This window comes from Rhea pennata, chromosome 16, assembly GCF_028389875.1.
Source record: "Rhea pennata isolate bPtePen1 chromosome 16, bPtePen1.pri, whole genome shotgun sequence".
In the NCBI taxonomy this organism is placed as follows: domain Eukaryota; kingdom Metazoa; phylum Chordata; class Aves; order Rheiformes; family Rheidae; genus Rhea; species Rhea pennata.
Window position 1 is genome coordinate 16,408,984 of NC_084678.1, and position 71,568 is coordinate 16,480,551.

General features: G+C 48.2%; 2 protein-coding genes across 3 annotated transcripts in view; one reads left to right on the forward strand and one right to left on the reverse strand.

Moving 5' to 3' along the window:
* The first annotated feature begins 49,512 nt into the window (after positions 1–49,512).
* On the forward strand, positions 49,513–50,511 carry NPBWR2 (neuropeptides B and W receptor 2). The gene has a single exon (XM_062589403.1). The coding sequence runs from the start codon at positions 49,513–49,515 to the stop codon at positions 50,509–50,511; it is 999 nt and encodes a 332-aa protein (XP_062445387.1).
* A 12,425-nt stretch (positions 50,512–62,936) lies between these two features.
* Positions 62,937–71,568, reverse strand: part of OPRL1 (opioid related nociceptin receptor 1) — a 10,598-nt gene continuing 1,966 nt past the window's right edge. For both annotated transcript variants that reach the window (XM_062589123.1, XM_062589124.1), the window contains exons 2-3: positions 65,150–65,505; positions 62,937–63,460 (exon numbers count right to left, since the gene is read on the reverse strand). In XM_062589123.1, the coding sequence (XP_062445107.1) occupies positions 62,937–63,460; positions 65,150–65,505 (880 nt within the window). The remainder of the gene's footprint in view (positions 63,461–65,149; positions 65,506–71,568) is intronic.

The following is a 71,568-nucleotide window of genomic DNA, read 5'->3' on the forward strand; positions in this document are numbered from 1 at the left end:
GCAGGTGAAATCTGACTTCATATTTTGAAAAATTGAGGTTGATGTATAGAAACTCATCAGGTAGCCCAAAGGTATGTTTTATATTGAAAGCCATGAAATATTCCACTCATCAGCCTCTGAAATGACAGTAGAAAGGTTATTTGTACCCTGGACTCACCTCTGGAGCTCCCTTGAGCCACCCTGTACACCGCACCTTGCAACGACACCCGGCCAGCTCTTGGCATTGCCCCAACACTCAACAGCTTCAGGCTTCGTGAGTCAGATGAGAGATCTGGGCAGATGAGAGACAGACAACACAGTGGCTGAAACAAGAAGCCGTAGATTTGAATTGCATAAAAGGAAATACGGATTAGGCCCTGGAGAAAACTTCTAGTCGGAAAGACACTGAAGCAACGGAAGAGATCGCTTGGGGAACGGCAGAGTCTACAAGTTTATGAGGCTCCTGGATCCAGAATAGAAACTGATAGGCCAGATTTAGGTAGATGAAGCAGCTGATTTCCTTGACATCCCAAGACGCTCTCCCCACCCCGTTTTCTGTGAGTCTGTGACTGTATTAACACACACTGAAGAGTAACAGGCAAATCTCAGGCTGAAATCCTAACCCTGCTGAGTTCAGAGAGAGTTTTGCCATTAATCTGAATGATTTCCTTTGGGACATTTTGATTAGCTCCACTCAGATTTGTGTGAGTCAAGGAAAGCTTCCATTTGCAGGAGACCCTCTATAGTCCAGTAGCCTACCCAAAGAGCACTGGGCTCACCCAGCCAGCAAAGGGTAGTTGGCTCTCATCCCATATATTTGTGTCTTTACCCAGACAGTACTTAGAGCACCTGGAAACTGAGAGTTCTTCTCTGTTTTGTGGGCTGCTTTGGTCTGACATTTTAATCTGACATTTTAATGTACAGTCCCATTTATCTAAAATTACCCATACTGCAATAGATGAAGGAGAGAGTCATCGTTGTTGTTTGAGGTCTTCCCTCCCCTATGGTCTCAATGTAAGGAAGAGATAAAAGACCAAGTTAGAGGAGATTATGCGGCCATTATCAGCTAGCTTTGAAAATAAATCAAAGGAAGGGACCGTGTAAATGACGTCTGATGACTTGGAATTTTGGGAAGGGAATTTTTTTCAAGATTAGTTGTTTGAATTCTCCATGAAATCCACTAATACATTGCTGTGCCTCAGAAATTGAGGGTAATTTAATTCCACTTACTCTTCCCCTTTCCTTCATTGCTCTGTCCTCATGTCCTATTCCTCCTTTTCAGTCCCTTGCTCATTTTTATAGTTGATTAAGATAGAGCTAAGGCTCTAATGATGAACAAACAAAGCCAAAAATAGGACTGAGAGTAAAAAAAATAAGTTAAAAAAAGGCTAGGTCAAGGTTCTGCTGGTTTCCACTCACTGCAGATGGTTAGCTAATGAAAGCTGTGGTACCAAAAAGCTAACAGTTCTAGGTCATGCCATAGTTAAGATCTTGCTCAGCTCTGGCTTTTTCCAAGATCTTGTGACAGCAAGTTCCACAAGTTCTTCCTATGTTAAAATTACCCCTATAGCTTTGCCTGCAATAGTCTATGCTCTTACCAAAGACAAAAGAGAGCAAGTGGGGTTCAAATGAAGAGCCACGAACAGAAGCTGGCAGAATTATCCGCATAGAGAGAAATGGCTGTTCAAGAAACGGGCACCCTGGAACGTAAAACCAAAGACATTTTATGAAAGAGAATTACTAGATTCACCAGGCCAGCACTGATATTCAATTTGGATTTTCCTACCCCTCCCCATCTTAAGTTTTGAAGAGCTTTTAGGTTCAAATTCAAGCAGCACTATGCTGACAGCCGGCAGGAATCCATTGGCTTTGAAGGATGTGAAATGTTGGTCCATCTGAGATACCACCTTCTGGACTTGTTTCCTTGGGTATGTCTATTTCCTCTTGAGGGCAGAACTCAGAGCTACCTAAAGTTGTGGGTCCTATCGTTAAATGGACCTCTCTGGGCACTTGGGAGGCCTGGGCACACATCAGCTGTCTTTTCAGTAGCATTCATTCATTGATGCTTTTGCATGAACATGCTCTGGAGATGCTCTGCAGCGAAGCACAACGCTCACCCTTGTTTTGTAGTTTGTTCAGTAGGCATACACAATGATTTCTTCTCCCTTTGTCTGCTTACCCACTACAGAAAATTTCATTTCCTGAATTCACCCTCCCCATTTTGTTCATTAAATTGTCTTTTCTTATTTACAACGATGAGGCTGTTAGGATGACACTTATGGATGTGTGCAGATATTTAAAATGTACCCACTTCAAACACTGTTCATGTGAAGAGTGGGTATTACGTTCAGACACGGAATGAAAAATAATACACCAGGCCCAAATGTCAAATATAATCACAGGTGATATTAACCTCCCCAGTGAAAGGAATACATCCCTTTGCGAAATAACCTGGTTTTAATGTTCAAGACTGTTACAACAGATTAAACGGCAGCCCTTGATAAGTTGCCTACACTAAAAGCATCAAGGAAATTGAAAACATAATGTACCTCACTTAAGTGATTCACACTATTAATATGTAGAGTTTTCTAAGCTCCAGTTCTATCAAAGTTGCATAGTGGAGAATAAGTGGGGGTTTCTTTCCTCATTTTTTAAAGGAGAATTGGTACATATATTATATGCACCCAACCCCATCAGGAGGTGCTGAGAGACAGAAGAGGCCAAATGCCATTTCTTGGTGCCAAACCATGATGGGAAATGCCTGCACTCAGTGATATGATCCCTGCTTCTCACTGCTTTGGTAGTACTTGTTGGACACTGGTCGTAAAGAGCCCTGGTGGGTCTGAACCCAGCCACAGTGCTCCACTTGCACCTCTACTCCTACTTCAAACACCCTTCTCCTCCCTGGGACTATGAAAATGGGGAACTTGAAATAAGTGAAATGAGCCAATGAGTCTGAGAAAGAAATCCCAATGTTTGATAATTACCTATGCATGAGTCAGCACCAAGGGGACAGTGAGGGGTTGCTCAGGGGACTTGCTGGTTTTGTGTTTAAAGGCAAGAGGATTTCCAAAATTATCTTCTCGCTTCTCCCCACGTAGATCCTCAAGGACCGCTCCCTGCCACAGTGATGCTCACACCAGGGATAACTCCACAGCATGCAAAATAGGCCCCTTTAGCAGAGCTTTGAGGAGAGGCTGGGGCTTGCTCTGTGCCAGACTCATACTGGACAAACGGTTGGTGCGTTATAGAGTCTTTCTCATTTCTCCTGGCTGCATTAACACTTCAGCTATCAAATTTTCAAAAGAGATAGCAGCAACCTAAGCCCCACAGAGCTCTCCCCTATCTGGGAGCCAGACGCGCTCACAGCAGCAGTACCGCGATCGCAGGGTTGGGGTCACCGAGCTGGCCCAGTCTCTCTTCATAACTACGTTCACCCTAAGAAGTATATCCCTTAGCTTTTTATTTTATAAATCTAAGCTTGCTTAACCATGAAAAGCACAAGCTGGACATTGTCCAGTTCACAAAAACTCCTTTATTTGGACGGAAGGTGTTACCTCTTGGAAGTATGAGTCACTCTGCCCTGGTCAGGAAAGGAAGGGTGGTGGCTCATCATGCATGTGCCTTGCAAGGCGAGGCAGACCCACTCTTTAAAAGTTGATGCTGAGACAATATAAAGCCCTTAGACTCTCATAGGATTTCTAGAGACAACACTTCTTTGGTCCTTATTCCTCTCCCTTGCAGAAAGCTGCTGATATATCCAGTGAATAAGAGTCTCAATGCACCAAAGCAATTTTCAGCAGCAATAGCCTGTGAAAAAAATCACGAAGCATTAGCACTCATTAACATTACAAGACAGGGAATGCTGGGGTAGGGGAAAGAGCTGAAAGCTCTTTGAATCTTTTTCAGTGGTGAAGTGTATCACTAAATGAGAAGTACTCCGGGTGAATCCACAGATGAGCCAGAAAGAAAAACTTCCCTTGAGTTTAAGTGGATAAACATGAAAGTCTAAGGGGAGATATTCCAAGCTGCGGAAGGTTTCCTAGTCCCATCTCATTTGCCTGCCTGAAAATACATCCAGCATATTTGGAGCAGAATTTGGCCAATTTACTTTCTGCACACAGGGCTTTAAAATGAGCAAAAAACACAAGAGCTCTCAACATCCTCCCTGATTTCTATCAGCAGGAAAAGTCATATTTGTATTTCTCCTACAGATTGTTGTTTTCAATTTGATATCTAGGGAATGAATATTGAATCCCACTGAGTTCTGGTAAGTTTGTTTTTCCTGGTTCTGCCTGAGGTTATTGAGCAAAACTCGCACTTACTTCAGCAATGAGAACCAGACCCTACATTGGCATCATGTGAAATACATGGAAAGAGTTGGCAGTTAAGTAGCCTTGCAAAAACATCATCCCAGTTTTCACCCTGGAAAACAAAAATGCAGTTCCTGTGCTCAGCTACGTTTCATTCAGCCTTTTGGGGACCCATCTGCTTGTCTCTGTTGTTATTCATAAAGACACAGCAAGATGAAGAGCTATCTGTACCCTCTAGGTTTCACATGTGATTTTTTTGCTATGTAATAGTCCTAGTAACCAGGCATTTTAAATTCAAAAATAGCCAGTTTTGAGGTCTTCCCTTCAATTTATTTATTCTTTTTAAAAATTCCTGGCATGTAGGCCCTAGGGACCAAGAAACACATTGAAACATATTCCGTAGCTAACTGTAACTGTTATTGATAGATATTTAATTTTAATAGGAACTGTCAAGATAACATCCAAGCAGCTGGAAGTGCCTCCATTTGATGTCCTTTCTAATCCAGAATTAACTTTTCCTTTATCTCAGAGGAGAGCATGAGACTTCTCCTTTCCTGCTTTTCTGGCCATTTACCATTAAAGATTACTCCAGATTTACAAGGCAGATTTGAGGGCATAAGCAAGATTGGTTCATTATTTTTCAAAACAATACGGCTTTGAATTGCTTTCTTGGTCCGAGGATCAAATTCAGTTAAATCCTACCAGCAAAAGATATTAAATATTGCTAAGAAGGGGCAAAATTCTCAGAGGAGCTAAGGATTGGCTTCACTCAGCTTTCAGCATGTCCATGTCCTACCTCGTCTCTCTCTTGGTGTTTCCATAACATAGTGAGCTATGAAGGAAAACACAAGAATAATTTCAGGTGTGTGAAAAAGAGCATACTTATGGCTTCACGACAGTGTTTTATACTTAGTCCAAATCACTTTGAAGAGGGGGTATTAAACCTGTGACTGCTAGCCCACCAGTGCTATGGCCAGAGGGAGCTTTCTACAGCTTTGCTTTGTTTTGACAATCATGCCTGACTTCAGAGTATGAAAATCTCATCCCAACAACAGCATGGGAGGAGGAGATGTCCTATCTGCTCAGAGAGAGGTTAGTCCAAAGCGAACATCCTGCCCGCAAAGGGCAACATGAATGCTGGACAGTGTTAACTGTTTCCTCCTGTCTTCTACAAAGAGGAAGAAAACACCGGAGTTCAAGACACCTGGAAACCATCTGACAGTGCTATACCAATGAGCTTGTTGGAAGTATAATAGCAGTGATGTTCCTCCACTGTAGTTAGAGATTTTATTGGTCTTTTCACTTAAGAAATGATCGATTTTCTCATATTACTGGGATAAAATCTAGCTTGTAATATGTAGGTCATGAACCCATCCATCTTCACATTCTGCGTCTCTGGACATGGTACTACTAGAATTAATGGTAATAATAATAAACTCCTATCTCCTTTGGATCATAAGAGTTTACTCTAACGATTACTCATTACCAGGAGTACAACAGTTCTGCAGTCCCCTCTTCCTACAGATGTCTAACACTCCTGGCTACACCGCTTATATTTAAGAGAAACGATCAATAAGTACCGTGCAGTCATGGGCTTTGTGAGGTGCTAATTCCTCTCCAAACTGCCCAATAAAACACACGATGAAAAGAAAACGTATCTCCAAACTGCCCAACACGGGAAGGAGACGTCAGAGGGAGGGAGACGCATGGGGACAGCAGGCACACGCTGTTGACAAAGGGACACCAGGAACCATGCAAGGAGAATAAAGAGGCAAATGTCCCTCTCCTGCCCAAATCTTTCATCACTGAGAGAGGCAGCTAAGGAGTCCTGTGTCCCTATGTGGACACATCTTTGAATGTAGCCCTGATTCAAGCAGTTGCAGGATGTTAGAAGTCTTTTTGCAACTCTGATAGGGCCAGATCATACCCCAAATCCTTCCTGGGACCCTGGGAAGATCAGAGTGGGACATGCATGGGGCTCAGGAGCCACCACTCATCTGAGGGTCCTTCCTCCACCAACACAGGACTTACACAGGAACCAGAGCAGCAGGGGAGCCTGCTGGATGTGATAGAAATAGCTCTGGAGATCTCAGTGGGGCTATTATTTAATTGAGGAGGATTCTAGCTGCTGGTAAATGTATGACTCAAGTATCTCAGCAAGCCCTGAAGCTCACTTTCTGAGCAAAATACGACACTTGATTTTGAAGTTTCTATGGCATATTTCAGAGTGCTACACATCACGGCAATGAGAGCCATCATAGTGCTCTAGGAGGTCCCTGAACTCTCTCTTGTCTCTTTTTGGCCTCTGAATATAATTTGTCTAAACTCTTACGAGGCAATTCATATCCAGATTTTATTAGAAGTGCAAGGTCCTTTTATTTCCTCCGTGTATTCAGCACACAGAGAACTGGTGCTATGGTTAATTTTATTTCTCCACTTTCTGGGTTTTAATAACCATCTCCCCAGTTCCATCTGCCTCTGAGTGGATGGAGGAGATGGAGAGGTATGAGCCTGAACAACGTAATCATGTACTACAGACAGAGAAATACTACTAACAACATGTGTAGTGAATATGGGACTGAAGCAAAGACTTGAAAGATTACTTAAAGTTATAAAATCTATTTGTGTACCTACCCAGTATGTGGACACATCCTGAAAAATATTCAGATGTGTGTTCAGGAAAAATGTAAAGATAATGATAAAAAGTGATAAAGAAATTACTTTTATCAAAAAATATTTCAGAAACACAAATGCATTACACATACAGCTCTGTGGCTACATGTCTGAGTATTTTCCACCTTTCATAGAGCTTAAGAGAGAAATGTTGTTATGATGCATCAGAACACAAAAACTTCTCATTTTTGCCATCGTTGACTTGTTGAATGCAGTGAGGACATCTCGCACAGAGCTTCCAGATCTCAAAGACCAAGACTTGGCCTTTTACTAGGTCACAGGTCCTGCAGCTGAGCTTACTGCAGACAGCGTGATGGTTCCTCTGGCTGTGGGGTGGAGGACCCTGAACCAGATGAAGCTGAGAGCATGAACCACTTCTACCACCCACTGCATCACTACTGCTGAGCCAGAAGATTTTGCCAAGCGCATTGAACAAGCTCAGAGCATCTGACAGCTCCATTGGCGGCTTCCTGGGACTTGTGTAAAGGCAGGCAGGTTTTGTAAGCCTTGATTAAAAATCAAGAAGGGATTTAGTTACATTTTAACATTATTTCTTTAACCAACACTCACGTTTTGTACAAATTCATTAAACTAATGTGTTACAGTTTCTAGGGGATTCCCATAGTGCGGCTATTGAAAGACTTAGCAGTGTATGTTTCTTATAAGCCAAGAAATGAGCAAATTAAAATGTGCCTGCACCAGACTCCAGAGTCCCTCTAGCACAGTCAAGGAGATAAAATTGAAATAAACAGGATTAAACACCAGAAAATTTCCCTCTCGTTTTGGCTGTTTCATTTTTTCCTACATGAAGGAGGCAGTACTCCCATCTCCAGGGTCTCCCTCCTGTCCTGCCCGCATCCTGGCTGCTCCCAGGAGCGCTCTGGAGCCCACGAGGTCCATGCCTGCTCACCACACACTTGGTTTGAGTGGTGCTTATTGCTGAAGACAGCGTCGCCGCGCTGGATCCTCCTGCGGGGACGGCGGATAGGCCGTTTCAGATCTGCCACGCGTTTGCAAAGCTTGGCAAGTCCTCTTTCTGCTTGTTTTTGAACCAACCGCCAAAATTCCTTGATATCCACCTTGAGTTTTGACTCTAGCGATTGCCACCCATGTCCTCCCTATGCTCCAAGGACCCAGGAGCTGAACAGAAGCATTTAAACACATACACACAAAAAGAAAGACACCGTAGATTAAATTATTCCTCTTTACAGAAAGATCTATCCAGCTTATCTCAGTAATCTTTCAAAGCAGGAGGTGAAGGCAATTCAGCTGAGTTGCCCTTCATCACTTCGAGAGAGACAAAGACTTTGAACATCCCCCAGCAAAGCGGTTCTGACATAAACCCTCCTCCTCAATTTTCCCTGACCCCTCATCCTCACGCAGCGCTGTGTGGTCGGCGCTCTCGAGGCATCGCGCAGCTGATTAGCCCGAACCGAGTTCAGGAAGGCGAGAAGCGCCGGCTCCCTAACGACAGTGTTTGATCGTCCTTGCCTACGCGTGCTCCCAATTAGCCTGGAAATGCCGACTCCAGTTCATAAATACCTTAAAACGTGAAGTCGAACGAAAAGCCGACTGCTTTGCCTTTCTTTAGCCCTCTCTGCCGCATCAAAGCCTCGAGCAGGGTTAAGGACAAGTCTCGTTGCCGAGCAGGTCCTCGTTAGTGCCTTGACTGGCTCCGCACGGAGCCGAGAGCAGCCACCGCCAGCTCTACCAGCCCTGGTTTCCAGTAGCATTTGCTGAATATCAGTGAGTGCATTCGACTGTGAAGTTTGCCTCCAAGGGAGCCTCCGAAGGGCTTTCAAGCAGAAAGGTCGCACGTTTCCAGAGGAGCTATTAGCACTGACTTGCTTCAGGAGCTCTCACTCCCCGCAGCAGGTCCATCCCCTCGGGCTTTTCTTCTCCCTTCTTTTTAACTAACGATCTGCAGCTCATCAGAGGGAGCGCAGCAGGAAGGAAAACAACAGCACATATTTTAATAAATACCATTTGTGAGCTGTCTTTCACAGCTGAAGCTTGGCAAGTGATCTGATGAAGCATCAGGAGGAAGGATTAAGGCTAAATGAGAGCCTGGGGAAGTAGTCTGGAGCACAGCCCAGGCTGCGCGGGAGGCAACAGAAGTCCCTTGCCATGAGCGGTTGAACGCATCCATCCCCACCATCGCTGGTGGCTGCAGGAAGCTCTGTTTTGCCAGTGAAATTCAAAACAGAATCTCCTGGGCTAGTCAGCAAAAGCACCAAGGATGGTGCTAAAGCCAGTGCCCACAGAATAAGAGTGTTAGACAATAATGTTAGTTAAGTAAGTTAACATTAAAGGCAATTTCATGAGTGGCGATGCTAACGGGAGAGTCGAGCTGCAGCAGCAGGAAGCCACCACGTCCCTGGAAAGGCAGCTCTAATTCAAGGGCTCTTCCTGTGTTCGGGAGTTTTGGGGCCGGTTCTGCTCGTTGCAGGTACATTTGCAAGGTCTGGCCACACTCTCAACTCCAAGTGGGGTGATCGCGATGCGACCAGACCTGGTTCCGCTGTTGTTCAAGCCAAGGTTCGTACAGATAAAAAAAACTACACTGATGTTGTGTTTGCAAGATAGAAACTTAGGCCAAGGCATTTGCACTGAGGAAACAGTTTTAGTTATTGGCTACAGCAATTTAACATAATTGTTAAACACTTTTGATCAAAGCAGTGCCAAAAACTTCGGCAAGCATATCTCCCACCAAAATCAAAATGCTTGCTATGGTCAACCCATCTCTGATAACTTTGTTCTGCAAGTAGAAAAAAAGGAGAGAGGGATTCTGAAAATGAAACATTTCATTTTTTTCTTTCAAAATAGCAATTTGTTTTCCAATATATTTACTTGGCTTTATTATTTCTCATGTAGCTGTGAAAAATTAAATACTTAAAAGCAGAATGAAACTTATAAACTAAATGTTTTGATCATCTCAAAACAGCTGACATTTCATTTTCTGAATAATTTCAAAACTAAACAAAAACAATTTCTTATGCAAGATGCCTCTTTAAAAGGGAATGTTTGGTATTTTGCACCATTTCTGTTAGGTGGATTGGTGCCAGTTTATTATTCTTCTAATGTTAAAAACACTTTTAATCCATCCAAACACTAGCTTTAAGGAATTTAGGAAAAAACAGGTCTCTCTAGTTCTTCTTCATAGCCTCTTATATGGCTAAGCTCCTGCTTGTGCTTGGAATTTATTAGCTGGGATATATGTACTATATTTAAATTATAGTGTCTATGTTCATAACAGTTCTGATCTTCAAAGAGGAGATAAATCTACAGCAGGACAAATTAAGTTCCTCCTTACTTTTACCTCATTAATTTCAGGATTTCTGAGTAGAAATAATTTGGCTTTGAAAGAAAAATTTATATATTGTAATTTGCATGGGAAACATCCCCTTGTTCAGTAGATTTGCTGTTAGTGAAGACACCTCTGCCATACAGCTGCATTAAGAACATTAAATATAAAACAAGAGAGAGGAAAGAAGGAAATAATCAGCCTTTCCTCTTCTGAAGGATTTATGGAGTTGTTTTATTGAGTCTGTCCTTCTGTTACTGCAGGAAATTGTAAAACACGTTCACTGGGAGCAAAGAGAGGTAATATTGTCCCGCAAGCAGACGCTGGCAGCCCTGGCCATGCAGAGAGAAGCTGGGTGGAGTGACACAAAGTCCATCTGCAGCTGGAGGTCATCGCTTTCTCCGCGGTTACACTACTCACCCAAAGCTGATCTTTCTCCCTGACCTACTGCAAGGGCAGCGCTGTGGAGCATCCATGTCTCAATCCTCACGTGGTAGGAAAATGATGCCCGGTGGGAGGTGTCTAGTGACAACCTTTTTCTTGTTCAGTGGTGGTTCTCCCTCATCACTCCTGCCCTCCTCATTCTTAACCACAATCATCAGAGAGAGAAAGAAATGTACATTAGTGAAAAGGGTAGAGTGGACGTCTTCATTTGAGTTGGAGCTGACATACAGACTTTCTGCAGTATGTAAGAGGGAAGAAAAGAAAGAACTTAGAGTTTCCTAGAGTTTCAGCCCTGACTGTATCCCAGTTTTACTGTCTAGTTCCCAAGAAGTCTGTAGAATTATGTTTCAGAAGGAAAGGTAGAACAAGGCTGGCTTACCAACCCATATTTGGATCCAACAGGAACCCTCAAGCCATTTCTCCACCAAAAAGGCCTGGAGATAATCACGTGGACCTCAGAGTGAAATCTGCGTGCAGACCAGAGGAGACATGACTTGTAAAGTGCCAGTAGGTGCACAAAGTTCTAGCAAAGCTGGGCAAGCTTCCCGTGGGGTTGCTGCAAGTAGAGGTTTGGCAGCGAAAGGTTTGTGATGTGTTTAATGCACAGTTCACTTGGGCAGGTTCCTTGGGGGGAGCCTACAAAACAACAACAGTATGGACTCATCTTTTTCTGGAAGGGATGCTTAGGTACACTGATGAGTGTGGTAGGAGCACAGACACCAAATCTTCCATGCATCAGAGACATTCTGTCTTAAATTTCTGCCTGAGGGCTTTCTGCACATTTTGTATCTTCTCTGTGATCACTGTGTCACTGAGGTGATCTCCAAACTTCTGTTTCAACAGCACCCGAATGATTTTGATGCATCGTTCATCCATCATGGGCTTTGCCTCTCGGAAAGTATTGCCCCTCCGCCCCGTGATGGAATGGCTCTGGATATAGTCAGACGTGAAGAGCTTGTAGAGTAGTGTCTTACAGGCTGTGCTGATTTTCTGGTCAAAGCGGATAGCCTCTTTAAGCTGTTCCTTCGTGTAGCCATTGAAGAGCTCCACCGCCTCACATGGCTGTCGGTGAGGTTCCTCCTGCAAGGACAGTGATTCCAGCCTCTGTACCTTCTTCTTCAGAGCAAGAACATCCTGCTGGAGGTCCAAGACAATCCTTTCCAGCTGCTCAATCTTCTCTGCCCTGAAAAATTAAATCCAGAATACAACATGCATAGAGGCAAGAGGACACCAGAGACTCATAACAAGTATTACTAAAGGATGTAGCACATCCATGCAAGTAATACCTTTCTTGTGCCCTGCAAGTGGGTATGGGACAACCTTTGTCCTGTTGAGGAGCAAGGCAGGGGAGAAGATCAACATGATCTGACATTTTTAGAAACTCAGAAAAGGCCAGAGCATAACCCTCAAATCCTCCTTGTCACGCATCCATGGAGACTGGATATTTGGGTTTCTTTTTTGTTTTGTTTTGAAGAAAGGTATAAACCCTGCCCTGCCAGTACCAGGAAGCAAGTATTCATGGTACAAAACAAGGGCACTTCGCAAATGGCAATGCGAGTACTATAACATCATTTTTGCATCTGTTTCTTTGCAATAAAACTGTCCCTGGTATCCACTTCACTGCAGGTACTTATTATCAAAGAAACCAGCAATAAAAGATGCAACACAGCACCACGTTCAGACATGATGGATGTCATTTTGATGGTTATAGGCGTGAGCTTTGTGATTTCTGTATTGTTTCAGATCCTGCTTGCAGGCTCCAAGCCCTACAATTGAAAAGAAATAGCTCTCTCTGATTATGTAGAGATTCAGCAGCAATCCATTTTAAAGTTACAGCATTCTGTCACCCAGCTGTAGTCTCAGTGCTTTTTTCTGTAGCAAGGAGGATAATACCGTAAAGAACAAGTGCCTTCTTTCGCTAATTACCTTTCCATTTCACCAGGAACAAATTTTTTCTGAACTCTCTCAAAGTCATCTGCCTCTTGCAAAGATTCTAGCTTTCGTTCTTCACAGCTGGAACAAACAAACAAGCTAAAAAGTACTGCAACAAGTAGTTTCATATTCATATTCATTCCTACTGTGATTTATCTGGAATTCAAAGGCTGACAGCAAAGTCAGCTCTGGTTTCACTTACAGCAAGAAAGAACTGGACTGAGAGGAGATGTCAATGGTTCTTCATGTGGACAAACTCCTATACACCCCATTTTCAAGAGGAGGAAGCCCCAAAACAGGAGGTGCTGGAATGACTTCATGCACCCCATAGCGCTCTCATTCACCCAACCAGGGGACCAGGACTGCAGAGCACTAGGGAATCCGCTTGCTCCACAGCATGTGTGTACCCACAGTAACCCCCGTTATCTTCCACACTTTAGGTTTATGTCCACAGTAATATCTGTTCAAAGCAAGCGCCATCAGAGCATGGAACCAGAGCTGCCAGACTCAACAGCATGACAATATATGAAACATTCAGGGTCCTCACTGTGCTTGAAAGCATTACCTGTTCAGGCGGATGTGCTGCTGGCACTGAGATAAGATGCTGTCTGATTTCCTCTTTGCTGCCAGGGCCACGTAATCTAGAGGCAAGGACGGGGAGATAAGCTAAGCAAGCCAGCTGTTGAAAAGGTTATCGCCTGAATCCCGTTGTCTCCAGAATACATTTATCTCAGCACTGCTGCTAGATGGCATAGCAACACATTATTGCCTGTACATTATCGCAGAGTGATCTAGACATGCTTTCCAGGATTGAACAATAGGGATTTTGTTATTAGAAAAATGTGGTATCTCAAGAGCTTCTTTTGTTTCTATCATAAAAGACATAGCAGGCAAGGCAGGAAGAATGAACCTGTGTCTGGACACCGGAGTGTTAGTCAGCAGGAAGATTACACACTAGTAGATGAAAAAGTGGGCAAGTAAAGAGGCAAATCTGAGAAGATTTGTCTGGTTGAGGAACAAGGTTCTGGGGTGTTTTAGTGTTATTCAGGCAAATTGGACTGTTTTTTTTGCTTATAGGGAAAGAACTACTAGCATAGGAGAAAGAGTTGGTGCCTGGTGTAAACAGTTGTAGTATGCCGCCACACAGACACCTCCTTTTAAACAGCCTCTCTAGAGAAGATCTTCCATATGGGAACAACCGGAGAACTTGATCTCTAACCCTCGCAGCCCTGTGATAAGGTACACAGAGCCCTGGAGCAAAGCGGAGTCCTCCTGGCAGCCGTGTGAGTACCCATCCCAACCTCCGTGTGCCAGAACGGCACAGGAGAGAGCTAGGAGCATGTGCCCTCCTGTTCAGACTAACTTCTCCCAGCCATGAGTACCTCTGGCGGCTGTGCCAGGCCTGTCCTCTTCACTCTCGGAAGTCCCTGGCACAGCCAGGTTCACAAAGGCGGGCGGTGGGTTGAAGGCACTGGCAGGGTGGTGGGGTGCCACCAGCGTGCAGGGACTTCCCGTCGGGCTGCCCAGGGCACGTCTCTCCTTGATGATGGAGGAGCTGCCAGCGTCATGAGGTGGGCCTGCCTCAGCAGCCCGCAGCAGCGGCTTGGCAGGGTAGGTCCTGTCACCATGGTATTTCCTGGATGTGTTCCCCGAGGTCCACTTTGGGAAGGTTTTCCTTGATTTTTTTGAACTGGGTGGCATCATGCTATGGATGGCTGGTTCTTCTTCTGAAAGCAAGGTGAACAGCCAAGCTGGTGAATGGGATATCAGTAATGCGTATCCCCCACCTCCCACACGGTGCTCTTCACCCTGATTGTAGAGATACGGGCAGTGAAATCCATGACAGAATTATCATGCACCCACTGCCCTCCCATTTAGAAGCCCCAGAAGAGGTAGAAAGGTGCAACCCTCAATTACTTTCTTGCCAGAAACAACTCCCTGCCATATTAAAGGCTCCAAAGCAAAGACACTACTCACTTAACTTCTCCAGAAGCTGTCTATCTTCCAGCAGCCTTTTCTCTAAAATATCTTTATGCTCTGTAAGAAAAGAGGTCTTTTAGGTATAGAATTTGTTTTCTAGAGGCTGTTCTGAACAGCCCCAAGGTGCAAAGCCCAGGACAGGTAAGGATCACTCACCACTTATGTCCTCCACAATCCCCCAGTATAACCCACTAAAGCCAGGGCAGCGGGCCAGCACCTGCTCGCCCACCACATAGAGGTGGAACGGCTTCCGGGGCTCCTTGATGTTCTCGATGTTGATCACGCGGCTGCCGTCGGGCCAGCTGATGAGGACGTAGAGTTTGGCAGACATTGGAGCCGCCCCACCTGGAGCACGGGAGAGCAGAATGAAACATCACCACCAGCACACCATGCGCTTTGCGACGACAACCGCTCGGGCCTCGTCCTGCAGGGCCTGACTGTGCGTCTTGGGGCACGGCTTTGGACATACCCAGCTCCGAGCGCCTGGGACACAAACAGCTGGAAATAATGGTAACCAAGCATTTGTCATCTCCAGCAGCAGAAGCTGTAGACAGGCCTACAAATGGCTATAATGACAAATATGACCAGTGTAACCTCTCTGCACCTTCTGGTGCCGGGTTGTTTTAACTCTGCTCTTTCCATTTGTTTTTTTTCTTAAAAAAAAAAAAAAAAAAAAAAAAAAAAAAACTTCCAAGTACTATCTGTCACAGCTGGGAGGATTAACAAACAGTTAATTACAATTATAGGCAGTGTATCCTGTAGATATAAAGTCCCTGCAATGAATTCCCTTCCACCTTTTCTACCAATCATTCCACTTCTCCCATTCTTGCCCTTCTGAACCTGATTTGTACAAAACATCTCCCCGAGGGTTGTCCTCGCACATGTGCTTTTAGTGCTGCTCAGCTTTATTCAAGGAGGAGCTGCAGCTCCAGCCGCAACTCATGTCCCTGGGGACAGGCAGGACCAGCTCTCACGGGACGTGTTTAGCAGAGACCAGATAAGACACTGCGTGGAGCTAGGCGGGTTCCTCTGTCTGGCTGAATCAGCACAGCTCAGCTGACTTCACTGCGACTGTGGCAATTCACGGCAGAATTACATCTGCACGGCATCAAGGTGGCAGAAAAAGACACCCTAAAGGACACAGGTGTGCTCCAGGAAATAACAACTCCTTCATCTTTTCAGCTATTTTGTTCAGTAAATCTCAAAGTGCTTTGCTAAGGAAGGCAGCAAGTTACCTCCATTTCACACGTGGGGAAACTGAGGCACAGAGCAGGCACACAGCCGCGCGTCACCCCAGACCGCCCTGTGCAGCTGTGCTTAGCAGGAGGGTCTCAGGGACGGGGCTGGGGCTCAGCCCCGGTGCTGGGCACCCTGCAGGGAACCGCTGTGGTACCCAAAGCCACAGGAGCGAGTTGGAGGGGAGGGAGGTGAAGAGGGGGGGATAAGGTGACGGGAAATGCAGCTGCAGCCCAGGAAAGCGAGGAACAGCCCAGTTTAGTGCAATCCCTGGGTTTGGCCCCAGGTCCTCATTAAAGCCGAGCCCAGGTTCGATCCCTCTCGTTGGGAGCATTGGTTCTCCCTGGAGACCTTTTTCCTCCTCCCCTCTGGCCGCCCAAGCATCACCCGAAAAAAACCCGTCCGCAGAAGCCGTAACAGTCCCCAAAGCCGCCAGCTGCCCGGCCAGCTCCGATCTCCACCGAGCTCACTCCGAGACTTTTCTCTTGGCCAAGGCACGCTACCAGGTTCATTTTTAACAGGAAACACTGCATAGGAATTAACTGCGCGTTAATCGTGCGTGCTGCCCGCGTGCCCTTCTCTCTCCGCAGAGGCTGGGCGCTCCGCAGCGCAGCACTGCCCGCAGCCCCGTCCCGAGCCCCGGAGGCTGCGGAGACACCGGGCAAACCAGCATAAACGTGCAGCTGACGCTTCTCCCTCCCCGAAGCACAAAACAGGTTTCCAGCTCTGCACTCCAAACAGCGCAAGCCCCCAGCAAGCTCCTTAGAGGAGCTTTCCCCTCTTTAACGTTTAAAGAGCGATCTCTACCCGTCATAGATGCTTCTGCTCCCTCCACCCCCACTTGCTGCTTTGCTCGTTTATTTTAAGGAATGCACCCAAACTACACAACCACCACCAGAGAAAGAGAGAAAGAGAGAGAGAGAGAGACAGAGATCAAAATCCTGAGAGCGACCGAGCTCCGTCCTTGCCTGGTTAGCACCGCTCCAGGTGCTGAGTCTTGCAAAACGTCTCCTGTCTATCCCGATCCCGGCTGCCTGCTCCGGGGAGGAGGTGACCGCACAGTCCTCTTGCCTTGGGTCTCTCCCTTCACCACAGTTCCTGCTCAGGTTTCCTTTGTCTGGCTTGGAAAGCTCCCACCTGCCGTCCCCACTGCGAAAAAAAATTAGCCCCCCGGCTTTCTTTTTTCCCGATTGTTTTGTCTCAGCATTATGGTTCCTCTTATTTTTCCATATACGTATATGTATTCTTTTGTCCTTAGCTCATTTCAGGGCTGTTTCTTACAGGAAGAGAGAGCAGAAGAGAAGAGAAAAAGCCTTGGGTTTTTTGGAGCATGAATAAACCTTGCATTTCCATGAGTTATTCATGAATAATTCATGAAAATGCATGATTAATTCAGGTTCATGAATTATTCAGGAATAATTCTCGAACATTCCTGGTTAATTCATGCTCACACAGCGAGTGAGTCAGGCTCTAGGGCTCGGTGGATTCCTCTCCCCGAGACAGGGGAAGGGAGGCTGCGAGACGCCTGCTTTGCGCACTTCCCATTTGCTGCATCTCAGAAGAAAACACTCTTCAGGCCCTTTGCGACACACAGACTCGAAGGAGAGGATTGAAATGCCTGCAGCCTTCTGGCCACCGAGCAATAACGCGCAACAGAAGGAAGGAGCAAAAAGAGAGAGAAAGGAAGAGCGATCTCGCTCTCCGAAGGAAGCTGGGCTGAGTCCTGCTGCCTTTCAAAGCACCTTCGGACCTGGCTGAGCATTTCCCTCTCCCCCTGCCTCCAAACCCGGTTTAGATACATCTCAGCCACTTTATGTTTTGCTCGCTGCACCTCCCGGCGTTGCTTGTGCAGAGCTTCCTGCGTGAAAGCGGCCACCGCGAGCGGGGCGCCCGTGCCCGGCGGTGCCTCTTCTGCTCCCCCGGCTCGAGGGTGATCCCTGGGCTAGCGTGGGCACAAAAAAAAGGGGGGGGGAGAGAGAGAGTTGCAGTAAAGGCTCCTCATCGGCAATTTAAATTAATTTTGCGAGCGGCGAAAGCTCGGCAACGGACTCACGCGGCTCCCGCGGCCGGTGGAGCCGCCTGCCCGCCCGGTCCCTCCTTGCACCCAGGAGGGACAAGGGAGAGAATCCAAATGGCGATTTCTATTTTATCTTAGGAGAAAAGGAGCCTTCAGAAATTCAGTGAGGTATTAAAAGAGGAGCTCTATTAGCTTCACAAGTTAAGAAAGTGTCTGTATTCAAGATTTGCAATATTTACAGCTCAAAGGATGTATCTGTCAACCCAGGCAAGAACAGACTTTAAATGGAGATCCATCCGAGCTACGGAAAGGCACCACGGCAGCCGCGCGTGCAAGGAGCAGCGCCCGAGCTCCGCGAGGCTCCGACCGGCGCTGCCGAACAGCTGCCGCCGGAGAAGAAACGCAAAAGCAGAGACGAGAGGAAAAAAGTAATCGAGACACACGACAGTAGGTCATGTGGATTCTGGTTTTATGCAGGACCTGATCCGAATTAAATCTGCTCCAAAAGTAGTCTTGCACAAGTAAATATTGTTTGCTTTCTTTTGAAAAATTAGCAATATGCAAAGCGCACAGGGTGAATATTCCTGGGGCGGGAGGGAGGAAGATGTACGATGGCAACCCACTGGGGAGAAAAGTTTACAACTGCAGCAGAAAGACAAGGAGCAGTCTCAGCAAACAACAGCAAACTCGAGCGTCCTTTTATAAATGTACAGTATTTGCATTGAATTATTCCACAGAAGAACAGGTCCGGTGTGAATCCCAAGTGTCTGACTTCATGAAACGCCGCAAGTCCGGATTAGGCTTCCCTCATTTTTTCAGACTGTAACACACCTTGCAAGATAGCTTGTTGCCAGCTGTAGCCAGACAGCGTAACAGTGCTCAGGAACCTCAATTCCCGCGTTTCCTGCTTCTTCCAAAAAAACCATCGCATACCCTGGCCCCCGGGGTCAGTGCACGTTTCGCGGCGAGATCTGGGTTTCGGCCATGACTAAGGAAGCACCACAGCTGCTTAACCTTATCCAGAGAGGCACTAAATAAAGCGGGCTCAGCATTTTACAGAACCAAGCGGCTGCTTGACCGCCGGCCCTGTATTATCCGGACAACCGTACCTGTTGTTCGGAGGGATTTAAATAGAAAACACGGGTGTTTTTAGTCCACCCGTGTTTTCTCCCTGCAGCGTTGCCTTTGCTTCAGCGCGGGTTTAGCAGCCTGGACGTTGCCTCCACAGTAAGTGCAGCTATAGCTCAATCCTTGAGAAACCCGCGCAGTATCACTCGTTAATTTTTATTGCAACTACAAAATGAGCTTTAACACGTTCTGGTTCAGCGAGAGCAGACCAAGAGCAGCTCTGCGTCCCGGCCCGCCATGCGGGGGGCACAGGCCGGGTGGCAGCAAGCCGGGCTCCCGGGGTGTCGCGGTGGCAGCCACCAAGCGCCCCGAAGGGCCTGGGGCCGGCTCCACCGGAGCCTCGGCCGGGCTGCTGACCTGCGCGCCGCTGGGGCTCGGCGCCACCGGGCTGCGCGGCCACGCCGCGAGAAGGGCGCGGGGACCCGGGCGGCTAGCGACAGCCCGCTGCCCCGGGTCCCGCTCGGGACGGCAGATGCGGCTGACGGTCATTAGAAGGGATCCGGGTCAGCGTTTCGCGGCCGCCCGCGCGACAAACGCTGTAGCGTAAGTCACTGCTTGTACCGGGGAGCAACCACCTGGTGGCATTTTGCATTTTTAATAAAAGCAAGTACAATTCCCATCTCTGCTTACCACAGGAGGAAGAACAAAACATGATCCAGGCTAATGAGGCTGGAATTAACTACATTCTAATTTAAGGACTTCTCTCTTCTCTAACAGGCTAGAAATATGTTAAATTACTCAGAAATGGAGAGTAAAGCAACAATCCCAGGTCAGCCATCAGCCAGAGTTGTACACCTAAGTACTGCCGACTGCAGATTGTAAAATGTTTTTCTAGATCTGTTCCATATTGGGTGGCGGCACCCATACAAAAATGGGAAAATCAGAGCCCACATGCACGAGGCATCCAGCCAGCCTCGGGGTAACGGCCAAAGTTCCCAGCAAGTTCATTTAACTCACAGTCTAAGGCCCTGGGTAGCACCTGGAAGGACAAGGCTCCTGCAGGATACACCAGTTTGCCCAGTGACCCTTGGGCTCTAATCAGGAAACTATTGGGCATCCACATTTTCCAGCCCCTGTTAGATCAATCTAACATCAGCTAGCAATTTAATACTATTTCTTTAACCTCCCACTCGCACATCATAAAACAGCATGCAAAGCATTGTATCCGTAGGAAAACTACCGTGCAGTGGGGCACCGGGCTTCGCACGCTAGTTAAGGAGGTGGCATGCTCTCTTGCAGCAAAGGCACTGGCCACAGCAGGCTTTCACTGGTCACGAGTGGACATCTCCCATGGGGCAAGGAGATGCCAAACGAGCGTGTTGGTCTTTGCAACCCGTGGGCTGCCACCCTTGGGAATCCCAGCTAGGCGCTTGCCCTTCCTCATCCACTGCTAACACAAGCATTACCAAATGCATGTTATTTCTTCTCCTTTATTGCCTTGAATTCACTGGGATCTGGAGAGAACTAAATGGGGGTTTTTCTTCTTTGGGATTATAGAGGGGAAGCTCTTTTTCTGCATTCAAAAGAGCTTTCCTTTTTCACCTATTCAGCTTCCCGCTGTTTTGCAACACACGTTTCCTGAACTGTCTGTATTTGACTTCTGTGCTCGACAACGTCTGTCTCCTTATCTGCTTGGCTGGCTGGTTTCTTGGGTTTCTTTTATGAGCTTGCCAGGGAGATAGCATAAGTGCAGCTAGCCAAACATAAAAAGAAATCCACAAGAAAAAAAAATGATGGATTTTAAACATCCCCTCACACCTTTTTCTGATGTTTTCAAACATTTGATTTTAGCCCCTATTTAGTATTCATTGGGACATTAAGGGGCTAGCAGGAATTAACCAAACTAAGGACATGGCAGAGACCAAAGAATAAGTTAGTCTTGTGAAACTGAAAAGGAGGAAGTTATTTAACTTTGGGATGAAAGCTGTAGGCACCCGGGCAATGCAAGCCTGCCTACCTGCAAGCACCTGAGCAGTCCCCGAGAAGCTGACAGGACTGCCCACAGTTTTTAAGTAGAGCATATACATGCTTGGTCACAAGTTCAGGGCCTAAAAGCAGGAAAAGCACCAAAGTTTCATGCATCAAACTCCACTGAAAGCTGGAGGGATGATCCTGATTTACAGGTCAGTGTAGATAAGAGAAAAATAAGTCCAAGAATTCATGCTTCAGATTTCCACAGTGTGGTGGCGAAAGACCAGAAAGGAGAAAGTCATCACACCAAACCATCTCACAGGAGAAGAAACAACACTGCAAAAAAGCACTAACGCGGGGAAATTCCCCGCTGGAGCCTGGGCATTCGCCTCACCGCACCACCTCGGGGTGCCCCACTGCCGTGGCCCGGCACCCTTCCCCAGGCCCTCACCGGAGGGAGATGCGCTGGAGGGAGGTGGAGAAGTCCATGTGCTGAGAGCACCAAACTCAGCCACGCTCAGACTTCGGAAAACCGGCACTTTGCTGCTAACTGCTCCCTGCGCCTCTTCTGAGTCATCTCCTCCCTGTTCCCTTGACGAGGGTGTCGCTAGAAGCAGCGCAGAGCTCAGGCGCAGGGACAACATGCTGTTTTGCTCTCCTCCGCCTGGAATTCTGATTCTGGCATCACCATCAGCTGCTAATTAATCAGGTGTAATCAGGCACGGATTAGGGCCCGCGGAGGTGACTCGCCGGGCCACACGTGCTGGTGAGCGCTCGAGCCTGGAGCGGAGCCCACAGGGGTCCTGCTGCCTGCTCGCTGCCCCGGCATGTCAAACACAGCATGACTCCGTTGGGGGGTTCTCCCGTTTCCTCCTCTCTCTGGCAGGAAGCCCAAAGCAGACTCCAAAGAGCCCTTGGCGTGGGGGTTATTGGGTCTGGGTTAATGCCACCCTGATTTTGGAGGGGGACACGCACCAGGTGATGCCACTGGGACAGACCACCTCACTCAGATGGTGCAACGGCACATTGCGCGGCAGCAGCGTGGGTTCAGACGTGCAGGGTCTCCTCCGTCACTGCTGCGGCCCCGGGCTCTGCACCCTGCACATGAGCTCCTGCAAAGCCACAGCTGCTTCTGCAGGCAGCACCCACCCCTCTGCCGAAACACGTCCACCGCTTTCACCTCGCGTAACCACATCCGCTAATTATTTCTCAGCGGGTCCTTCACGACACTGAATAAATCAAATTCCCTGTAACCTTTCACAGCTTTGAGTGAAATAGCACCAAGCCTCTTCGTGCACTTGCCAGTTTTCATGGGTGCCTCATGCAAACCCCGTTGCTGTCGCTGCACAGGAGCGAGTGCGCGGCAGATGGAGCAGTTCCTCCCACCCTCCGAAGGCCCCAGCAGCAGGGAGGCAAAGGGAACGCAAGCAACCTTGTAGCAACATGCCATAAAATCAGTTACATAAAATTGTCCTTGACCAGCTGCCTCTCTGGGCCTCATTTTGTATAGCCTGCATTAGCAAATCGTCTCTTGTGTGAATAGACCTGTCAAATCGATGGCTCTGCGTGCCAGGGTGAACAATTCCCAGCCCTGCCTACTCACAGTGACATTATTTTGGTACCTGACTACTTAAAAGGTGCAAGCATATTCCCTCTAATTTGCTAAATTGACAGATCTACTCCTCTCAATGAGACAATGATGAGACAAGCTCATCTCCATCTTCACCCCCTTCAGCCTTGCACAGGCGGTTCATAACATGAAAAGGTTCTTTCTCAATTTTTCTCCAGGAAAGAGGGAATTGATCTCTTATTTTTAGCACAACAGCCACAGTGCAAATTGACGTGTTGACTGCAAAAATCCACTGCTCATCACATCAAAGGCTGATTCAACAGCGCCTGTTACTGCAGTAATGGAGGTCTTCTCAAGGATGAGCGGGTTAGTACAAGGGGAAGCATGGGTGGGAGAAATGACTGACCAGACTAGAACACATGGGATCTTTTCACTAGAGAGGTGCATATCAGTGCAAGGAAGCAGCAGAGGAAGCAAGGGCTGAGAAGACGGCGCTGATTAAGATTAGGATATCTACTTCACAGGATAAGACAAAATGACACACTTATGTCAGTGGACGCAATCCAGCTCACTCAAGTCCAGCTTTGAAAGCGCGGCACAGAGAGCCAGGTCCTTGCTTGTCTGGGAGATGACGCAGCCTGTCTGAGCTCAGCCTGGAATTTACTGCGCTAACTTCACCAGGTTGCGGCAAAACATAACTCACGCGTTTGCGGCAAGCACAGTATCACCTGTGCCAGGCGACAGAGGAAGCCTTGCCTCCTGCTCTCCAGACATCTGCCTAGTAAAATGCACTGCACTCTGCAGACCAGAGCAGTAGAGACGTAAGACCTTTTGCATCCAAACATAATGGTAACCAATTTATCCCACGACCCTAGTGCTTATGACCATCTGTACCAAGGAGGCAGTAAGCCTGCCCAGTATTTGTACATCCAAGGCCCATTGATTTTAGAGCCGCACCTGTGGATCCCTACCAAGCTTCAAGTATTTTCTGGTACTGAGCGCTTCACGTACCCCAGCCACATTTTGGATTTTGGGTGAGTCCACCACTAGGTACCAGTAGCGTCCATCAGTACTCAAGTCGACAGGACCTCATCAGCCTGGGGTGGGGACTCTTGGCCTCTCAACAGCCAAACTGTAGTTTTAAAAGATCTACTACAACGACCATGAAAAATCCCATGCTGAGCCTTCTTTAAAACTTTCTTAACTCATAATTCTGACAGCAAAAGTTTATTTAGGTAGCTTAAACTGTTCAAAAGCAGGATGTTCTCATACATTTCTTGTAAGAAGTTTTCTGAAGCCTGAGTACGAAGGAAAGATTTTCACAGAACATATTGACTTTCTTGCAATTATTTCAGCATCCTGTCATTTCAAAGTTCCCATTTTTATCTCCTGCTATCTTTTACCTGCCCATAATAATTCATTTTGCTGACGGCTGTTGTTTTCACATGCCATTTGTTGAGCCCCAAGCCGAAGGAGGACTGACGTGTTCGTTAACAGAGAGCTCACGTCTTGCTTTCCAGGACCAAGGGAGGTCTCGCTTGCCCAGTTGGGAAGTGAGACACTTTGCTTCCCAAACCCACTCCACATGGTATCGCTGATACATCCATGACTCAAAGAAATCTGCTCATTGTCTGCTCTTAAATAGAGAGAGCTGCTCCTGCGAGTGACATCACGGCACAGGAAATGCAAATACACCGTTACTAGACCACTACTTCTGAGGGAATTGTGCCCTGCTTTTCAGATAAGATTAAGAGCTCAATCACACTACAGAAAGGGTCTTTCGTTAAAAAATCTTTCATTAAATAGTACATAGAACATAAGGACAAATTATAAAGCTCTTTAGAAGCACGTCTGTGCAGACTGCTAGGTAGGGAGGCCCGTCAGAGGGAGCATCAGCTGTTTCTCCCACCCTTCCAAAGCAACCAGTCTCATACACTTCATCCAACTACAAAACCCAGGTTTTTGAGGAAAATACACAAATAGATACTTATCTGGGGCACCCAGTGCTTTGAACACATCTCTTTCAGTGATGGAGAAGAACGGGATATGCAAACACCCACCCACGCTTGTAATAACAGGGGTGAAGCCTGGTGTTAGTACCAACATGCACAATTTAGTTGTGCAATAGCATGTTCACCTAGCTCAGAGAAAGGCTCAAAGATCAGTCCCGGAGAGGTAAGATGAGATCAGCTCTATACTTTAAGGAGGTTTTAAGTGCAACATCTGAGGAGCAAATTGGCCATCTAGAAATCAACCACTGCACGTGACAGCCAAGCACAGGCGCTTACACACGTGAACCTGGAGCAGAGTGATAGGATGTTATTTTTTTCCGCAGTGTTTCAAGGTGCTGGGTGGCAGAGAGGATGCAGCAGTGAGTTGTGGGGCTGTGTTGGAGCCTGCACCTAGGAAGGGACGGGTACAAACTAAACACTCTCACCCACAGAGCTGTCACTGCTTAATTCTTTCCTTCTATTATTTGGTTCTCGTGAAATATGTTATTGCTAATTACCAAAGGCAGTTAGCTAGCTGAATTGTATGTAGGTGATGGTGAATAAATACCATTCCCTGTTGAAACATAAAATAGGGAATCATTGCAATTCCCTTGAAAAACATAGAAAAACAAAAAAAAAAAATCCTAAAAGCTAATAATCTGCCAGTGAAAACAGTCACCTGGAAGGGAAGAAACACAAACTTTTTTCCAGGAGGCTTCGTAATTCAGGCAATTGTCATCAAGCAATAAAATTGTCATTCCTGCAACAGAAAAACCTTTGAAGACCTAAAAAACCTTCCTCAGGACATTGTGCCAGCGTGCCCAAGCATAAAAAATGATCTATGAAGGCTTAATATTTTCATCAAGGACAGAATGAGATGAGTAGGAGAATGTGACTGGGGTTTTTCAAAAGCTCTCTCTTCCCCAGACCTCAGAGCTGCAAAGGGATTAAGCTCTAACTTAACCGGGATTATTCAGGAAAAAAAAAGGATCAAGCCATGAAGAAGGGCTCAGCAAGCAAGAGCATTCATAACAAAATGTAAGCACACATAGGGAATAAGAGAAAACGTGGCTGATAAATCCTAATGCTGTTTGCTCGGTGGACATGACGACTAGCACATGGTGCAGTGAGTCACAGACACCTGGCTCAAGGCGTGGGTGGTAGGACTGAAAAGTCCTTTGCTAATCAATGGAAATAATTAAAAGCATGTGGAAAAGATTGTGTCAGGTAGGTCTTGGAGAAGAATGAAGCTAAAAAGGATAAACATCATACAATAATTTGTATAACGAAGGCAAAATAGATGCTGATATTCATTATCAGAAGAATGACAGACCATTCAAGGAGACTGAAAGGCAGTATATTGACTCTAGGCAGAAAACAGTACTGAAAGCAACCAACAATTGTAACTGAAACAATAGCTTTCAGAGCATCTTTGATCTAAAGCTTACCAATACACAGATAACACCTTAGACATTCATACAGGTAACATAACATCCCCACTGACCCAGGACAGAATAGGGTGCCAGGCCACAGTTTCAGGGCTGTAGGAACCAGCAACTGAGTAAGATAGAGACGATAGAAAATCTGAGATATCTCCATGGTCTCACATGCCCAGCTCGGCTTGGACTCCTCTGCAAGGAGGATGAGATGGAGCAAGCACTCCAGTAGGAAGCAGCCTACACTGCCTGTTTGTTGCTACATGGCCATGTTCGCTCAACTTCCGATTTTGCACTGCTCAAAATAGGTGGTAAAATTGCTGGACACATCTATTTGTCTACCCGTTAGGATCAGAGACACTGGGGTGGTATCATGCCCGCAGCCATGACTTGCAGGAGCTGGACAGGAGTGAAGCTACGTGCTGGTCACACCCTCGGCCAGGACCACCAGAGGACCAGGCTCTGGGACCGAAGCACGGCACAGGTTGGATGCAGCTTAATTTAGCCTCACTTTACTTGGATTTCAGCCCATTAACTCTCTCACTATGAAAAGCCAGAATCACAGCACTGCCAGAGCTGGTAGATACTTGCAGACAAATGTCCAGGCAGGTATACACACACGTTGCTGTTCCCCCTTACTGCCAGCATCTTCCCTGGCCCTTTCACTCAGCTGCCTGCATGATGGCAAGCTACCACAACGCACTGCTTAATTACTCCTGCGCAGATGGCTAATGACTTTGTCCTGTCCTCACTGATGAGCCAGAGAAGGATTGTACAAGGTTGCTTGTTAGCAGAGTGACCCTTTAGGCTGCCTTTTACAAAAGGAAAGGAGGCTCTGGCTCTTCCAGGAGCACTGGAAAGGGAGGCTCTTTGCAAAGAGCCCTGGAAACAGCCAGGGCACAGGAGGCCATCGGGGCGTTAGGAAATCAGATCTTCCTCCCTGGAGTCAGACACTGAGGAGGTGGAGGTGAAAGGCATTTGTCTTTCTGTTTCCCTCCAGAGCTGAGAAGGGAAGGATAGTCTACCGCAGGTCAATTTAAAAAATAGAAAAGGAAAAGGTTTGCATCACTAACACATTGCCTCTGAGAAACAGAAGTTTAAGCTTACTCTCTTTTCACACAAGGACTTTCATTCCCACTCCCAAATGGTGCTCTCATTAAAGGACCTCTCTAACAGCCCATCCAACAAGCAGACTGCAATAAGGGATTTACGGAGAGGTGTCATGAGAGGGTGAGATCCAACCACAGGGGCTTCAACTTCCCTGGACAGGGTGGTCTCCCAAGGAGATGCCCTGAAAACAGGAAGTTTTCAGGTCACAACCGGTTTGGGGCAAAATGAGGTTGGATCCCAGCCCTGTTGCACTGCCAAGTGTGAAACTCGACCACAGAAAGCATGCATCATCACTCCTACAAAACAAGGCTTTTTTTTTTTTTTTTTTTTTTTTTTTTTATCTGCGCATCAGCCAGCACTGAACTTCTCGGGGGGGGGGGGGGGGGGGGGTCACATTGCAGAATAACCAGTGACAGAAACCCAATGTCTCAGTGCAGCAGGCTGTTTTAAATTCTTCTCATTAGGTCATTAACTGCTGGTTTCATTAGGCTGCCTACAGACAAAATGTAATTACTTGGTGGCTACTGCACAGTGAATAGCCATTTCAGTTTATTAGTGTTCTCGCAGCTGTGGAGCCTGCCAGTAAAAAACTTTGAAATGTGCCTTGTAAAGTTTGTTCCTTCTCCAAGAATGTGTCAACTTGATAGACTGGTATCTGAAATGAACTGCTCCGCAAAAGGCGTTTTAATGCAGGCACCCAGGGCTTTCTCAGGTTTAGCCAGTCTAGTAGTTCTTTAAGGAGTTGCACATTGAGCTTCTGCTGCCCAAATGCTCTCTGCTGGAGCCCTTAGGAAATCTGTGGAAATTATAAATTCTGCGTTCATTTTACAGGAGCCCAAGAGCCAAGACCAAGGCCATAAAAATCCTGATTGGGCCCCGAATTTTCCTCAAACTGCAGGAAAATGTAGATCTACACATCTGTCTGGAACCCAGGTCTACCAAGCCCTGCTTAGCAGGTGTCTGTTTTAAAGCTTAGCTTGCAATGAAAACAGACCATTAGCTTAATCTAGTCAAATGTCCCCCCGAGCTGGGGTCAGCTGTCGTTGTGCTGCCAAAACTCATGGCCCATCCGTTCGAGATTTACTTTTCTTACTAGAGCTAGTTATTTGGGCCCTGAGCACCATCCTTACTACCACAACAGTCTGATGGCTCCCATTTCACTCACGACTATGCAGACACATGCTGAATTAAAGCTAGCCTCAGTGAGAGCTTTATCCAGTTTCTGCTAATGGAGAAGACATTTCAGTATTTGCAATCTAGCTCTTACTTCAGAAAAGGAAGTTACTTAAATTAAAATAGAAGTTCTGGCAAGAATCGGTATTATTTTGTTTCATCCAACCATTCACTAAAAGCCCCCACTCACTTAAGACCTTTTTGTATCATTTTTTAAACATTTACTATGCAGCCAATTCTTGAAACAGCTGTGGACTTGTAGTGCTGTTAATGATAGTCTCTGACATTTTTTAATATTATTTTTCTTCACATGTTCTTCTACAGTAGCTAAACCAGGTTCCCTCCCCCTTTTATCTCCTCCTTGATCCGTTTACCATCAGCTTCCATGGAACAGTACACAGTGCTCACCAAAGATGTTCACAGCGCCTCCCATGCAAAGTCAAGGTCAGCCAGATGCAAACGAGATATTTGAAACCAAAGCATGTAGTGATTATGATTGCTTGATTAACACAAAATGAGTGAAAGGTGATTTAATAAATGAGGCACAGCCAAGATCGTCAGTTGTGCAAGGAAAATTAAGGACAGAATAATGATGCTCCTCTAGACTGCCTTCACCATGTCATCGTCACTGTCACACAGACAGACACACGGGTTACAAGTATCCTCTTAGCCCGACTCCTGCTGCGACGAAAATGTTGCATCTGCCCTCCAGAAAAAGGATCACAGATTTTCATCACTTAAGAAACTGGAAATCCAAAGCTTACAGAGGGGAAAGGTTTTTCAGGCACGGAATATGAACAGGAACCTCAGATTCTCAGAAATACCAATAAAAATGAGTTCTCCTCTGTAAGTCTTGGCAGTTCAAGCCAGGTAGTTCTGCCTGTTTCGGAGCCCTTTGCACATCGCATTTCCGTGCGGCTGCTAGGACGCGTCTCGCAGCGGGGCACCTGTGCACCCAGCGCTGCCACGGCAGCGGTGCGGCTCTATCAGAGGCTGCCGCGCTGGCAGCGACGTTTGCATCTCGGAGGAAGGCAGAGCAAGCGCATGTTGTGCTCCCACTCCCCAAGCCCTTTTTTCCTAGCAAAGGGCTGAAGACTTTCAGCAGGGATATCCATGTCACGCGTACAGTGCGCTCCCTGAACTCATCCTCCCCGAAACGAGCTGGTCACTTCGTCCCTGAAGAGCTGCACAACAGTAGCCCTGTCTTTGCAAGGGGAGTCATCATTTCACATCTATAATCTCTACACCAAGGTTTTATCCCGCTGAAGTTGTCCAAGGATGCAGGCAGCATCAAGGAATGAATTTAAGCAAGATGAGTTGGATCCGGCAGAGCCGCTGGCTTCCTTGTGAAAACTGGCTACAACAAGCAGTAGCAAGAGAATTAATGCTCACGCAGCTGGTAGCCACGTGACAGGTGAAAAGTTGAATTCAGAGAATGAAAGGAATATGAGAAAGAAAAGAAAAGGAATAAAAGGTTAAAGAAATCCATCATTCCATCAGGTAGGAAAACGCAGGTAAACAGTTTAAAGAAACATATAGGTAATTTAGGGGGAAAAAAAACAAGCAGCAAATAGCGAATATGACAGCTAAAGCAGAAACAAGCCCACAGAGATAGATAAGAGCTAAACACTCACTCCGTACACAACCAAAGCAAGCCCACATTAAAGCAGAATAAAAGAAAGAGAGATACTGCAGGAAGAGAAAAATATACCACTACTTCTCTTCCTAAAGATCTAACCCATTCCCTGCCCATTGGGTTTTTCTAACCCGTAGTTTCTTGTATCATTAGACAGAAACCTGAGAGCACGAGAGTAAAGCCTGGAGGAAGGCAGCTTTTCAGGGTATTCCTGCAGAGCATAGGGGATGCCGTGCACACGGCAGTGGGGCCACACCTGGGAGACAGGGCATCTCAGAGACACCAAGAAACAAGGGAAAGGAGCCTCAGGAAACCCAGGGCAGCCCAACAAGCCCCACGCTCCGCCTGACCTGGGAGCCAGCTCCGAAGGCAGGGAAGAGGCAAGGCAGCTGCTGCACTGCAATCTCAGCAACCCCAGGCTACAGGAACACCCCGTGCACTCGCATCAACAAAAGCTGGGACTAATTATGCAAATAATTAACACTTGCTCACGGTGGTGATTGCTTCCTTCCCTCGTCCTGGGGAAGCGGAGCCTTCCTAGCTCCAAGCCAACTTTCCTCCCCTCTTGGCAAGCGCTCCCGGGACTGCGTACTGCTCATTGCACCCGTGCTGCAAGGCAGGGAGCACGTTCGTTTGCCGCTAATTACACTGATTAACTTCCGCAGCTGTGGAGCTCAGGAGCCCCAGAGCGCCTCGGGTTACAAGCGGTTGCACAAAGAGAAAGCGCTGCTGAGTCAAGCCTGCAGACAAAACCGGCCTGTTTTGCCTATCAATCAAGTGCACGCAGGCTGCTCTTTCATCAGCTTGTGAAAATATCCCATAATACGTGGGCTACGGAATTCACTTCCCCTTCGGGGAGTGCGTATCAGGACGCTATTTATGGCACTATAACAAAATTAGCAGGGATATTTGCAGTTCCCCGTGTGAAGGTCTGCATCCAAAGAAAAAAGACCCTCTTTTCCCTGCTATTCCCAGACCTAAAATTGTACCAAACTTACCAACAGCCTCTAGGAAAGGAATGTACCAGCCCCCTTCGTGGTTTGCATCCCGCTCTTCAACATAAGCTCATCAGAAAGGGCTGCCACCACCTTGCCTTATTTATCCGCATTTGGTGAAACATTTCTTTGTGTTGCTGTCATCTGAAATGGTTTATTTCTATATCTGGCTGTGGCTGCTTAAAATAGCACAACTAGATACCAAGGTAGCACGGATAGAAATCTCCACTCTCACACAGCCAGCGTTTCTGTTGTTGGAGGCCTCGAATCCCACCTCCCTGGTGGGAAGAATTAGATGTCACTAATCCAATTTCTAGAATAGAAAACTTTCAAGCTGACACTGTTCTAAGACTGAAAAAAGCTAATGTAATCAAATCTCTGCTATTTTCTCTTTTTTTTTTTTTCTGTTCCACAGTTTAAGAAGGAAGACATGAGAGGGAGGATGTTTTGGGAACAGTGTTTTCAAACCTCTAAAAATAATATCAAACCACACTCTGTTGCATTACGAGCTGTTACGCTTGCAGGCTCCAGCCCCCAAACGCACCAGCTTTGCTGGCACGAGGAGCCCTGGCAATCGTGGTGGGACCATCACCCCAACGTACCCGCCGCGGTGGCAGCAGCAATCGCACTCCCACCTCCACCCCCGCAGTCAAGCTTCTAAAAACCTCTCTCATCTAAAGTCGAAATCAGCCTTCAAACCTCTGCTGAAATATTTGTGCGTCCGTGCCTTGGACTTCTGCTCCGTCCCCAGGGAGGACCTCGCCCTTCGGCTGTTCCCACCTCACAGGCCACTTTGCTCAGAGCGTTGCAAGAGCGCGCTTGTCCTTCCCTGCTCGTGGAGCCGCGGGGACTGGCACTAATTGGCAGGTACAAAGCTGAAAAATAATTCACAAGCAGTGATGAATTATTTAATTGCTGTTTTCGCTGCCAACAATGAGAAAATGCATTGGCGTTTCTGATGTGCTAACCAAGATCTTTTTCCTTTTTTTTTTTGGCCCTCATTTGGATTCCACCGAGGTTGAGAGCAGAATATTTACTGGCTTTGAAAGAGCTGGCTTTTGCCATGATAAGTGGATGGAGAAGAATTCAATTAATTCTAACTAGATGTGAAAGTCTCAGTCTCCAGCCCACGAGCAGAGTTCAAAGCAGCCCAGGCAGGGAAGCCTGGCAGCAGTCTATCAGCATCCAGTCCAGAGCACTGCTTCCCCCTCGCCCTAGACTGTTTATTTTTAAAGCATTTTTGCTGTATTGATGTTGGGCAATAAAAGCAATGACCGGGACAGATGGGAGAGCGGCGCTGGAGGGTGCTGAGCTATGTCGCGTGTGACGACTGCCGTTGTGCAGCTGTTTGGAGAGGCTGGATGCAGTGCGGCCAGGTACCCCAGGAAGCATCAGCCACGGCGAACGGCCTCGGGTGCGGCTGTGCGTAACGTCCTCCCGACCTCTGCAGCTCGCGGGACTGGAATTTGTCTCTGAGACGGCAGAAGGGGAGGGCAAGTAGTGGCTCCAGTGACCCCAGCAGATTTTGCAAAGCAGGAAAGGTAACACCCTCATGCTCTGACCTGGATATGTGGCCAAGAGCCTGTGCTGAGCTGTAGCACCCCAAAGGGAGCTGTCGCCTCCGGGGGCAATGAGCGTGCCTGAAAGCCAGGGTTGGAGAAGATGCCACTGTCATGAGCTACCCATCACTGGGGAATTTCTAGAGCAAACAACTGTGGCAATTCAGAACATGTTCCTGTATACACATCCAAAGAGCAAGTTGAGCTGCTCACAAAAAAAAGCTTGCTTGAAAGTAAGCTACTTCAGAAACAAGGAGTAAGATTTTTAATGCTAGTTTTAAGCAGGAGCTATATCCCTCCCGAGCATGCAGAAAGGCAGGAATATAGCCAGGCCACATCCCCACCTTGCAGAGCTCGCAGTGCAACCACTGTGATCTACATTGGCTGACACCCAGAGTGAGTTCAAGGTTGTACTTGTCCCCACCAAGGCCTGGCTGCTGGCCTGTGCGATGGCCCAGGATATTTGTGCCTGAGAGGCTTGTACAAGAAACTCCACCTGACAGTCACTTATTGCTCCTGAGCAAATAACTGCAGCACTTTTGCATAGCAAAGCAAATGCGAGCTTCTTTTAATGGACCTTGAAATTGGTTGTGTGAAATAAGATGTATGGAATTAGAAGCCAGCTGAAAACATGGCCCCAAATCTGTGATCTGTGAATGCGTCTTCAGATTCATTTCAGGAGGATGAACTCGTTTCATGTTCTACGTTTTCCAGCCTGTTCCCGTGACTTTTACCTTGGCACTCATCCTGCGTGCTTAGGAAACTCAGGCCTTATAGCTCCAGGAGTTTGAAGCTGTCTTCTCCAGGGATCATCACTATTTTATAGGGCACTGAAGAAAGCAGGCACTGGTCAGCTTCGAGGCAACGCACAGATGGGCTGTGTGAGGCTCCATACAGGAGCAAGGGCTGGATGTGGCCCAGCAGCACAACCTCTGCAGGGGTTTTGGCAGCCTTCAGACCATAGCCACTAACCAAGAAGCCTGGCCATGGCTTTTCTTCGCACCTTGTCCTCCTGGAGACTCCAGGTGTTCCCACCACCCCCAACAAGAGCATCTGTAGACAATTCTGTTGCTTACCGATGGATATGTTCATTTTCCCCTATCCAAGGTGAAAAGCAAAGATTTGGACCACGTTCTTGCTTCTGCTCTTCTAGGGGTGTATTAAGGCAAGTACAGAAAAATGGTCTGTTAAATCTTAGAGCAAACGTGGGCAAGTGCGAACGCGTCCAGCATGGTTCACTCATCCCTGGCCATGGGAGCACAGCAGTGAGGGCTGAGGTTGAGATGAGCAGCCATGAGCAAAATGAAGGCACTTTGCTGGCTGTGACATGCATTCACAGGATGCCACAAGCTATTACAGGAAAAAAATGTTAAATAATTAACATTCTAGGATGAAAGAAAAGAAAACAGTCTCCCTCTGTTCTGCTCTCTGGCTTGTTTCTGATTTGTAAACATCTGATCATTGCTCGCTAACGGGGAGCTTTGATGTCATCGGGCCAAATGTCCCACCGGCATAGGTTGGCCGCGTTCCCCAGCTTCCCAAGGTTTCCGACGGAAATCGCCGTAGCGCCAGAGAAACCGCATTGGCTAGGAACTGGGTCCAGAAGATGCGTCTTCTGCTCCTCGCTGAGCCAAGAGTTCCTACAAATATTTTTGCTTGGTTAAATGAGAATCACGTTCATTTAAGTGACAGTAAAGTAAAACAGCAGTCGAGGGGTATATTTTTTCTGTGCACAGTATCATCCATATGCACGAATAATTACATATGCTCTGTATCTCCCCTCTCCATCCCCATCTCCGACCCGCTGGTATCCCTGTTCTGCAGGGCCCGGCCATCCAGGTTCCTGCCGCAGCGCAGGGGCAGAGCAGGGCGGCCCCTGCACACGTCTCCTTTCCAAATGGCAAAACTAGAGTCAACATGACAGACAAAGAAAAGCAGGAAGAAAAATGAGAGGATATTAATCAGCTCCTCGATGAGGAGGGGCAGATCTTCATACCAGCTGCTGCTCAGTTTTTATTAATTTTAGCTGTCCTGGAAAAGACAAATCTGGGGCTAATGCTGTCATTTCTCTGTTGAATTTCCACTTTGCAGCTGAACCTATTTGTCAGCTCAATTTCTGACAATGAATTCAATGTCATCCACCAGCTCAATTTCCTGCTGATCCAACTCGCTGCCTTCCCACCCGGGAGGGATTGAACTTCTCCTCTTTGGCAGCCCCAGGGACGCTGGCTTTCTGGTTCTGTAAAATGCAACTACCCGGGTTTGCAGCAGCGCCGGCCGCACGGCTCTGCCCCGCTGGGCGCCCACCGCAGGCGCCCGCCAGGCAGGAGCATCACCAGGGCTGAGCTTGGCTTGGGCGCTGCCGCTCCCAATGTGGGCTGGAGCAAGCCGCAAGCGAGCAGACGCCAAAGATCCTCCCAGCTGACAGTGAAAAGTCAACTGGGAAGAATTTGCTCCTTGGGATTTAAAGCACAGCAAGCATCAGCCCTCCCGGAGCTCTCCAGGTGTAAACACCAGCTTGGCAGTGCCCGCTCAGGTACCAAAGCAGACTGATCCCAGGACGTGGCTTTAATTAGGGCTGAACTGCACGTACTTATAGGGGGGAACGTGCCACCAGCAACAACATAGAGGAAAAGAAAAATACTTCAGATCAATAATGTGGAGCCTGGGACACGGCTGGAAGCAAGGAGGGAGTTTTTCAAATGCAGGAGGCTGCCAAATTCCTTCCCCAGGGATGATAAACCCGAAGAAGTCTTTAGGTCTCACCTGCCACGAAGGCGCATGGCGAGGGTTTGCCCCGGGTTGTGCGTGGTTTTACTAGCGGTTTCAGGACCGTAATATCGTTCCCACGATCCGCCACGCACTTCGCAGAGCCATCTCCCGCGACGGGCCTCGCGAGCCGCTTCGTCTTTCTACCTGTCAAGCGCTCGTGGAGAGCGTTACGGGACACGCGGCGTTTACCGCTGCCTTCCCTTCGCCTCTGCCTCCCCGGCAGCCGGCACTCGAACGTCACCCTGCTGTCACCGAGGCGCACGTCACAACTTCATGTCAAGAAGAGGGGAAAAGTTATTCCCACCGACTCCCGCGTCCGCCGCTCAGCGCTGCCGGAGGACCTGGGGGCTTCCGAGGGGACGCACCAGCACCACCGCAAGTAACAGCGAAGCTCTGCTCGAGCTTGGCACGGTGCATCTCACTCAGCGGTTTCCTTGAGCATCTTTGTATAGTTTTGTTTATTTTTTACTGTTGCTGCCTCTAGGCTGCGGGTTGCAGCACGCTTAACCTGATTTCTTCACCTCGATACAGTCAAACAGTCACGTTTTCAGTTTGTTGGCAAATATTCAGTGTTGCATCCGGCAGCCCACGCTGGCAGCCAACTATGCGGAAAGCAGCAGAGCTTCGTCTAAAATAGGAGCACAATTGAAAATTTAGAAATGCTAATGCACGTTTCTCCACCGCTGCCGGTGAGTTATGGGCCAGGACCGGGCAGGTTCCCGCAGGAGGGGTCTGTGCTGGCACCAGGGGGCAAAGCAGAGGTTTCCGAAATAACCAAACCCTTACAGCGGCAAACAAAAACGTCACCTGAAAACCAGCGAGTGACAGGCTTTTTAGAGAGGCAAAGATGCCAATGGAAAAAAAAAAAACGTTTAAAATTGCCAGTCCACCTGATTTTCTCATCTGGCTTTACCACGCGGAGGAGCCTGCTGAGATGCGAACCAGCTCCCTGGCTGCAGCAGCGCGGGGTCACGGCAGCTCCTCGGGGCGCCCCGTCAGGGGCCGGGGAAGCCTGTACCGAGACAAAATACAGCTCTGGCAATCTGAAATTACCCTACGTCCCCCCTGGCAAGAGGGGAAACCATCCAGCGTGATAAAACCCGCTGCCCGCAGGGCTTTTCCAGCTGTGCCTGGGTGCGAGCAGGGAGCCCCTGGGGCGGGATCCCGGCACGTCGCAAGGTCCTCGCTGCCGGAGAGGGTGCAGGAACCTTGCCTGGCCGCCGAGTCCACCCCGCGCCGGGTCAGGCGGCTGCTCGCAGCGTTACGTTAACATGCCGCTGCCGTTTCCGCGGGTGTTTCGGGAGGCGGCGGCTGCAGAAGGACCAGCTTACGGAAGGAACCGCTAATTCACCGGTCCGAATTCCCGGCGCGGCGCCGACTGCGGCAACCTCCAGCCCGATCCTCCCTGTGCAATCCTGGATCGAGGAAAGACCCGCCGCATATAGCGGGGGAAATCGCTCCAGACACGTCCCACGTGGCACCGGCTCAGCAGCTGCAGAGCGTAACGCTGGTCCCAGCCTTGGAGACCTTAATACGCTGGGAGCGCCCGGGGAGCCGCATCCTCTAGAAAGCGATTTTATTTACACCACGGAGCAGCCAGAATAGACCCACTGGATCTGGCTCCCACCTCTTCCCATATTTAAGGTTTCCCAGAGAGACCCGTTTTTCCCCCCCTTATTTTCAAACCAACGATCACCTGCATTTTAGCGCTGTGAGTGATGTTGTGGCAGCCAGTGGCAGCTTTATCAAAAAAATCTCCTTGCGCAGCAGCTCTTTCTCGCAGGCCGGCCCCGCCTCCTTTGCTGCAAAAATTGCTTTGCTGCAAGGCAAAGCAATAATGAAATTTAGGCATAACGAGAGAAGTTGTTAAAGTTTTCACAGTAGTGGAATAAGATTATGAGCCCAGGGAGCAGGAGGAAACACTGCGTTAACCGGGCTTTTACCGAGCTTCAACTGTTTCGTGGCACAAATCGCATCAAATCTTTCTCCCCAGTTTTGGGGCATATTCAGCTGCCAATGTGATGCTGAATTTTTAAAGCAAAGTGCAGCTTGGTGGGAGAGTTGTTTTGCAAATAAAACCGAGAAGGCAGCTTTGAAAAAACAGGCAGTGCAGAAAGCAGCAGCAGCCCAGGACCGGGCATGCAGCAGAGCGATCCAACGTGCTTGTCCAAAACACCAAGAAATCAGGTACTTTGCGCTCATTTTCCCCCATCGCCTCTGCCATGAAATCATGCAGAACCACCTTGCCAACCCTAAGGTAATACAGAATAACATTTAAAAACCGCTTCATTGGTGTGCATACATGAAAACCTTCAGCACTATGGCACTTCGGTGGTTCTCTCCTAACCAATTTACAGATTATTCAAATTACACTTACTGCCATAAAATAAATTGAGTTTCTAATTCAGCTAGTTTTCAGGAGAAAGATATGCTAATCTGATTTTTTTTTTTTATTAGAAAGATTTGAAAATTGCACGGCACTGTGAAAGGCATATGGGAATTGAAATCCTGTGTCATGTCTAATGTGTTTTCATCACAGAAGCCAGAAAAATTGCCTTTTTCCCCCCTCCCTTCGCAAGCAATAATCTGCATCGCAAGACCTTCCTAATCATTTGTTTTACTACTTTGTGTTTTTGAAGCTGGTTCAAAGTTTTGAAAACTTTTCTCCTTCCAGGGATAACACGACGGAGGCATTTGCATGGCCTGGGAGATGTTTACTGCCTCAGGCGCATTTCGCTGCCAAAACAGATGCCCTCAAAATACACTCGAAAGCAACCTTCTCGATGACATCTAGCCTGTCCCCTGCTCTCCAAAGCACCTCTGAAGCAAGCGACATTTAAACCATACAGGGATCATTTCCACAATTTTTTATCTTGCTCCTCTGCTGCAAAATTATTTCTTGTAGAGAGGACTTTCATGCTCGGAGGTTTCCTTGTAGGACGTTTTCATACAGGTTTTACCTCCAGGACATGCAGAGGTCTGGCAGCTTCCTCAGCTCTCCAAAGGAGATGGTACACAATTGGCTTTGAAAACTTAAAGAGTAGCAAGAAGTCATTTAATTTCCATGCTCTCCAGCAGCTCATGCAGCAGCAGATCCAAGATGCAGATGGTCTTCCCTTAAATATTATTCCCATGTGGATTCTCTTCTTTAATATGCATGCACCTCCCTCTGCCTATTGCCTGCAAGTCTATTGGGCTGTAGAAGACATTTGGAGACAGACACTGCCAACACAGCTTGGCTTTTTGGTTCTATAATACGAGAAATGACGAGTTTGACTTCTTTATAGAAGGCTTTCTGCATGCAAATATTTTGGGGCCATACAAACATACTTCCGCCACTATGCTCAGACCAGCCGCAAAGCCCTCGGTGCACGGAGGTAATCAACAGGCAGAAGAGGCAATAACGACAGATATTTTCAAAGGCTTTGGAAATCAAAGGCTGGATTTTCTGACCATAGTGCAAAGTTAAATCGATATTCATTTTTAACCCCATTCACTCTAACTGTGGGGCAGTCAGTAGACATGCACCCGCTTTCCATCGTACACGAGCATCTGTACAGAGCGCCAAAGCAACTTGCCTCTCATTGCTATAAAATGTGTCATTTCTCCGTACTATTTTCTTTGCAGATCCTTCATTGGATTTGGTTCTGGCTCAACCCGCAGAGCCTTTATACTACTCAAAGGGAGTTTCTCTACTGATTTCTGTAGGCTTTGGATCAAGCCTATAGAGAAGAAAACACAAATAAAGCCCAAACAGAGGCCCTAGAAGAGCTAATAAAATGCTTCGTGCCTGGGTTTGCTGTGGGGAAGGATCAGCTTCCCTGTGTATTGCTGCTTATTCAGTCATCACAAACAATTAAAGCAGCAGAGATGAGAGCTGAGCTATCATCTCCGGTTCTCCAGCCTGCCCCTCCGCCTCCCGGCAGGAACTCCACAAATCTCCCAACAGGAATCCCTCTGCAATTGATTTCCTGCTTGCGAAACACAACGGGAAAATATCCCGGGTTTCCTGATGAGAAGATGAAAAGGAAAATTCGCCTCTGCTTTTTTTTTCTCCAAGCAGCATCGCTGAGATGTCACATTTGCCGCTTCAGGAATGCATCTCCGTGCACTGAGTGCACAGGAGCGCTGCATGCATGCAAGAAATGACGCTGAAGGACAGATTCCCCCTCTAGCACCATCTTCGTTAGTGCAGGCCCTGGAAGAAACTTCATAGTTAAAGGAATAGCTGCATTTCCCCATGATTTCCCTGCCCGTCCCGCTCGGCAGCTGCTCCGCCTCGCCCAAGAGCAGCGTGCCCAGGATTGCTGCCGAGCGGGAGCGTTGCCGCGGGAAGCAGCGGCTGGAGTGCAGCATCTAACAGCTGAGACGATACAGAGCCACTTATCAACCCATTACGACGTCTCCCGGACTCACGCCGACGCTCAAGAGAGTCAAGAAAGCAGACCTGTTTTCTAGGAGTTTCCGGCTGCGCGGCGGAAACGCAAGCCGCAGCCTGGCAAGCGCAGACGCAGGCAGTTGCGCCGAAGTGCCGCGCCGCGGGCAAGGGGCAGGAGCCGCGGCAGATCCCCGCCAGCGCAAACTGCTGCACGCCCGTTCCTGACAGCAACACGAGCTCCTTTGATGCTAGCTCACCATTTGGGTCGCTTTTATTGCTTTTACGTTAATTCTAGATCTCCCACGCCACAATTGCAGCCGTATGAAGATCTGCTGAACACCTTTCTCCCATCTCCTTTCTCCCAATATCACATTTCCCCCTATATAATAGGCAAAACTGAGCTTGTTTTCACTTTGGAAACAAGCCCATAAACCCTTCTATAGGTTTCAATACAGCCAGGCAACTAAATCTCCACTATCCAAATGCCCCAGGGCAGGGAAAGGAGAAGATTGAGAGCAGAGGCAGGAGCACCAGCCACTGGCAGCAGCAATGATAGAAAGCCTGGGCTTTATTTTTCCCCATCACCACTGAACACGAGAGATGAAGAATAATCACCCAGAGAAAAGCCTTGGTGACTGTGCCCAGACACTTTGCGTGGAGCAGCCCGTGTGCTACTACAACCTGAACTCAGCCGTCGAGTGCATTTTACTGCCCTCGCTTTCTTTTCCAGCCCGTCTCTTGCTGCAGCGCTGCCAGATGGGTGCCAGACTGCTGCGAAGATCAAGTGTTGGACAACTGCTCCTACTACAAAGCCAGGAGAAGAAAGCAGAAGCGTGCCTGCTTTGAGGAGTTTCTCCCAGCACGGCTTTTCTCCCAGCTGTTCGCCGGAGCCCAGAGCCAGGCAAAGGGTTCGCAGAGCTTGTGTGGCCAAGGCCAGATTGCAGGGCAAGGACTTCATCACAGCCTTCCTTTAAATTAGGGTGCATCGGAGGATAAGATGCGTCTTTGATTGCTAAGTAACCTGCAGAGATGTGGCGCTACCTCGCAGTTAGCTGGTGCTCGCTAAGCAACACAAGGCAGTTAGTGCTGCAGCTGGGGAACGTTTCGGTACAGCGTGTGCTCCTGCAACTCCCGACACCCAAGGCGGAGAAACGCATCACTTAGCATTTATGAGAAGAAAGCAATTCTTATTACAAAAAAATCAGCTTTCTGGCAAGGAGCCACTGCTAGAGTTTGCAGAACTCAGGGGAAACGGGTCATTTACAAGAAAATCATTTTTGGCTGCCTTCACGTAAAATCGAAAAGCAGGTGGAAGTGGAGCAGTCTCCCAGAGTCCAAGTGTGCTGCTCATTGATAAAATGACACTCTGATATTACTTCAGATCACTAGCATTAAAAGTGGAAGGACTTATTTGGCCATGACTAAGCTCTCCAACACAAAATACCTTCTCCTGCTTTGTCAGCTCTTGCCTGAAATTACCCACCTGCTAGGAAGCCTTTCATGGCCCAGTGAGTTTCATGCCTCAGAAATTGTCCCAGTAGAAAACGTAGAGGGTCCTTCCTGCCTCTTTTTTTTTCTTTTTTGTTTTTACCCCTTTTTTTCTGCGTTGCCTCCACAAGCACCTGCAATTCCTCCTCTGTGGTGGGGCTGCCTGCAATCGGAGTTGCATCAATAGGGTTTCCGATGGGAACCCAGTTTCTCTCTGCACTCTGAAGTCACCAGGCAGAGACCCAGCGGCTTGTAGAACTTTTCTCCCAGGAATTTGGTTTTTCAGAGTTTGCTCTGGGGCAAACCTGAGGTTTGGGGTTGAGAGTAGGTTTTTCAAGGGAGCAGAATTAGGTCCTGAAGAACCACATTCACCGCTCTTTCAGTTATTTCTGGTGCACGTACTGGATCCATTCTTCCTCCTGCTTGCTCAGAGCCAAATGTTCCTGCTGTGCCCATGAGCACAGGATGTAGGTGAGCAGATACCAGCAGTCTGAAACCTCGGTTTGCAGCAATGCTTTCCCTTTCCTTTTTTTTCTTTCTTTCTTTTTTTTTTTCTCTGTATTTCACAGCACACCATTTCCTACCAAACTTCACCTCCATTATCAAGCATTTGTTTGCTCTGTCATGCTGACACTTACAGCAAGGATCATGCTCTTCAGACTGAATTTTCATTAGCAGATCTTTGGCCACATGAATTAAGATGACCTATTTAAATAGGTCAGCCAGGCGTGAATTGCAAAAATGAGCTGTAATTAATGATTCAGTCAAAAGCCGTACAATTGAGCTTGGCTAATCTCAGATCTGGCCTCCTCCTTTTCCCTTTCTTCCTTAGGATAATGAACTCAAAGTAATCAAATCTTTGTAATCAGCTCTCTGGGTTGGCATGAAGAGCGTACGGAGAAGGCGCCGGCTCTGCGTAATTGTCCTGGAATACATTGTGCTGGAGGACAGATTTCATGGGTTTCCCCTCCACACCTTTTTTTTTTTTTTTTAGCAATGAACACTGTACAAAATAATAAAACATTTTTCTAATACATGATATTAAGGTGAAGATGAGTCATTTCACTGTCATAACACAGACAGGGAGGGGGAACTGGAGTGAACAAAGCCGCAAATTCATTCAGCAATTTGCACTCCGTAACCCTCCAACGATTAGGCTTTTAGGCCAGACGAGCTGTGCCACTTAAGCAGACGAGGTGACACATTTAGCTGTTGCTTAGATATTGGAGTACGTTGCCCAGAGCCTGCTCCCTGGCAAGCGTCCCTGAAGAGCTTTGCGCTGTTTTTCAGCGGCCGCATTAGCTCTGCTCCAACACGGACTGCGAAGCCGCGCTGTATAGCTTTCAGAGCAAAGCTAGTGGTGACGGAAGGGGCAACTTTTAAAGAAGCTACACTTAAAACATCTAAAACATCAGTCGGAAGGATGAGTCCTACTGCTCAAAAGTAGCACAAGGGCACCAAGGGTTATTAGCAATTGCATAACAACCAGCTTAATAGCAATAGCAGCCCATGTGTGGGATCCCGGTGCGCTGCAGTAAAGCACCCATACGATGACGCCCCAGAGGGTTGGGAGCATCCCCCCGGAAAGCAGCGAGCTGGGAAAGGCAACAAATCTGTATCTGCCTTTCCCTGCCACGATGAATTGCCGTTTCTGTTCCACCCCCCTCTGTTACCTTAGGACAATCATCATCCTTTGATTTCCCCTTTACTTCTATCCATTTTTATCTAGGATTGCTTCTGCTTATGTCCTGCTTGTTGCCTCTGCCATCAAACGACTGCCCCTTGGCCATATTAAAGGGGACCAGCAGGAAAACATAAGCTTGTTAATATTTCAATGGACATTGATAGGTTCAAGGGTTAACAGCACCCCAAGGGAGTTGAAAAACCAAGCCATTAGCTGCAGCCTGCAGTACTATGGCACAGGCAGCACAAAATAGTGTCACGCATGGTGCTTTTTCCTTACAGTCACAGCTCCCACAGTCGGGTTACCCAAAAGCCCCCACTCACGTGGGCTGATGGAAGAAACCCGAGGAAACCAACAGTGGCAGCTCAAAGCTCGGATGAGATGGTCAGCATCAGAGGGCGAGACTGGCCCCTTCGGGAAACCTTTGCCTCCTGGAGGGCTCTGGTCTAAATAGGTACAACCAGCTCAGGGCAGTAAAAAATAGACAGGCTCCCTCCTGGCCCATTCCTGGCCCCCAAGGGAGGGTGTCAGGGGGACAGGGACAAACTCTTTTCAGTTGTCCCGTGTGACAGGACAAGAGGCAATGGGCAGAAATTGAAGCACAGGCAGTTCCGCCTGAACGTGAGGGGGAATTTCTTCCCTGTGAGAGTGACTGAGCGCTGGAACAGGTTGCCCAGAGAGGTTGTGGAGTCTCCTTCTCCGGAGATATTCAAAGCCCACCTGGACACGGTCCTGTCTAACATGCTCTAGATGACCCTGCTCGAGCAGGGGGGTTGGACTAGATGATCTCCAGAGGTCCCTTCCGACCTTACCGATCCTCTGATTCTAGGATTCCTAGAGTCCTGGGGAAAACCTGGAAAAGGGCAAAAGAGCAAAAACATCGTGGGCTGGAAACCTATTTTAATTACTCCAGAATAAGGTTATTTGTAGCCAGACTAATGAAAAAAAATAAGGTATTTAAAGACTACCTGTATGTATGCTGCCTGCACTCTTTAGATCTTCATGCACACTTTTGCAGTGCAGATTGGCACCGTGTCATTTTTGCGAGGCGTCCGGGGAATCCAGAGCCGCCCGAACAACCCCGCTGCCAGCGCGAGCCGGAGCCTGGGCAGCAGCAGAGCTCCACGCGAGGAGCCGGGCAGCTCTGCCACGCCACGAGCAGCTTGCTCGGGGCCTGCTCCTTCCGGCTGACTGTTGCACCGGAGATGTCCCAGCTTTTGGACGCGAGAAGGAGCAGCCAGCACAGGGCGGGGGCCAGCCACGCTGGGGCCAGCCGCCCCGCGCGCCAAGCCGGTGCCACGCGAGGGGCCGCGGAGGCGCTCGCGGGGACGAACCGCGGCTCGGTTCCAAGGCAGAGGTTACCTGATAACAAATGTTACTCCACCGTAAACAGCCTGGCCAGGCGTTCTGCCTCTGCTCCCTGGAACTCACTGTTTACGGACTGCTTGACATAATCATTTCCAGATATTAACCTGTGGGTGCTATAAAACCTTTTGAAAAGCACAGAACACCTCGTACACATGTATCACCCTTATACCAGCAACTGCAAGACAGTTACCGGAGAACATTTTGTTTCAGCAAGCGGGGAGTATTGATTACATATTTGTGTCCTTGAGACGAGCTTAACTCTTTGGCAGCAGCCAGAGCCAAACACCCCGGGATTGTCTCCCCCGCTAATCTGCCAGAGGACGTTTTGGTGAAACAAAGCAGTCTCATCAGATCAGACTGGCCCCTGGTCTTCTCCGGCCTGGTTTCCAGCTCTCTGAACCCCAAAGCCTGGTTTTGATCTTGCAGCCAAAAGCACCAGGAGCAGCGAGTCTGCCCCTCCGCCTCCCTGTGCGGGTCCCTCGCTGCGGGGCTGCAACGCTGTGGAGCGCTCGCGCTGCGCTACTCGCACTGCGGACGTGGAAATAACCCTATCCCCCAAAAATGCGATTAAAACGCAGACGTTTCCCAGTGCTCTCCAAAAGAGAGCAGGGTGAAGAAAGCTTCTGTCCTGCCCTGGCCTTGCCCGCTGCCTCTCCCTCGGTGGGGTCTGCTTCCGCTGCAGCTCAGCCCCGAAGTCCCTCTGAGGACTCCCGGGAGCACGGATCTCCACGCCTGCCCACTCCGAAACGGTGGGCAGCCTTCGTCTGGAGCCAGCAACGCGTCAGCTTTACGGAGGCAATAGAGCACCATCGATTCGGCGTCGCAGGGGATTCTCCCTCCCTCAGATACTGCCTTGCCTCTCTGTTCACGCAGCTGCCCAGCAGGAGCATGGGCTTCGAGAGGCAAATCCGGCCTCTGTCACAGGGATTTGCCAGGGATAAAACTTTGTCCCCTTGTACTGTGCTGACGGTGGAGCCGCCTGCGAAACAGTACGTCCGAACAGCTCAGAAGGAAAGCGCAGCTTGCACACTTTGTGATAGCAGCTGGAGACTCTTGATCTTCAGGAGCTTCATGGCATGGTAATGTTTACGGGATGCTCAGACCCAGAAGCAGGATGCAAACGCTCCCCCACTTCGCATTATGCCAAAGTGCACAGGGGACAAGGCTGCCTCCGCTGCGCTCAGCCACCAGCCCTGGCCAGGTCCAGAGCCAGCAGAGGGGAAAGGTCTTCTCTGGGCCTGCAGCTGTTCCTACCACCCTGCCACGTCCTGGCTGAAATTAGATCTGTTTGCAATTGCTCTCCCAAAACTGAGTGACTTTTTACTGCAAATCTTAATTGAAACTGTGCAGGGAGCAGAGCTCAGAGAAAGCAGGGGCAGTGCATATTTCCTGGGGGCATAAAGGAAACAAAAGCCCCTCTACCTACACTAGATGGTAAGAGGAAAATGCTAGTCGCAGTCTCCCTCCTGACCAGGTTGTTGTAATCAAGTGCATTTGAACCAAGGCATGCAAGAGGCTCTGCCCACTAAAAGAGAAAACTAGAGCAGCACGCAGAGGCGGGGGGAGCAGACAGGTCCTGGGATGCAGCCTGGTCCTCCCGGGCAGTCACGTCGCCAGCAGGACCCACAGCAGCCCAGCTGCGCACCACGGCTCTCCCTGCCTCCAAACTCCACGGCCACTTATGAGCGTGTCCCGAAACAAGCAGCGCTGGGGTAAGATGTGCTGGGATGTACAGCTGTGTCCAAGGCGGCAGCATCAAAGCCATTTCCAAGATAACACAGCTCAGGGGAGTGAAAGGATAGCTTTCAAGGTCTCCCAGAGACCTAATAGATGTACTTTAGGTTGAAAAATGGCAGGCTAAGATGGAAGAGTTTGCAGTGCAAACACTTCTAGACCCTTTTGCCTCAGGGAATAGCTACTAGTAATGGTATCTTAGCCTTTCAATAGCAACGGGCAATACCTCTGTCTTCACACCTCTTCGTATCGCCTTAGAGCATAGTGTGCACCAAAAAAAAAAAAAAAAAAAAAAAATCCCAAACCTTTTCCATCCCTGATTCTGCACGCCAGGAACACCCTGAGCACCCACTTTAAAACAGTCATTTTCAAAGTCCGCAGACTAACACACGCACAAGCCCCACAGCATGAATTTAACTTTGAAAGGTTTGCTGGGCCTGCCAGCCTCTTTGGGGGAAGTTAGTTGGTTAGAAACACAACAGCACTCCACCCCATAGAAAAAGACTCTCCCTACCCTCTAAAACTCCCAGGCTTAAGTTTCAGGTGCCTGTTGCAAAGGGCACTGTCTCCAACTCGCGCGCTGGCTGCACGAGACACAGGTTGAGAGGGGCCGTGGGCAGCTCTGGGGCTCTCGCAGGTGCCCTCCCACGCACTGCCAGGCAAAGCCGCCTCTTGGCTTCCCTCCCACTTCCAGCACCAGCTAGCTGGGCTCCCTTCAGTCTTCAGCCAGACAGGACACTTCTCAGAGAAGCAAAAAACTTAACAAAGCACCAGGCGATGCTTCCTGCTTTGTGCCGAGAACATCACAAGGAAGATCTCCCTTCTCAGGCCTAAGCAACGGTTGGGCTCCAAGGATAGGGATTGGGCTCATGGAGCAGCCGAGAAAGCAAAACACGTCTGTACTTTCAGTAAGGGTCTCCAAATTTGTCTCTAGGACTCTCCCAAGCAGCCTGCAGCATGGGTACTTTCAGCGGGACGGAGGGACGTTTCCACCAGGATAGTTCCACCTGCCATCAGTCACACCGCAGCAGCGTGGGAGGTCTTACCTGCACCAACCTGCATACGACTCAGGCAAGTCCAAAACCCTCACGTTCTTCTACATATTTTTCCCAAGAGAACATCCCCAGGGACAGTAAACAATGTTGCATTCTCCTGAAATTTTGCATCTTCCAGTGTTTCTTTCTCGTTGTCCAAGACAACACTGATTCCTGAAAACTTCCCTCCCACTAAGGAGTTTATCGTCACAACCCTTTTGCCTGTACAACTACTCACAAACTGTGCCGGCTTTCCCAGAACAGGTGAGAAGAGTGCTCTTGGGCTCTTTTGTCTGAAAACTTCATCCACTTCATTATCATTACCACAGATCTTCTTAGACTCCTTCCAATTTCTGTTTAGTTTTGTTTAGGCTGCTCAGTTTTCTGTTGAGATACAGAAAATACCTGGAAAAGTTGTATATCGAGTGCAGAAAAAACATATATATATCCCTCTCTGCTGAAAAGTCAATTATACCAATGGCCTGAAGGAGTTACCTCCCCACGTGCAATGAAGTGCTTTGTTCCCACTCAGTCACTGGAGCATGCTAATCTTGCCAGAAAAGGGTAAACATCTTCAGAAGAGCAGCAAAGTCAAACACAGCCCGCAGCTACACGTCTCATAAGCGAGGGGACCTGCTTAGTTAAGGAATGACACCACCACTGCCACGGACACGCTGCCTCACGCCGAAGCATAGTTCAGGTGAGTATTTGCATTTTTTTTCTCTCTGGGTATTGAAACAAAGGTCAGGGAATCTATTGCTGCATGCTACATTTAAGAGACTGAAAGGGGATCAAGACCCTTGATTTGCTTTCTTTTTTCCCCTCTTTTTACGGGCACAGGAAGGTAAAGTGCTCTTATATCACCGCTGGTTTTGTTTGATCCGGGGTGCGTTTCTGCAGGCTCCGCTCCCGAGACTCCTGTCTCTGGTGATGCAGCACCTGAAGGCTTTAGCTGCATTTCCAAGCCTGGACCAGAGACCCAGCTTGGGAAAAATCCGCTCCCCCGGAGCAGCTGAAGCCAGCGCAGACCCGGCAAGGTACATCTGTTTCTTTGCTCCTTTCCAGATCTCTCACTCCCTCCCCGCACACATTTATGTGTCTTCCCCTGTTAAAAGTAGCCAATATTCCCTAGTAAAATGTATTTTACTCGGCCCTTCCCGCCGTCTCCCCCATCCCTCACTCGCACAGCCTCAGCCTGACAGCGCTGGGTGCTGCCTGTGCTCTTCGGTATCTCATTCCTGCAGAGCAGCCCCGGTGCCTCCGCTGCTCACCGGCATCTGGGTTATTCAATGTTTAAGCAGCCCAGCGCGGAGAACTCTTTTTTTCCCTCCCTGATGTGAAAAAACATTAATTGCTCCGACGCGCCAAGCACACTCAGAGAGCCACCATGGTGATACGACTGCGAGAACTGGTAACGTCAGCGTCTCCGAGACCCTCCTCCAGCTGGGATCGGAGCGGAGCCTTGGCAGCGCGCAGCAGCAGGTGCCGGCGGACGCAGACGAGCCGTCGCTCAGCCAGGTAAGAGCAGCTTCAGCCCCCGGCTCCTGACTCCTTGCCTTCGCTATTGCTGTTTGACAGTAAAATGCAAGAAGGGAGATTCTTTTTCTTGCAGAGCCTGGGGACCAGTTGCTGACTTTGATCTTCACAGGGGGTTGGTTGCTTGCTCGCTTCCCAGCACAGGAATTCTTACAAGCGTGGGACAGGCAGTAGCAATGGATGTGGCAACTGCTAGAAACATGTAAACAGATGGGATAATTCTTACAGAGATTATAAAGTGGACTTGCTTTCAGGGCACTTGTTTCCTTGGCTGGATAATCCTGAACTCTTGAGACTGTAGGTTTCTACATGCAAGTTTTGTGCAGTGCCACAGTCTGCTAGGGGGGCTGATCTTCATATTGACTAAGATCATACCCTACCTTTGCTTAAAAGGTTACCTCATTTGCAGTTTAAGCCTCTCTAATTTTTACTTATGTACTTAAATACTCCTTGAACTCTATTGCTTTCCCCCCCCCTCCTTTTTCTCTCCTTCTTTTGCTAGGGGAACCTCAGAGTGGGGAGCAGCTGTGTCAGACACTTCCGCTGCACTGTCTAGGAAATCTTGGTTGATGAAGTGCCTGAAGTCCTCTGACCCAAAGAAATGCACTAATTAAATACTGCGATGCTTCTGCTCTGGCATGGAAAAGCGAGTGCTGTGCAAGTGGAACAGCAGACATCCCTAAAGACCTCTGAGGGATGTAAATAGTCTGCTAGGCACAAAGCTTCCCTCTCCTTCACTCTGCTCCTGCCAGCCTGACAAGGACTCTTGCTCCAGCCAGTTGAACAGGAGCCACTCGATTCCCTAGCAGAGAACAGCCACAGCTCGGGGAGTGCTGTGAGAGGGAAGAGTACCTCCGCTCACATAAGGAGATACAGCCTTCTTATTTGCTTTGCTCATGGAGCCTTATGTTATCCCTTTTCTTCTGCTCATTTAAAAATGTAACTTTTTCAAAGGTTGGGAACAGGAAAGGTAAGTTAGGTGGTCCATGCTGCCTCAGGACCCACTCTCTGAAAACAACCCACTTCTAAATGAGAGCACATCTCCTTTTCAGCACAGACGGAAGGCTCCCTCCCTAGCTGAGGAGGCTCTCGGTGACACCTGAAAGTAGCCTGTGATCAGCAGGAGCCAGCATGGGAAACACCTCTCTGTGGGATGATGGGAACAGTACCTGCAGCAATGTAGGCAACAGCTGCTATCTGGACAGCACCATGAAGCCCAGCTTCACCTTCCAAGAACAGGCACCCGATTTCTATGTCATCCTCCCTGTGATTTACTCCGTGATCTGTGCAGTTGGGCTCACAGGCAATACTGCTGTCATCTATGTCATCCTCAAGGCCCCCAAGATGAAGACTGTGACAAACATGTTCATCCTGAATCTTGCTATAGCTGATGACTTGTTCACGCTTGTCTTGCCCATTAATATTGCTGAACACCTCCTTCACTACTGGCCCTTTGGAGAAGTCCTCTGCAAGGTCATCTTGTCCATAGACCACTACAACATCTTCTCCAGCATTTATTTCCTAACAGTGATGAGCATAGACAGGTATCTGGTAGTACTGGCTACAGTCAGGTCCAAGAGGATGCCACATCGCACATACCGAGCAGCCAGGATTGTCAGTTTGTGCATCTGGGTCCTAGTCACCATCATAGTTCTCCCTTTCATCATCTTTGCCAATGTCTACATAGATGACCTGAAGATCAAGAGTTGTGGTCTAAATTTCCCCAAGCCTGAAAGGTTTTGGTTCAAAGCCAGCAGGATCTATACCCTCATCCTTGGCTTTGCCATTCCAGTATCCACCATCTGCATCCTTTATACCATGATGCTCTACAAGCTAAGGAACATGCACTTGAATACTAATGCTAAAGCCCTGGACAAAGCCAAGAAGAAAGTCACCATCATGGTCTTCATCGTCCTGGCTGTCTGCCTCTTCTGTTGGACCCCCTTTCACTTGGCCACCATTGTGGCTTTGACCACTGACTTACCCCAGACCTCCATGGTCATTGGTATATCCTACTTCATTACAAGTCTAAGCTATGCCAATTCATGCCTGAATCCTTTCTTGTATGCTTTCCTCGATGACAACTTTCGAAAAAGTTTCCGAAAGATGCTGGAATGCAGAACTTCATAAAACAGTCAGTTGGGGCTCACAGATCCTTTCCCCTCATAGCTTTGCAGAGTAACTTTGTAAACTTTTGAGGAGATGGGTAAGGAATGCTCAAGTGCTCTCCTTTCTCTTTGATTTATATGTAATGTATGTGCATGTTTTATTTTTATTGTTATCATTCACATGGTTTGTGCTGCTTGCTTGCAAATCTGACATTTTCCTCCTCTGCATCTCCCAGATTCTCAAAGTTGTATCTTTGTATTCTTGTTTTTGTCACACCTTGAAGCATTAAAGGCAGAAAGTTACCTTTTCAAAGGTGTACTTCTACTGCACAACAGTCCTTTATTGCCATCTGCTGTACAGTACAGAAAACCTGAGTTTCTTCCCATACGTTGCTATTAAAAAAGACCAGCTTTTGGAGATTCATGTAGTCTTCAGTTTTAATGGATTTATTTGCAGGATTGTCTCATGGAGCAGAGTTAACTGCAACTCAACATAATGTGTTAAGAAAATGGACACAGAAAATGAAAGATAAGTGAGTATTTAGAAGAAAAAAATAACTATTTTCATGTCTGTGTACATGCACACATGTGTTCTGGTTGTATTTTTGCTTTTGAGGGATGTCTAGCTGCTCTCAATTTCCTTCTTTCCTGAGCTGTTAACATATTTAAACCAAAAGCAAAACCTGTATCTCAGAAACAGTGTTGAACAACACACCGTACAGATACTACGGCAACTGTGAAAATTTTTTTTTGTATTAGTAACAATTTTTAACAACATCATTATTTCTGTTAAATGTCAAAATATTTAAGAGTATCTGATGAAATAAAGCTCATGGAAAAAGAGTGGGCTCCTCCTTTCACTGAAGGAAGCTGTTGTGCTAGTTATCCTGCAGCATTGCCTTCCACGTTACATTTTACCTCCTTCAAAACAGGATCTTGCCGATGCATAAACATAATTAGGGTGCTGTAAGCCACAAGAAAAGCCCTAAAAAGCCTTGTAGATAAAGGTCCAAGATAAGTATCTGAACATAACCAAGGCCCGAGAATAAGAGAATCTGGAGACAGAAACAGCATATTGAAAACTGCAGGAACTACCAGCAACCTGTTGAAACTCCACCCTGCAAAGAGCCCATCCCTGAGTGATGCCCAAGAGCTGAAGTTAAGAGCCCAGCGTACCAGCAGCGGGGCCATCCTCCAACAACGCACAGTAAGGTGGAGCACTTTTCTGAACATCACCTGCAATCTAGGTCACTTCACCCAGCCTGTGCCCAGGGTTGTGGTGAGAACATCTCTTCCTCACTGATATATGGCGGGATGAGAATGAAACATCTCCCCAGTTTTCACATTTGGGACAAAATCTCCCTACTACCATCTGCCTACAGAGATGAATGGTGCCCTTTGCCACGCTCAGTCCTGGAGCCACATTCCCAGAAGGGCAATCCTCATAAGGGAGGAAGGGATGAGGAATGAACTCTTTAAAGGTCTTTCTCTTCTTGCTCTGAGCAAGATATGCTTTATTCCAGGTATGTATCTATACACATAACATTTTACTCTTGCCCCCAAATGCCCCTAACCAGTTACTCCCTCAGACCAACTCCCTGGTTTATGCACAAGCTTTCTGCATGTGTAAGACCAATTCATAATGCTCACACGCAGCTACAGCATCTCCCTGACTCCCGGGTCAGCAAGGAGACTAGTGGTAGCACATCGATACAACAAGATCTGGAGCAGTGGTGTCACTGAACCTCTCCTAACATATTGGGTTCAATGCCAATGGACAAGCCCACACCCATCCCTTTGCACAGAGCCTAAACCCCTTCTGCCACTGGAGTGAACCCCCATCTATCTGCTATTTCCACGGCCACTCTGAAAAATCACAGCCAGCCCAATCTCCAGAGCAGTGCCACAGCACTTTGCCAAGAAGGGAGGGTTACTGCAACATCATGAGGTCTTGCATTACTCAAGGTTAATACTGACCTATTAATACCGATCTACCGCAGGAATAGCATATGTGCCGCAACTCTTTTTATTCTTGCTCAGTATTCGACACCAAACTGCCTTGTTAAATGTGGATGATCATTTTTGTCCAAATGATGCCAAAGATTAATCCCACCACACACACACGCATGTATCACCTCCCTAAAGAAATAACCGACACCAGCCCTCATCCTAGAGCTTCAGACCTAGCAGAGTACAACAACAAGTGAACCAGAAGCCAAGGGTGACCGCACCAGTGGGGCATAGGCCTACACAGTCCAAGCACATAAGGCATAAACAGGGCTGGTAACAGTGCCCATCGGCAGCAGCAGTTAATGACACAAGTCATTAACTAGGTCCCAGGTCCACTCAGGAACACAGGAAGATAGGGCCAGACACAGGACTGGACACCTGTTACTGTGGCCCTCACTGACCTTCACACGGAGGGAGGAAAGTGCCAGCAGCAGATAAGGGAGTGCAGAGCTCCTGCACGGCCACACCACCTCAGCCCCAAGTAAGGCTGGAGCAGATGTGCCAGCCTGTGCCCTGGGCAGGGACATTGGGGTAGCCACATCTTTAGCACGGTTGCCACCTGCTGGCAAAGGACTCCCCAGATGAAAAAAACTCTTAGAGAGCAAAAAGCTAGCTGCAAACGATGCTGCCTCATACGCAAATTGTAGAACAGGCTACAATGCCACTATTCATTGGTATTAGGTCTGTAGGAAAGCTCGTATGTTTTATTAGGCAGAAAACCAAAGTACCTTTCGAGTGTAAGCCACCCTCTTTCAGACCTGACAATGCCAGTGGTGGAGTTTTCTCCCTTTGGATCAAATGTCACGACTGTTTCAGATCGTGTTTGTCATCTCACTGTAATTAATGCATTAATGTGCTGCGTGCAGGTGGTGATGCACAGGACACTGCAGGAGCCCCTGACCGTCCTCTTACAGAGTCGCTGTGCCGTTAGAAGGCAGCCCTGGAGGTTGTCTAGTCCAACCCATCTGCTCAAGCAGGATCAGCTGCAGCATCTTGTCCAGGACCAGCTCCGGTTGAGTTTCGACTGTCTCCAAGGGGGGAGACTCCAGCACCTCTGGGCAACCTGTTCTAGTGTTCGATCGCCCTTACGGTAAAAAAGCTTTTTTCATATGTTTAAATGGAATTTAATTCAGTCTGTGCCCACTGCCTCTCGTCCAGTCATTGGTCATCTCTGCAAAGAGTCTGGCTCCATCTTCTTCACTCCCTCCCACCTGGTTTTTATACACACTGATAAGACATCCACCACGCCTTCTCCTCTCCGGGCAAACCCACCCCAGCTCTCTCAGCCTCTCCTCATACAAGATCCTGCCTGGGTCCGTGCTCGCCCCAGCACTGTCCGGATCTGGTTCCCACCATGGCATCAAGCCCACTCACGGTGCCACAGCGGCAGCCGCCACCACTGCTCGCGTTGCCCTGTGCTGCAGCGTGGCTACACTAAGCGGCACTCTCTGCTTGCCGCTCGCGGGTGGCATCGCCAGCGTCTCCCCGCAGAGCCGCTAAGCCTCGCGGGCGAGATGAGCCGGCGTTCCTCCGCGGAAGCCTGCAAAACCCCCGCTGTGCACTCACATCGGAGCGGCCCCTGGTCACAGCGCCTGAACATATTACTACCGTTGCTTCTAGGAGAGCAGAAATAACTTCTGATGAGCTATCTGCCCACGCTTTGCACAAGTTCGCTGTAAGGAAAACCTGTGCGCCTGTTCTTTCATTTCATCGGGCTGCTGAGGCTGGTTTGCTGCAGATCACAGCAGGCCCGCGTTAGCCGCATCCTGAACACGGAGGAGAAAGGGAAATAAATCCCCTTAACAGTTCAGCTAATAATTTCCCTGTTATTGCTCTTCTAAACCAACCTTGCTGACCAGGGTTTCTGGAGGCTGAACCCTAGCCAGTTCCTGTCCTAACCCCCTTTCCAAGCTGGCCATGTGTTGATCTGGGAAGCCAGCTCAGCCCCAGTGCAGAACAGGGTGAACTATCCCCAAGATGGTCCAAGGACATCTTAATGAGTGCAAATTTGCTGGGTAACCTTGGTACTCCCTGGTTACTGCAGCAGCTAAAGGTTGTAGGACCTGCTTCTTGCTGAAGTAGTGCTGCAGAAGGCAGCAGGTTTGTGTCTGCCCTTCCTCCCCAGGAGTTTTTTTCCTACACTTTTTTTTTTTCCCCCTCAGACTGTAGCCACAAGAACAAACAGTCCTGAAGGACTGTGCTTCATCATCCTAGGGAGAGAGAGAAAAAGCTGTTTTCTGCCTCAGAAACTTGAATTAGGGCTCATCTAGGGCTCGTATTCCCACCGCCAGCTTTAAATGCAGGCCTCTGAGATAAGAAGCAGGGATCGGAAATTACTATTGCTTTTTAAGTCTTTATACAGCAGCAAGGAATAATGACTGTATCAATCAATTGTCCTTGCCTGAGTTAGTCTGCGACTTGTTCCCATGCAGAGTCGTAATCCCCTGTTACTTACGCCGTCTCACACTGTCTCCTACCGTCGATCACGATTTGGGGTGAGAAAAGAAATAATACACCACTGAGGCACAAAGGCCCAGTTTTCATAAGCGTCTTCAGATGCAAAAAGACCCTGAAAATAGAGATTTAAAATAGATGAGTGAAAACTTGAAATATTGCAGCTATGAAGCAGAAGGGTCTCTAGAAAATATTGTTAAAAAATCTTTTAAAAAAATCTAAAAGATATACTTTGCCCCCTTTTCCACAGCACATGCCTTGTCACCTGTGAGATGCTGGGAGCCCCTGGGTGCCAACTCGACTGGGGAGGGATGGCATTAATCCTCAACGCAGTGGCGTTAAGCCCCGGCACTCCCTGATCGACCCAAGGGAAGGTGCCTTGGTGATCCTCCTCCATTTACTGTCAGTTCTGGGCAACGTGAGCCGGGTTTGATGCCTTGGGGTGGGGGGGCCTCAACACCTCAAGGTTTAACCTTTCCCTTTGAAGAGAAGGGGAATTGCCACCCTGGGATCTCTTTCATCCAACAAGTCAGGAGACCATTTCAGGACCCACTTTGATCCATGGGGAGACAGCACCAGTGGCTTCCTGCCCCGGGTCCTGGGGAGCCCAAGTCAAGACTTACCCACTTACCCATCCATGACAATGCTGCAGTCCCAGCTCCACCTGGAGCAGGGCAGGAGCTCACAGTTATCACTGATAAAAGTCAGGGAGCTCTGGAACAGCTCCACACCTGCCTTTATTACAAAGTGAGATGACACAGAAATCCTTTTTTTTTTTTAAAAAAAGACTTTTCAAAGAAAACCTACTTGGAAAAACAAAAGTTATGTTGCCCCATTTCTCTTCCCTCATCTCTTCTTTTCTAGAGGAGAGAAAAAGGAGTTAATTTAAAGCCAAATGACAAGTATAAGGACAGTAAATATTGCCAAGAATTTCTCACTGACATTTGTTTTTGGTAAATAAAGATGCAGAGGGAAAGATCAAAGCTGCCTGAATAGCTTTTAATTACCAGCCTCAATTGCTCTATTTTCTCCCAGAAAAGTATTACAATTATCTAGCAAAGCTCTTCAAGTGGAATTAGACAGTAGCCTGAAGCTTCAAGGGCTGTTTAGTGGCTATTTTCCCTTAAAAAAAAATGATGCCTAGATAAATACAGGCACTCCCGTAAGTGCCTAAAGCCAGATCCAGTGCTCACTGCATGAATGGAGACAGGCTGCGGAAGTCCTCTCTGGAAGGAGATAAGCAGCCTCAGTCTCACCTGCAGCTGATCACGGGCTCTGCTAAATCACTCCCTGGCAATGTCCTCTTGTGGGGTCTTGTGTGCTGGTGCCCGGCTGCCCTGGGGGAAAGCTCCGTCGTAGCTGCAGGGCAAGCATTGCTTTGCTTCAACCTCTAACTGCTCATTTCCCTGCTAGCAGATGCAGACAGTGGGGATTCCTAAAGCTGAGGCTGGGACATCCCATCCAGGAAACATGGGAGCAGCAGAGGGACAAGCCACAGCCCTTGATGAGGACAAGCTGGGTTTTCAGGCCTCCCCTGATGGAGACACATGCATTATTTTCATTCAGTGCTTTTTCAGGTGTTTCTGTCCTTCACCAGGGCCACTGGTGGCCCCCCTCACCCCCAGCTGCCATTTCTTTTCCCTTCCCTCCATGAGGGGGAAGGAGCTGTCACCTGGCTGGTGTCCCCTCACCCACCTCTGCTCCACTGGGGCAGATGGATGCTTCTTGCAAGCAACAGAGCATGAAGAGAGTGGAGAAAAGGGGGGAAAAAACCTATTATTTAGGAGTAAGATCTTTGACAGCTTTCTCCCTGGGTCTTCCACGTCTCTGTCATGTCCCTGTGCTCTGCCTCTTTCCATGTACAGCTGATGTCTGAAGGACAAGACACCTCAGGAGATTCCAAGGCCCAAAACATCCACTGCAGAACACTCAACAAGGCAGATGAATAGGGAAAGCAAAGAAATAAGGATTCAGTTTCACAAACATAACCCTCAAATGAGATCAGCAGCTGATAATGAATAAAAGCGGATTTCAATGCAATGAAAAACATCCCATGAGACTCGGCCCACTGCTGCTTTGTATTGATGCAAATGATGAGTGTAATTACATTTCTCCTCCTAGCAGCAGTGCCACAGACTGCTCCTGGACCACGCTGTCAGCAGAGCTCTCACCTCGCCCCTTCCCACCTGAATGGGAGCTGGGGAGACGAGATTGATAGCCACTGTTTTGCTGTGGAAGTGACTGGAGGGGATAGGGCAGAGCCTGGTGGGTCTGTAGGCAACCTTCAAGTGGAGTCACTGCATGGAGAACATCCCCAGGGACCTGGGGCGCCAAGCACACTGTTGCTATGGCACAAGAAGAATCTGTGCTGGCCATAAATTACCAACCTTTCTGCTTCTTGTAGGTAACAAGGGCTCAGTTCAGAGCCCAAGAACGATCCAGTCTTCACCAGACACTAACCCGGCTGATAGCTACGTGGCAAAAGGGCTTGGTTGCCTCGCTAACGCATATTAATCAGAAGATAAGGGGTAGTTTTCCAGTTGGGCATGTTCAAGCTCTACCCTCATTCAGATGTCAAAGCAAACTGTGGGGAGAGCATCATCAAGAGGATTACCCACCTCCGTACCTTCCACAGGAAGGCAGGGAGTGAGGAGAAACAGCATCACCGGAGGTCAGGCTCATTTTCTGCTCTTTTACACTTAATGCCTGGGGGCAAGTGATTATCTCCAGGAATTTTCTCCATGGTTAAGCAAAGCAAAAAGAGTCAAGTGCTGAGATTAGGGGAAGTCCAAAATGTGTGAACAAATGACCTGAGCACATGGAGAAGTTGCTATTAATGCCTAAGGTTGAACAAATATTAAATAGCCACATCACAACACAGGATTCATTTCACACTGAGGAAAGCAAGCTGAAAAGCCATTAATCTTGATTATATATTGTCTGCATAGCTCATGTTTGTGCTCCCCATCACTGAGTAAATCAGCATGGCATGGTCTTTTGACAGCGCTCACTGCACTGGCAGACTAAAAACGCACAAAAATCGTGCTTATGAAAGGTATACAGCTGGTTCAAACTTTGTCTGTTCTCCTCCCCGTTGCCGAGAGAAAGGTGGTTTGACGTGATCAAAAAACAGACTGTGGGAACATGCTGATTCGGCCAGCAGTTTCTGTAGACAAAACAAGTTTCAGCTGTTTTGCTCAGTTTCTTGCAAATTCATCCTCCCCTTAGCTGTGACGAAGGGCTGTTTGGCAGGGCCAGTGCAGCTCAGCCCTTGGCTCCAGCCCATCCGCGGGCTCCAGGTGACAGGCCTGGAGCGGAGGGAAGGAGGGCGGGCTGCAGGCCCTCTCCCTTCCCACCGCGTGGACAGTCATGAAGGACTCCCGACCACCCCTTCCATTCCGCAGGAACCCGCGAGAGGTACCTCCCACGCACAGCAATACCTGTGCTGCTGGAAAAACACCTTTTGCTACACAAGGGGCTATTTGCACAGGTTAAGAGTCTTCCCAGTAAGAGCTGCCAGCCCGGTCTCTACAGGTGGGATGTCCCATCCAGCTCCGATATAGCACAGGAGGACATTGTAGGACTGGGGAGGGAAGGGCATATGAGTAAAGCAGGAATAGAGGAAAGAACATGCATGATGCCATGGTACAAGGAGCCATAAATGATCCAACCTGCACGTTACTGGGAAGAGCCGCAGTGACAGCACCTGCCAAGGTGGAGCAACGGGATTTGCTCCCAGAGGTCCTCAGAGCCGCTTAACTACAGCAGGAGCAAAAGCCCAGGCTGCAGGACACAAGACACGGTCTCGGGTGGGGGAGGTGATCTCAGCTCGCTTTGGACGTTATCCTGCACTTTCTATTCTAGGGAGCATTAACAAGCTTTTATGGTGCTGAAAAACCTTAAGCATTGCACTGCGAGAGGAAGCAGCCGTTCTCCCCGCGGCACGGGAAAGGGCTCTCTGCGTCCTTCCCCGCTGCCGAGAGCCGGCACCGCTCCTCCGCCGCCCAGACAGCTGGCGGTTCAGTGCATTAAGGCAGAGAGTGAGAGCAAAGTGGGCTTGCATGCTTGATTAACATCGTTGCTGCCAAGCTACGTGACCACGCTGCTCTACATATTGATTCTTTCAGTCTATCATGCAGTTTATCCAGGCTGCAGGGCCCTAAAAGAAGGGCCAAAGGGAGCTGATGAGCCACGGGGCTCCGTGGCCCCACGCATGGTCCCTTCGCAGCTCGCCCTGCTGCTTGGCAAACTCCTGAAAAGGCTCCGTGCAGTGGCCAAGCCAAAAACAAGCTACCAGCCCTGAGCTTGGCCTTAGCACAGATCAGATGTGTTTTGTGCAAAAGCGGCACGTTGCCCCTGTCTTGGTGGGCAAGAGGGCAGGGGCAGGCACCCGCTGGGGGCCACTTCCCACCAACACGCATCAGGCAAGGCTTCCTGTAACATCACCAACCACCCAAAGCCAAAGAAAACCCAACATGCCAAGCACCAATTAGGATCACACACCTCGTTCCGCTCTCTTGTAGCCCATCTCTCTTCCTCGCTTTGGCCCACAAGGTCTTTGGCTTATTGGCTGATACCTACCCCTTGAGCGCTCCCTCCATTTCTCTCCTTCACAAACACGGGCTGCAGCCTGGCACTGCCGAGTCCTGTAAAGTCAGAGCAGTGAAGCTCCATCGCCCAGTGCATAATCTGCTGAACTAGAACAAAAAAAAATTTCCATTTTTTCTTCATCAACTTTTCCTTTCCTGTAAAAAAAAGAGTGACAGAGAGAGAGAAAAAAAAATTGCCACTGCCAATAAAGAAAACCATCCTGGTACCACCTGACCCAGTAACAATATTGCTCTAAATGCAGACAGCAGACACTTTTCCTTATTGCACAGCTCACTGGCTTATCCATCTTTCCCAGCTGCAGAATAATGCTTTGGTTTTATTTTCAGAGCAGTTCTGTAATTCATCACTGCGCATGGTCATGCCTAACTCTGCAACACCTAGGAAGAATGGGGAACTATTTGGGAAGAGCTTATTTTAGTCCAGCATCCAGCTTCATCTCTGGGAGCAGGGAGCAGCCAGGCGCCGCTTGCAAGGCCAAGAGCAAGAGTTGCCTGCTGCGACACTTGGAGCAGGATGCCAGCAGCTCATGGCCATCTCCCACTGCCCATTTTCTATCATTTTCCTTTAGTTTCCAGGTTGCCTCCAGACAAAGCCAAAAGTAAAAGTTCCTACTGACCTCAATAAAAGGATGCTTCAGTGTTACAACACACATTTAGCAGTAGTTTTAGCTGGAAAAAATAAGCCCGAGTTCAAACATCCCAGCAGCTCTGCTGTTAACGCAACCCACTGAGCCACGCTGTTAAGTCCTTCGAATTCCACAGCATTCAAAGCACAGGAGTTTTATTTTTCCTTTATTAAAGCACACAAGTAGCCACCTAGGAAATTGTCATTTACACTGCAGTAATTGCAAAAATCATACGAACACAACCATTTCAGAAGAGAATTAAAGAGCCTGCATTTCAGCCAGCCAGCTGATCACGAGCCTTTAATTCCATAGGCACAGTACAATAAAGCTTTTGCTTTCAGGTTTCTTGCTCTTATAACAAACTCCACTGAGCATTGAACAGAATGTCTAAACACATTCACTGCAAGGACCACAGAATTACCCCAAAGCTTAGTAAACACACATTTATTGAGTACTTGATTATGCAAGATCATTGCAGCATAGTCATTATAACAAAACTATAAAAATTGCCAAATACCAGTATATCTTTTTAGAGGACGTAATTCTATTTAAAAACCTCAACCAAGAACTAAAAAGGGAGGACAGCTGCTCCTTGAGCAGCCGCTACTAAACTTTCCCGCTCCGTAAGGGCACTGCAGGAAAGACCCCACGGCCGTTTCACAGCTTTATGTACAAATGTGCCCAGTGCCCTGTCTACTGCCTGATGGCTGATGGGGTCAGAAGAACCAAGGTTGTTTACTGACCAACACTTATTATACCCATGAACAAAAGAGCCCAAACTAATTTTCCAGGGGCCGGGATGCAGCTTGCCAGCAGCGAGGTTCTCGGGCAATACCTCTTAGCATGCTTGGGGTTTTGGCCTGGGGGAAAAGTCCACCACAAAGCGCTTAAAGTGCCCAGATTTCCACCCCACCCCCATTCAGTCAAGAGAGGTGCTATTTGTAAAGTTTTCTCTAACATCCCTCCAGATTCCCAATCAAATGCTAATCAGCAGGAACATTCGTCCAGCTTGTGCAGTTTACAAGGAATCTGGGTCCTCTATGTGGGACATGGGAATTGCATCTATATTTTCAGCCCAACCATAAGGGAAACTCTCTACCTAGAAATATAACACTGGATTCTTTTATATAGCATATACAAAGAACATGACAGCATTAAAATATTGGCAAATCAATACATTAAAAATACAGAATCTCTTAGACCAGAGCACAAGAAGTATATTCACACAAAGACTGCACAGCTGGGATGCTGCTACCGTTCCGCACACTGGAGTTGACCACCCATCTCTAAATGGGCATCAGCACCTTGTTTCCCAGTCAGCTTCACTCACCTCCGCTCCCAAAGTTTCTGGGGGCTGTTGCAGGACAGGGGGAGAACAAGCCTCCCCTCCCTGCCTGCGCAGGGGGTGCTCGGACATTCAACCCCTCAGAAATGCTTCCATTTTCAAACGAAATGACAGGGTATTTCATTTGACACACATTTCCATTCTACTGGGAAAGCGAGAGGAGGAATAAATAAAAGATCAATCTCAAGCTGGCAGGAGGGATGGTTCCTCAGCAGCGTTGCCCAAGCTCTCGAGGGGAAAGTGGCTTGCTCTCTCCACTTTGTGCACATCATTTCATTAAAATGAGGAGCAGAAAAGGACAACCCCCCCACCCCATTGGTATGTTTTATACATATGAACATTTCTGCGAGGAGGGGCAGCATGTCTTTTGAAGGACCTGCCACCCCAGCTCTTAAAACAGCTTTCTCCTATACATAATTACACATATATTTAGGCCACTTCATTCCTTTCTCCTCTTATTAGGAAAGATCTCCAAGGCATGCTTGGCAAGATGAAATCCTATGATATATCTGTACCTACAGCTATATAGGAGATGTGTGTGTATATATAGATACACACTGTCCATTACTATACTGAAAACAGTTTAAAAAAGCAATAGCAGCATGTAAACAAGGATTTATGTTCATCTCATCTGTCTCTCCTTCACCTCTTGTGGGCAACATTCATCAGTTGATAGTCTCTTCTCACCACCCTGCTCGCCCCTTGAGGCGGAGGGTTTATTGCGGATCTCTGCTCACAGGAGCTGGCGTTTCTTGTCCCCAGACTTTGAGCCAAACCTCACAGCCAGGCACCTCACCTGGCTCTGGACAGTTTGAATTTCCCTTTTTGCCAGCCCGTCCTCTGTTCCCTTCTCTACTCCTGTCTCTGCATGATGACTCACCCAGGAGATGATCTAGGGCTTTGTCTGACGGCTGTTCCCCACGTTGGCTTCAGCAAAGTCTAATTTCAAAGCAATGCCGCAGGAATAAAATCCACACGCGAGCGCCTGGTGAGCCATATGAGCTGATAGCATCTTAAACAACTCAAGGAGGAAAAAGAATAGTTTACATTTTGTCTGTCTCCCAGCAGCAAAAATGTAAAGCCCAGGAGCAATGCCTGGTTTAAACCCCTTAATTCTTGAATTCTTGATAGCACTGCAAGCCACCAGGGGTTCTTAGGAATCAAAGGGCTGATTTCAAACACGTTCTTCAGTGCAGAGTGCACTGGAATTAAAAATGTGTCAAACTGGCTCACTTTTTCTGCATGCTGTTGCAGGATCCAGTTTTTCCAACCCCCAAAATTGCCTCCAGTTTCTTATCTTAGTTTTGAGGTCCTGCTAAAGAGCTGTTATCTGAGTTAGCTCTGACGTGGGGGTGGTTGGACTCTGCTGGGCGACAGCCACCATGGGAATTTCCATGCCTAGTCAGGCCGGATTGTTAGTCCCCTCCGAGTTCTTGCAGGCATAAGCCACATCCTTGGCAATGCTGCACATCCTGTTGGACATCTGGAGCTCGGTCCTGAAGGCAGTGGGGAAACAGAACTTCTTGAAGCATGCCTTGAAGTTCTCATCCAAGAAGGCATATAGCACTGGGTTCAGGCTGCTGTTGGCATATCCCAGTGCAGTGCAGAAGCAGGAGATGGCCAACTCAAGCTCGCTTTCTGCCTTGGCACCCAAGCACTGGACTAGCACAAAAATCTGGATGGGAGTCCAGCAGATAATGAAGACTGCCACCACCACCAGGACCATTCGGGTGATGCGCCTCAGGTTTCGGTCCTTCTCCTTGGAGCCTGAGAGGACACGGACATTCTTGAGTCGCCTGATCATGAGGCTGTAGCAGATAGTTATGATCAACACAGGGATCATAAAGGAGAAGAGAAAGACACAGATGCCAAACACCGGATCCCAGTAATCCACAGGTGATGGGAGCTTAATCAAACAATCAATTTCTGCAAGTAAAAAAAAAAAAAAAAATCAAACCAGTAACAAGAGCAAAAGTATCTGTACATTCAGTTTAATTTAGGCATATTTAACACTAGAAAATTGGAGAGCTGAAGAGGTGCCTGAGGACTGGAAGAAAGCCAGTGTCACTCCAGTCTTCAAAAAGGGCAAGGAGGAGGACCCAGGCAACTAGAGGCCAGTCAGCCTCACCTCTATCCCTGGAAAGGTGATGGAACAGCTCATTCTGGATGTCATCTCCAGACATACGGAGGAAAAGAAGGTGATCAGGAGTAGCCAGCATGGATTCACCAAGGGAAATTCCTGCTTAACCAATCTGATAGCCTTCTCTGATGGAATGACTGGCTGGGTAGATGAGGGGAGAGCAGTGGACGTTGTGTACCTTGACTTCAGCAAGGCTTTTGACACTGTCTCCCATAACATCCTCCTAGATAAGCTCAGGAAGTGTGGGTTAGACGAGTGGACAGCAAGGTGGATTGAGAACTGGCTGAAAGGCAGAGCTCAGAGGGTCATTATCAGTGGCACGGAGTCTAGTTGGAGGCCTGTGGCTAGTGGCATTCCCCAGGGCTCAGTACTGGGTCCCATCCTGTTCAACTTCTTCATCAATGACCTGGATGAGGGGATGGAGTGCCTTCTCAGCAAGTTCGCTGATGATACCAAGCTGGGAGGAGTGGCTGACACACCTGAGGGCTGTGCTGCCATTCAGAGAGATCTGGACAGACTCTAGAGGAGCCTCATGAGGTTCAACAAGGGCAAATGCAGAGTCCTGCACCTAGAGAAAAATAACCCTAGGCACCAGGACAAGCTGGGGGCTGACCTGGGGGCTGACCTGCTGGAGAGCAGCTCTGTGGAGAAGGACCTGGGAGTGCTGGTGAATGACAGGTTGACCATGAGCCAGCAATGTGCCCTTGTGGCCAGGAAGGCCAATGGTCTCCTGGGGTGCATTAGGAAGAGTGTTGCCAGTAGGCCAAGGGAGGTGATCCTGCCCCTCTCCTCAGCCCTGGGGATGCCTCATCTGGAGTGCTGTGTCCAGTTCTGGGCTCCCCAGTACAAGAGAGACATGGAGCTACTGGGGAGAGTCCAGCGTAGAGCTAAAGATGATCAGAGGGCTGGAGCATCTGCCCTACAAGGAACGGCTGCGAGAGCTGGGCCTGTTCAGCCTGGGGAAGAGAAGACTGAGGGGGGATCTGATCAATGTGTACAAAGTACCTGAAGGGAGGGTGTCAAGGGGACGGGGACAAACTCTTTTCAGTTGTCCCATGTGACAGGACAAGAGGCAATGGGCAGAAATTGAAGCACAGGAAGTTCCGCCCGAACATGAGGGGGGAAATTTCTTCACTGAGAGGGACAGGGCACTGGCACAGGTTGCCCAGAGAGGTTGTTGGGTCTCCTTCTCTGGAGATCTTCAAGGCCTGCCTGGATGCAACCCTGTCCAACATGCTCTAGGTGACCCTGCTGAGCAGGGAGGTTGGACTAGATGATCTCCAGAGGTCCCTTCCAACCTTACTGATTCTATGAAAAGCAATGGCAGTTATATAGAGGCAAGTGCAGAGAAAGGAGTCAGATAGGGGGTTAAGCTGCTTGCCGTCAGGCTAAGGAAACTGGTACCTCTCTCCAGTGGTTGCCAGAGCCCAGAGGTTAGTTACTCTGGCCACCAACATGGTTGCATTTTTACTGACCGTTGTTTTCATTCTCTGCAGATCCCATCACCATTGCTGGGATGCCGAAGACAGAAGCCAGCGCCCAGATGCACACGTTCACCACTTTGGCCTTGTGGGGAGTGCGGATATCCAGTGCTTTGATGGGGTGGCAGATGGCAATATAGCGGTCCACGCTCATCATCGTCAGGGTGAAGGTGCTTGTGAACATGTTGTAGTAGTCTATGGAGATGGCAATTTTGCAGAGGACATTGCCAAAGGGCCAGAAGCCCAGGAATGTGTCTGTACCCTGGAAGGGTAAGGTCATCAGACACAAGGTATCAGCCAGAGCAAGGTTAAAGATGTAAATGTTGGTCGCTGTCTTCATCTTGGTGAATCTAAAAATGTAGGAAGAAACAATGGTCAGAGCTCCACCTGATTACTAATTAGCCATTTAAACATATTTGTTCTTTGGAATGATCCCATTTCTATTTCCTAAACCCCAGGAGGACAAGACAAAGTCTGAAAACTTTCATCCTAAGCATTTCATACAAGTGGACACAACTCTACTTCGTATTTTTATTCTCCCATCTAGAACCTCTGAAAATTCACTTGAAGATGAAATACCAGAGAAATGCATTCACCTAAAGGCTTGGAAAGCACAAGGATGGTTATCTTGCAAGCATCAGGGAGAGCCATGCTTAATTGACTTATAGTAAAAGTCTCTCAAAATACAGGATTGTCAAAAAGACCCAAGAACACGTAGAGGTGGAAAAACACCATGAATAGACAGAGACCTAACTTACAAAGCTTCCTGTTTTTCACTATATTTTTGTAGTCAATTCCCTTTAACATCACATTTTTTCCCTTAATATCGCAAAAAAATTAGATACCAGAAACTCTCTACATAAGTGGCTCCCTTACTTATCTTGTATTAGGAGGAAAAGGAGGGGGGGGGGAGCAGATAGAAACCATCTCTCCTTATGGAGCCAATGGCAAATCCATTAGTAATAGGTGGATGAAATAACATCTCCTTCTAACTAGAAAATACTTTAATTCAGGAAAAAAAAAAAAAAAGATTTGGAACTGTGAGGAAGTCGTTACCCTCTCTTAGAAAGGGCACATTTGTATCCAGAAAACATTTTAGGCGATCATTTCAGACAATGCGCAAATCTGATTTAAAAATACTTTAAAGATGCATTTTTTCAAAATGAAAGGGGAAAACTTAGAGGTTTCACTGTTTGGCATCTGGGGAAGATGGATAAGGAATAGAGCTTTCTTGAAGAGCACATTTTGTCGCTTTAGGAAGGAGATGCTATATTTTTCTTACATAACATAGTAACATCACCTCTTTATTCCTACCTCCCACATGCTTAACATACAGTTCAGCCTAGTTCCTGCAAGGATCCGAGTGACACTTGCACCACCAGCTTCATGGGCAGGAAAAGCTTATTCCCCACAAACCACAAGTGGGGGCCATAAGAACCTAAGGCTCTCAACTCAGACCATGCGTTTTGAAAAATGGCTTCAGTAAGGCTAATCAAGGGTTTAATCACATATGGCTTCGTTATTATAAATGCTGGAGAGCACTTTACCCAATAAGTTGGTTTGAAGGCATCATTTGGTCCAGAGGCAAGGTGATTAGCCATTTTGCATGGACTCATGGCAAAGACTACAGCTAATTTGAGCTGTCAGGCCAGAATGGGTGAGATTGCCAGTCTTGCCTAGTGGCAGCTAGAAACCGGTGAGAAATGAGATTTGTATTGGACATCAAAATATCACAGTGGATCATTCTGAAGAAATATCATTTTTAGATAAAATTATGAGTCAGCCCAGTTCAAAGGGGGATTTGTCCTTATTGTATTGTTTTCATGAGGAAGAATGTTTGAACTGACTGCCCCAAAACAGGGTTCACCATGCACTAATGTGTCATCTCCACTTCAGAAGTGGGGGAATGAGTCAAAAATATGTGATCGCCTACCCAAGGGACATGCAGAGCCCACAGAACTGGGGACTCAGCTGCAGCTCCTAAACCTAGTCTTTCAGACACAGGACACTTCTCTCATGGACAGAAGAGCTGAAATAGAGATACTTTTAAGCCTTTCAGACGTTTAGCACTTGCTACACTAATGGCATTTGTGGAAATAGTGCCAGAGATGGCACACAATGTGTCATTAACCAAGGGCAAGTTCATTTTGGAGTGTCACTAAAGCCCATGAACTACTGTATAATCTCCAGTTTGATTTATACTGGAATATTATGGGGTTGGATGCGACCTATTTTTGTCAAATTGATGCAGAACAGGAGAGCACACAACTGCACACTTGTTCCAATCTGTGGTTTGAATTCAAACCCCATCTTAAAAAAAAAAAAGCGCATTCATCAAATCTAGGTGTCAGAAGAGTGCTCCAGGCAGCCTTACAAAAAATGCCTTCAGAAAGTGAAACAGCAAGAGGGGCCTTAAACTTTGCCTTGACACTTAAAAATGAAGAGATTCCAGAGAACAAGACAATTTCTACCTTCAAGTCACCCAAGTCAGATTGTTAGGTGTAACAAAAGACATTTGAGAACTGCTTCAGAGAGTCATTTCTCTTCTGCATGTTTGGTTAGGACTTTAACCATTCCCATGGTTTCATAGATCAAATGCCTCTTTTTTTGTCAAAAAAAAAAAAAAGTCCCACAGGAGGATTCTGTCCATTTGCTCTACAATGTTAACATGCCCTTTGCTCACCCAGTTCACTAATTGATCCGAAGCAGGAAAGAGGTTAAACTGAATTTCTTCTGCAGAAGAAATGGTCCTGCCGCTCACCACGCACGAGTGGCACTCTCAGAGGACACCACACTGCCCTGGCCAACAGCAGCTCCATCACCACAGGGCTGCAAAGATCAGCAGCTGGCCCTCCACCACCTCACTTCCTTCAGCCAACCTTTACACCATGTCGGAAATCAGTTTTGTGCTCTTGCAAGGTGAGAAAATTACTTTGCACCTAATCACTTCTAGCTGCACTCTCTGTGCAGTAAGAGCCAACCGCCTTTACTCCGACCAACTGATGTTCCCAAACATTTCCAGAATGTTCAGTACAAACAAAAATCAATTAATCTGTTCTCTGCGGACTCTTTTCCCTGGGTACCAACAGTATTCTCTTAATCCACGCAAAAAGACAAATTAAAATTTCAGGCCATAAGAGGCACCTTCCCCCCCCCCCAACCCAGCACAGCTAAGACATGGATAAGTCTGTAGCCCCCCGTGGAGGACATCAGCTCCCTGCTGAGCCTTTTCTTGCACCAGGTCTCAGGAGGAGTTTCCTAAGGAGCATCTTCCCACAGGGCTGCTAAGGCAGTTCTCAGCTCTCCATCCCGCTCTTTGCCACAAATGCCGTGATTTTGCCCTGCAAAAATCTTCTCTCAGCTGCTGAAGCGGGAAAACACACTGATACTCACTCAGCATTTGGCTTCCTCATCCGTTTTGCTAAGCAGACCTCAAGCGGTGCTGCACAGGATGAAACCGTGCTCTGGCCGAGGGAGCCTGCCGCATGGAAGCGGTGGGACGGGGAGGCAGGGGGGGCACAGCAAAACCCACAGCCCCGGGCAGCCGCCGGCGCTGTCCCCCGGAGCCCCCCGGTTCTCTGAGCCTCTCCAGCCAGCCATTCCTAATTTGCAGCTAATTGAGATGCAGAGAGCACTGCTCCCGGTGGTGCTAACCTCCTCCCTCCACAAATCGCAGCAAGGGTCTCTTGCTGCAGGAAACTAGAAGAGAAGAGCGCGGAGCGAGCGGAGAGCCCGAAGCGCAGCAGCCTCACGGGCGCCCGCAGGGCCGGCACCGTATTAAACGCTCCCTTGATCCCGACTCCGAGACACGCGGCCGGTCCAGGCTCTTCCTTTAGAGCTTCCTGCCAAGGAGTCGCATCGCTGGAATGTCATCATTAACTTCATTTTCCGCGTTGCATCGTGGCCGGCCGCGCTCGCCCTCCCTTCGGAGATCGATACCCGCTTTCAGAGGGGACGAAGGGCGGCTCCGCACCCCCCACGCAGAAGGGGCGCGCGGGGCTGAGCTGTCCTGGGCGACATAGCCACCAAGAGCCAGCTCTCCCGTGTCCCACGCAGGGAGAGCCCCGGACAGCCCGGCGGGCAGGAGGGCCATGATGCCGGAGCTCTCCGCATGGCACCCCGTGCCCAGTGCATCCTCCCCATGGGCCAGCGACCTTCAGAAAGAGCCTTTTTAAGCTTCTTTTTAAAGTATGCAGCCACCTCAGAGCAGTAAATAAAGATCTAGGGGCCCCACAGCTCTAATCTGCCTGGACAGCTGCTTAAACTGCTCGGAAACGGTGTTAATCACAGAACTGAACGAAGCTCAGTGTCTCACGAGTGCCCTGGAAAAACCCAGTTTCAGGCAGGAGGGAGCACCAGGGAAAGGTGTTAGCAGAGGAGAGAAGAGCCAGGGGCAAGGGAGCAGCCTCGGCGCTGGCAGCACCCGGAGGAGCCCGGGCGGAGCCCCGGGGACCTGGCACCGCCACAGGGTCCAGCATGGCCAGAGCCAGGAGAGCAGAGCCAAGGAACCGCATCCCCCTCACAAGCAGAGAACGGAGATGAGGACAAGGCAGGACACGTTGTCCCCAGTCCCCCTTCCCTGCCAGCATCTCTCCCCCTTCCTCTTTCCTCCCCCAAAGCAGAGGCTCTGGCCATGCTGCCTCGCCAGGCTCCACCAGACAAGAGGCATCTCAGCAGCCTGTTTTCCTCCCAGACCCTCTCCACCTCATGCCATTCAGCCCCTTGTTTCACACTAAAAGCAGCACAGGAAACCTGCAGAGGAGCAGAAGGGGCAGCAGGGCAGGAGGCAGCAGCTTGGCCTTGAGAAGCAGCCTGGGAACCAGCAGCCCAAAGAGACCGATGGGCTGGCACCCTCCAGAAACCAGGAGCCCCTCACCTTCACATCAGTGCTGCTTGGCACTGCAAGAGGATCAACAGTCACGTGACGACCATAGCCATAAATTAATCATTCCAAATGTTAAATCATTCCAGATATAATAGAGATATAGGCTGGGTTCTACAAGAGGGAAAAACCCAGAGGAAGCTTTGATTTTCTGTCTAAAATAAAGATTTTCAACTTCTCCCTCAGCCCTGCAAGAAATTCATCCGAGATGAACAAACAAGCTTTCCCAAAGCCTCCAATTTCCTTGAGTACAGGTATTAGTCTTTGCATTTCCCAACTCACCAAAAAAAAAAAAAAAAAAAAAAAAAAAAAAAAAAAACAGGAAACAATTGTTGTCTGCATCACAGCAGCACTCTTCCCGCAGAGGATAACGCACAGGCTGCTTGTGGGCAGCAGCAAAAGTGAGAACTGCCTTTGCACCATGCAGCATACCTGCAGACAGGGCTGTGACTCGGTGGTTTTGCTAATCACTCTTCCATAAATAGAAGAGCAACAACACCAGAAAAGGTCCCCAAATCCTTAATTTCAACTTATTGAAAATAAAAAGATATGATTTAAGACACAGAGCCCAGGAGCACCAGTGCTGCAACGCTGGGAGAAAGCTGCTCTCGAAGTCAACTAGGCCAGGAGCATCCTCCCCACGGGGCAGCTCCTCTGGCCGCACAGCGCGTTCATATGAGCAGGGTCTACAGTTTGGGATATTCAGCCCAGTTTCCCCCCACACACACTTAAACCTGGCATGGACCTGGCTCCCCATGCCTGCCCCGCATGAGCTTGACAAATGGAGAAAGAGAAAAAACTTGCAGGCAGCGATGACTCCCAGTTCTGCCACCCACTGGCAGAACTATTTCCCCCAGTGTTACCCAATAGCAGCTTCAGCCAATAGATCATGGTAGGGAAAAGCAATAGAAAATAGCAGCCTCTTAGAAATATGCTGCTAATTTATAACTTTCCTTAGCACACGTTACTGAAACGGCCTCTCCAGGCTCACAGAAATTTCAGAGAAAAACAGGTGAATCCACTCCACCCCCCCTCAAAAAAAAAAAAAAAAAAAAAAAAGTAGCCAAATAGTAAAAATATCTGTCAGGTATTTTGTATATATAGGGAGTTACTGAGCAGAGGGAGTGGGAGGAAAAAAAAGGTTGAGGTGGAAGGAGGGCACTTGTCTTGAGCTTTTAATTGTTTTAGACCAGGAAGAAAAAGTGGAGGACATAAAAAGTTAAATTCCAGGGAAAATTCCAGGGCTAATCTCACTTTCTTTTCTTAGGTCACATTTATCCAGCTGGAAAATGAGAGCCAGAAAGCAGCAAAAGAGAAACTGCTATTTTGAAAGCATGGTCTTGGAGCAGCATGTACATGTCCCCCTTGACCAGACTGGATGCCAGCTTGAGGCTGTTTGTGTTCTTGGCAATGAACTTGCCACAGCACCAGGGCAGAGGCCAACAGGGACCAGCAGGCTCCTTCCCTGTGCATTAGCAGCCTGTTCTGCTCCATGCTCTCCCCAGGGGCTGGTGATGCCCATTTTCATGGC

Excerpts from the sequence above, each read along its gene's own strand:
- NPBWR2 (XM_062589403.1), top strand. The coding sequence starts at position 49,513 with ATGGGAAACACCTCTCTGTGGGATGATGGGAACAGTACCTGCAGCAAT.